General features: G+C 42.4%; 3 protein-coding genes, 1 long non-coding RNA gene and 1 pseudogene across 8 annotated transcripts; 2 read left to right on the forward strand and 3 right to left on the reverse strand.

Annotated features, from left to right (window-relative positions):
- Positions 1-18,211: 18,211 nt before the first annotated feature.
- LOC120964204 (uncharacterized) lies at positions 18,212-19,498 on the reverse strand. The gene is made up of 2 exons (XR_005755844.3): positions 18,878-19,498; positions 18,212-18,797 (listed from the first exon to the last, which is right to left on the reverse strand). It is a non-coding gene; the product is annotated as an uncharacterized lncRNA (long non-coding RNA).
- A 10,265-nt stretch (positions 19,499-29,763) lies between these two features.
- Positions 29,764-38,082, reverse strand: LOC120964205 (uncharacterized; annotated as a pseudogene).
- A 5,234-nt stretch (positions 38,083-43,316) lies between these two features.
- Positions 43,317-47,682, forward strand: LOC109761721 (beta-fructofuranosidase, insoluble isoenzyme 4-like). Of its 4 annotated transcripts, none has more exons than XM_020320551.4 (8): positions 43,317-43,405; positions 43,825-43,948; positions 45,355-45,363; positions 45,445-46,319; positions 46,419-46,577; positions 46,671-46,912; positions 47,010-47,103; positions 47,178-47,682. In XM_020320551.4, the coding sequence occupies exons 1-8, from the start codon at positions 43,373-43,375 to the stop codon at positions 47,364-47,366; spliced, it is 1,725 nt and encodes a 574-aa protein (XP_020176140.1). In that variant the 5' UTR covers positions 43,317-43,372; the 3' UTR covers positions 47,367-47,682. The 4 variants fall into 4 exon arrangements, with proteins under 4 accessions (XP_020176140.1, XP_073354618.1, XP_073354617.1 ...); XM_073498517.1 differs by having other exon boundaries at positions 43,825-43,947; positions 45,333-45,363; XM_073498516.1 differs by having other exon boundaries at positions 45,355-46,319.
- A 3,818-nt stretch (positions 47,683-51,500) lies between these two features.
- Positions 51,501-52,250, forward strand: LOC141023230 (uncharacterized). Its single transcript, XM_073499582.1, has one exon. It carries the CDS (start codon positions 51,501-51,503, stop codon positions 52,248-52,250), a length of 750 nt encoding a protein of 249 aa, XP_073355683.1.
- Positions 52,251-61,906: 9,656 nt separating this feature from the next.
- Positions 61,907-67,170, reverse strand: LOC120965473 (uncharacterized). Of its 2 annotated transcripts, XR_012183509.1 has the most exons (3): positions 66,997-67,153; positions 64,788-66,869; positions 61,907-64,401 (listed from the first exon to the last, which is right to left on the reverse strand). XR_012183509.1 is itself a non-coding variant. In XM_045229406.2 (2 exons), exons 1-2 carry the CDS (start codon positions 64,800-64,802, stop codon positions 63,058-63,060), a joined length of 1,359 nt encoding a protein of 452 aa, XP_045085341.1. In that variant the 5' UTR covers positions 64,803-67,170; the 3' UTR covers positions 61,907-63,057. The 2 variants fall into 2 exon arrangements, 1 of the variants encoding a protein (XP_045085341.1); XM_045229406.2 differs by having other exon boundaries at positions 64,788-67,170.
- Positions 67,171-72,089: the final 4,919 nt, after the last annotated feature.

Genomic DNA, 72,089 nt, shown 5'->3' on the forward strand with positions numbered 1-72,089 from the left:
CTCTGCCACGACATTACCTATTTGGTGCTGCAGGCGCCGGTTATTTCTGTTTCTGCAAACCGGCGCCTGCAGAGATTCGATCCGCCGACCTCACAGAGGTTGGCAAGTTGAGCTAACCAACTCACCATGTAGCGTTAACTACGCAACTACTGCTTCTTCCTCCATTTCTTCTTAAGTGTTTTCCATTTCCTTTTTCTATTTTATTTTATTTTTTCTTCTTTTCTTTTTTTCTTTTTTTCTTTTTTGTATTTCTTTTTTATTCGCAACGGCTTTTGTTCTGCCTTTCCTTTTTCTTCTTTTTAATTCTGAATGCTTTTGTTTTATTCTTTATACTCTTTTTTTTAATCTGAATGAACTTTTTTTTTCCAAAAATTGATGAAATCTTTTTCAAAATCGTTGATTTTTTTAAATTAATGAACTCTTTTTCAAAATTAATGAACTATATTCAAAATCTATGAACTATTAACAAAATCGATGAAATGTTTTTCAAAATTGATGAACTTCTTTTGAAGTCCATGATTTGTTTTTCAAAATTGATGATTTTTAAATCAATGAACTTTTTTGAAAATGGATGAACTTTATAATAAATCAATGAACTCTTTTGAAAATTGATGAACTTTTTTTGAAAATCGATGAAATCTTTTTAAAAAATACAATGAACTTTTTTTCAAGTCTGTGATTTTTTTCAAAATTGATGAACTCTTTTTAAAATCAATGAACACTTTTTCAAATCAAGGAAACTTTTTTTATAATCGATGAAATTTTTTGAAAATGGCTGAAGTGTATAAGAAATAGATGAACTCTTTTCAAAATCGATTAACTTTTTCATAATCGTTGAACATTTTTTGAAAATCGATGAAATCTTTTCAAAATCGATGCACTTTTTTTCAAAATAATGAAGTTTTGAAGATTGTTGAACATTTATTAAAAATAGATGAACTTTTTTAAAAATCAATGATTTTTTCCAAAATTAATGATTTTTTTTAAAACGACGAATTTTCTAAAATCGATGATCTTTTTATCAAAAAAGAATCTTTTCAAAAAGATTTATGTTGGTTATACGTCAACGTTCAACGCTTTACTAAAGGAAACATTAACTAGGACAGGTTTCTATGCGTCAATGTTTGATTGTTGAGGTGTTGTGTTCGAATCCCACTAATCACGTATCAGGATTTATTTTGTTTTTCGCGTTTTCCTTATTGATTTGATTGGTGGGCCGGCCCGCTAGGCGTCGCTAGCGAACGCCCGCAGCGCCAACCGGCGCCTATGAGACCTCCAATTTGCTACTATGTGCGACAAACAGTCGATGGTCAATCGTACAGGGCAATCCCCCGACTGGGCCAGCCAACTGGCGTCGTGAGTGGGAACAGTAGCGAGACGACTACTATAGCGGTTTTGCTACCATACCGCCAATTTTTGTCTACTTTTTCTTCATGCTGTTTTCTAGAAACTAACATGGGAAAAATATATTTTCAAAAGTGTGATTCTTGTTGAAAATAGTAAACTCTTATGAAAACGCAAACATATTTGTAAATTTGCAAACATTTTTCGAAAATTTGAACCTATATTCTTAAAAATAAATTTTCAAAATTTGTGAACGTTTTGTAAAAATTTTAAATATAAGAAAATTTTTTAGAACTTGAATATTTTTTATAAAATTAAAATTTCAAAATTTCAACAATGTTTAAAAACACAACTTATTTTCCCAAATTTTCGAACATATTTTTATATTCAACACATTAATATAAAAATGTGAAAACTTTTGAAAATTTGGCATTTCTTGAAAAATTAAAAATAAATAAAATATTCAATAGGAAAAAAAGAAAAATGAGAAAAAATCAAAAAGAAAAACGAAACACAGAAAAAGAAAATAAAAGAAAGAAGAAAAAACAGATGAGAACCTACTAGAAGGTTCGTAAGTCATGAACATTATTAGGAACATAATGTGTTAATTCTGTTTGAAAAACATGTTGATGCAAGGATATATTTGTTCGCAAATTTTTGGAAAAACAGTCATGGCATTTCAGAAAAATAGTCATAACACTATTAAAATGTTGTACGTTAAGGAGAAATGTTAATGGTACTATTTTCCAAATTAAATCAAGATGTCTTAAAAAATGTGCATATTTAAAATAAATAAATGTGCAGTCGGAAAATGTTAAAAAACCTATTCAAAAAATGTACAACATATATTTTCTAAAATGAAGCCTGTATAAAGTTCAACATGTATTAAAAAAATTCAACATCTATTTTAAAATAGGTAAAATGAAAAATTAAAAAATGAGAAGTAAAAAAATACAGTTAAAACTAGTACAAAAAACATTAAAAAGGTGAACAGAAAAACCCCGTGCCTACAAGCTTCCCAAAACAAATGGTACTGGGCCAGGCCAGCAGAGGCAACAAAGTGGGCGAGTCGCTTCTGACTCACAACTAGCAAGATGCCCATGCGTTGCATTGAACATCAACATGCATTTGTATGAGTAGTTTATCTTGTGGGAGAAAAGGATGAACGAGGGAAGGCCTTATTTACAAATGTGGAGAGGGGTGTGGGTATCTTTTTGCAAAATTGCCATAGTTTTCTTTCTATCCGTCAGATATAAATCGGACGGCCTATATTGCAGGATGGCAGGCACACCATCATCACCAACTCTGTTTTTTATAAGAGTACAGATAAGAAGCAAGACATAGCATTGGCTTTGTATGTAATCTGGTGACCAACCTGGTGCTTGCGTCTACGGACCACCACGGCGGTGCGGTGGTGCCATGCGTTCCAGGACCAACTCCTAAAACGAAGTGGTTGCTCACTTCCCATACAGATCGGGAGCTGCCTCGGGTGGTCGGGCCAGCCCATATAGACGCTAGATCCTACCAATTGGGTTTTCTTCCCTCAGTGTTTTATCCTTCAGTTTTTTCTTAAAAAAAAGTTGATGGGGTTTTCAATTTTGAAAATACGAAAATAAAAAATGTTTGAATTTTTAAAAATTATATAGTTTATTCTTGATTTCTTAAAGAAATTCTAATTAATATTTAAAAGGCCATGAATTAAAAAATATTGAGTCTCAATAAATGCCCTCAAATTTATAAATTTTTGCAAATATAATAAATAATTCCTACTTTAAAATTGGTTCAAGACATTAAAATATGTACCATATTATAAAAATGTTTGTGTATTTTGAAACACGTTTTAAAATTATTCACAACTTTAAAAATGTTTATGAATTTTAAAAATCATCTTTTAAATAAATTTACAGAAATTTTATGAACATTCTAGTATTTTCAAAGAGTTCATATATTTTGAAAACTATCAAATGTTTTCTCAATTTGTAGAAATTCTTCTTTTATTTTGAAACGGTTATCGAGTTAAAAAAGAAGCATAAAAATAAAGAAATTGGAAACAGAAAAATAATGGGAAAACGAAAAATAAGCCGAAAGTCACAGAAAACCAGTGAGAAAGACATACAGAAAATTCCCGGCAGACAGAAATAAAGTGTGAAAAGTAAACAAATAAACCAGCCTAATCACGACAGGAAAAAAACAACCCGAAGAACCCACCATTGTGAGATTCTACGCTAGAAACTAGTGAATGGGCTCGGTTTGTGGCGCATTGGAACGTCGCCCCCCTCTACGAATAGCCGCCAATTTGACGCATTGAGCACTTTGTTCAATTAGTTCATGGATTCAATCTTTTTCAAAGCGGGAATCCAGGCAAGATGATCATTTCCTTAGATATCATTACTAGCTTTGCTTGATAGATGTCTCGATGCTATCGTTTGGTCTCGCTACCTACCACTTGTTTTCAAGCCTCCCAAATGCCATGATAAAGCCTCTAACCTCCACCACCTATGCAAACCTTTGTTTGGCTATGTTATCGCTTTGCTCAGCTCCTCTTATAACGTTGCTAATTGGAGGTGCAGGTTCTTCCATGTTAGGACATGGATATCATGAGATATGACTAGATCATGTTTATTTAATTAATCTGTATATACAATTGACAAAGGGTGGAAGGCTCAGCCTTTTGCCTGGTCCTTGTTCCACTCTTGCCGCCCTAGTTTTTGTAATACCGGTATTATGTTCCTTGATCAGCACTCCAAACATGTGCGAGGTTTATGGGGCCCCCTTGATCACTTCGACTTTGTGTAAAACTTTTCCAGTAAGGTTCAACATTGGTTTTATAATCTGCGAACATAATATTGGATTAATTAAATCATAGGGGATGATAACCTGGGGGATTGTTTTAATACCACATCATCAGGTGGGCCAGTGCTGATGGCGCTGGTAAAAAACAGAGTCGTGTGCGGCTCCCCCCCCCCGGGGGGGGGGGGGCAACTTGGGTTTCAGTTGTTGTACGTTGTGCTCATCCGGTTGTATCCTGACTATGAGATGTGCGCGGCTCCAATCAGTGTGACGACACGTCGGGTGGTCTTGCTGGACTAGTTTTACCTTAAACAGGGACTTGTACATCGGACTCCTACGATGCTTCGTGCTATCACGATGTTGAGGTTTCCAACGTAGGCATGTGGTAATTTTGTAATTGGACGAGTTGGAGCATCCCTGCAAGGTTAAGTCTTTTGGGAAGTCATGCGCGCAGTTATGTGGCGACTTAGAAATTTATAACCTCAGGTTGTAGAGAACTTATAACTAAACTAATTAAAACTTTCCAACCGCGTGCCTAACACTCGTTGTCTCTTCTTGTGGGATTGGGATAAAAAAGAGAACACGGTGGGGTTATGATTGACTCGTAGGTTAGTGTTCAGGATCACTTCTTGATCGTATTATATTGCACCCATCTATGTGTAGGATTTATCTTTTCTTGTTCTAGTAGTCGTAGGACTAGTTGGTTAGAAATGCTTAGTGATTATTACAACCTCACCACTTAACCATTTCACACCCATTAAATCATTGTTAGTTTTGATACCCATGGTAATGAGATTGCTGATTCCCAAAAGGCTCACAGATACTACTACAACAGATGCAGGTACAGGTAAAGTGATGCTTTAATGTGAGCATGATGCATGTTCTATTTTGAGTTTTTATTTCTTTTTCTTCTTCAATGACGATCATAGGATGTGTTCCCGGTTGGCAGCCTAGGACTAGCAGGGTGGACGTTGCTTTCTTTTATTTGGGGCCTCTTTAGGCCAATTTGCTTCTTATCCGTAGTCGGATCCTTGTATGCTTTATGTGCCAATTTATGTCATTTTTGTGGAATAACCTATTAATTTAGTGCCCAGTGTCAGTTCCTGTTTTTTTTGCCTATTTCTTTGTTTCGCAGAAAAACCATACCAAACGAAGTCCAAACACGATGAAACTTTACGGTGATTTTTCCTGAACCAGAAGAAACCCTAGCTAGAATCTTCGGGGGGAGACCAGAAGACACACAAGGACGCCACAAGCTACAGGGGCACACCCCCAGGGGGCGCGCAATCCAGGCTTGTGGGCCCCTGAGCAGTGTCTTGACCTAATTCTTGGCCTATAAATTCCCTAAAATCAATAAACCCCCATAGCGAGACCCGAAATAATTCTTCCGCCGCCGCAAGCCTTTGTTCTTCCATAATCACATCTGGAGGCCCCCTCCAGTACTCTGTCAGAGAGGAAACCATTGGGGAGCAAATCTTCATCAACCTTGCTACCTCCATGATGATGTGTGAGTAGTTCCCACAGGACCTAGGACCTACGGGTCCATAGCAGTAGCTAGATGGCTCACTCTTTTTGTTATATTCAATACAATGATCTCTTTGGAGATCTATTTGATGTAATTTTTGCGGTGTGCTTGTTGGGATCCGACGAATTGTGCAATTATGATGAAATTATTCATTGAAAGTATTTGAGTATTTTTCTGAGGTTTATGTGTGATTTTATAGCCTTGTGTTTTTTTTGACCTACCGTCTTATTTGGCTAAGTAGATTGATTTATCTTGAGTGGGAGAGGTGCTTGGTAGTAGGTTCAATCTTGCGGTGCCCTAACTCTGTGGCCGGAGGAGTAGCAATGCACGTATTTGTATTGTTGCTACTGAGGGTAAAACGATGGGTTTCAAACATATTAATTGATTTTACTTTGTATACATTATGTTATCATGCTTCACGAATTATTCTGTTTGTTATGAACTTAATACTTGAGATTCATGCTGAATAACGGTCTTGGGGCGGAGTAATAGTAGTAGATGCAGATGGATTTCGCTCTATTGTCTTAGACGTAATGCCTATACATTAATCATGCCATGAAGAATCATGATAACTATATGCTATTCTATCAATTGCCTAACAATAATTTGTCTACCCAACGTTGCTATGCTCATGAGAGAGATGCCTCTCGGGAAACTATGGCCTCTAGGTCCATCTTCCATATTTATAAAAACCCTAAAAATTCCTCCCTATTTTTATTTCATTTTTATTTATGTTTTTATTTTATTTTATCTATCTACCACTATCGGATTTAATCCTTGCAATTAACGAGAACAAGCGGATTGACAACCCACTTGCCTTCGTTGGGTACAAGTATTTGCTTTATGTGTGTGCAGGTACCGCTTACCTTGTTTGTGTGGTGTCTCCTACTAATTTGATAAACCTTAGTTCTTAACTGAGAAAATACTATCTGCCACTATACTACATCAATCTTCCTCTTCGGGGAAATCCCAACGCCTATCTCTTCGACATGCGTTTCTATCCTTAGCGAGGCTTGCAAATGGGTTTGTTTGGGATAGGACCGCATGCTGGGCGTTACACAACTACTACTTGGACCAGACCTAGTGACCTTAATAACAAGATTAGTTGGGTCATTAAGGGTGATGTAGGGTCAAATGGCTAGTGTGATGTACGTATACCTTGCGTTGTCGTTACTCGCGTGATTTGTGAAAGATAGTATAACAAGAGGGCGTACACTCGTGGGCTATACATGTATCTGTGACACTACATTATTGATCTCTTTCGGATCAACAACACAACCCCCTAAAAGATACTCGCCAGGATCACATTCAAAACATTACACTTCGTTATTGATCTCTTTAGGATTAACAAAACAAGAACACTATTATCATCAAACATAATGGTTACTGATAGTTACCGCGGACAGGTAGACTAGTCGGCAACACTCACATCAATAGAGGACACACAACATCGGTGTGCCGCGCAGATTGCGACCGCGTCCCTAGATCTTCTGCCTGCTACCTAGACGAGAGGCAAAAAGGCGGTGCGTGCTAAGTCGTGATCCCAGGCTCCATGTTCTTGTTCATGTTTTTTTTAGACAAATGTTCTTGTTCACGTGGATGCGTGGGTTGTTGGGGAACGTAGTATTTCAAAATTTTCCTACGATCACGCAAGATCTATCTAGGAGAAGCATATCAACGAGCGGGAAGAGTGTGTCCACGTATCCTCGTAGACCGAAAGCGGAAGCGTTTAGTAACGCGGTTGATGCAGTCGAACGTCTTCGCGATTCAACCGATCAAGTACCGAATGCACGGCACCTCCACGATCTGCACACGTTCAGCTCGTTGACGTCCCTCGTACTCTTGATCCAGCTGAGGCCGAGGGAGAGTTTCATCAGCACGACAGCGTGGTGACGGTGATGATGAAGTTACCGATGCAGGGCTTCGCTTAAGCACTACGATAATATGACCGAGGTGGAAAACTGTGAAGGGGGGCACCACACACGGCTAAAGATCAACTTGTGTGTCTATGGGGTGCCCCCTCCCCCGTATATAAAGGAGGGGAGGAGGAGGCCGGCCGGCCACAAGGGGTGTGCCAAGGGGGCAGGAATCCTACTCCTAGTAGGAGTAGGTTTCCCCCTTTCCTAGTCCAAGTAGGAGAAGGGGGGAAGGAGGAGGAGGAGAGAAGGAAGGAGGGGGCGCCACCCCCTCCCCTTGTCCAATTCGGATTGGGGCAAGGGGGGGGGGCACGCGCCACCTCCTGGCCAGCCCTCTCTCTTCTCCACTAAGGCCCATGATGCCCACTAGATTCGAGGGGGGGGGGGGTTTCCGGTAACCCCCGGTACTCCGTAACTTATTCGATATGACCCGGACCATTCTGGTGTCCGAATATAACCTTCCAATATATGAATCTTTATGTCTCGACCATTTCGAGACTCCTCGTCATGTCCATGATCTCATCCGGGACTCCAAACAACCTTCAGTACATCAAATCACATAAATTCATAATACCAATCGTCATCGAACGTTAAGCGTGCGGACCCTACGGGTTTGAGAACTATGTAGACATGACCGAGACACATCTCCAGTCAATAACCAATAGCGGAACCTGGATGCTCATATTGGCTCCTACATATTCTACGAAGATCTTTATCAGTCAAACCGCACAAGAACATATGTTGTTCCCTTTGTTATCGATATGTTACTTGCCCGAGATTCGATCGTTGGTATCATCATACCTAGTTCAATCTCATAACCGGCAAGTCTTTTTACTCATTCCGTAATGCATCATCCCGTAACTAACTCATTAGTGACATTGTTTGCAAGGCTTATAGTGATGTGCATTACCGAGAGGGCCCAGAGATACCTCGTTCCGTAATGCATCATCCCGTAACTAACTCCTTCATTCAGACTCCTTCATTTGCTGCTTCCGAAGCAGCTATGTACTCCGCTTCACACGTAGATCCCGCCACGACGCTCTGTTTGGAACTGCACCAACTTACAGCTCCTCCATTTAATATAGATACGTATCCGGTTTGTGACTTAGAGTCATTCGGATCAGTGTCACCTCCATAAACGAGAAACATATCCTTAGTCCTTTTCAGGTATTTCAGGATGTTCTTGATTGATGTCCAGTGATCCACTCCTAGATTACTTTGGTACCTCCCTACTAAACTAATAGCAAGGCACACATCAGGTCTGGTACACAGCATTGCATACATGATAGAACCTATGGCTGAAGCATAGGGAATGACTTTCATTTTCTCTCTATCTTCTACAGTGGTCGGGCATTGAGTCTGACTCAACTTCACACCTTGTAACACAGGCAAGAACCCTTTCTTTGCTTGATCCATTTTGAACTTCTTCAAAACTTTATCAAGGTATGTGCTTTGTGAAAGTCCAATTAAGCGTCTTGATCTATCTCTATAGATCTCGATGCCCAATATATAAGCAGCTTCACCGAGGTCTTTCATTGAAAAATTCTTATTCAAGTATCCTTTTATGCCATTCAGAAATTCAGTATCATTTCCGATCAACAATATGTCATCCACATATAATATCAGAAATGCTATAGAGCTCCCACTCACTTTCTTGTAAATACAGGCTTCTCCAAAGTCTGTATAAAACCATATGCTTTGATCACATTATCAAAGCGTACATTCCAACTCCGAGATGCTTGCACCAGTCCATAAATAGATCGCTGGAGCTTGCACACTTTGTTAGCACCTTTTGGATCGACAAAACCTTCTGGTTGCATCATATACAACTCTTCTTCAAGATATCCATGAAGGAATGCAGTTTTGACATCCATTTGCCAAATTTCATAATCATAAAATGCGGCAATTGCTAACATGATTCGGACGGACTTAAGCATCGCTACGGGTGAGAAAGTCTCATCGTAGTCAAGTCCTTGAACTTGTCGAAAACATTTCGCAACAAGTCGAGCTTTGTAGACAGTAACATTACCGTCAGCATCAGTCTTCTTCTTAAAGATCCATTTATTCTCTATGGCTTGCCGATCATCGGGCAAGTCAACCAAAGTCCACACTTTGTTCTCATATATGGATCCCATCTCAGATTTCATGGCCTCAAGTCATTTCGCGGAATCTTGGGCTCATCATCGCTTCCTCATAGTTCGTAGGTTCATCATGGTCAAGTAACATGACTTCCAGAATAGGATTATCGTACCACTCTAGTGCGGATCTTACTCTAGTTGACCTACGAGGTTCGATAGTAACTTGATCAGAAGTTTCATGATCATCATCATTAGCTTCCTCACTAATTGGTGTAGGAATCACTGGAACTGATTTCTGTGATGAACTACTTTCCAATAAGGAAGCAGGAATAATTACCTCATCAAGTTCTACTTTCCTCCCACTCACTTCTTTCGAGAGAAACTCCTTCTCTAGAAAGGATCCATTCTTAGCAACGAATATTTTGCCTTCGGATCTGTGATAGAAGGTGTACCCAGCAGTCTCCTTTGGGTATCCTATGAAGACACATTTCTTCGATTTGGGTTCGAACTTATCAGGTTGAAGCTTTTTCACATAAGCATCGCAGCCTCAAACTTTAAGAAATGACAACTTGGGTTTCTTGCCAAACCACAGTTCATATGGTGTCATCTCAACGGATTTAGATGGTGCCCTATTTAACGTGAATGCAGCCATCTCTAAAGCATAACCCCAAAATGATAGCGGTAATCAGTAAGACATCATAGATCGCACCATAACTAATAAAGTACAATTACGACGTTTGGACACACCATTACGCTGTGGTGTTCCGGTTGGCGTGAGTTGCGAAACTATTCCGCATTGTTTCAAATGAAGACCAAACTCGTAACTCAAATATTCTCCTCCACGATCAGATCGTAGAAACTTTATTTTCTTGTTACGATGATTTTCCACTTCACTCGGAAATTCTTTAAACTTTTCAAATGTTTCAGACTTATGTTTCATCAAGTAGATATACCCATATCTGCTCAAATCATCTATGAATGTCAGAAAATAACGATACCCGCCGCAAGCATCAACACTCATCGGATCACATACATCAGTATGTATTATTTCCAACAAGTCTGTTGCTCGCTCCATTGTTCCGGAGAACGGAGTCTTAGTCATCTTGCCCATGAGGCATGGTTCGCAAGCATCAAGTGATTCCAAAAGCCCATCGGTATGGAGTTTCTTCAAGCGCTTTACACCAATATGACCTAAACGGCAGTGCCACAAATAAGTTGCACTATCATTATTAAACTTAGATCTTTTGGCTTCAATACTATGAATACTAGATGATACCCCGCGCGTTGCAGCGGAATTTTGTTGTGCTGAACATGTTAATAATTATAATCATTTATATGATAAATTTCATTTACATGCAGTGGGTTTTGTATATGTTTGTATTGTAACACGCGACACCAGCATGATGATTTAGAGAATTAAAAAGAATAAGATATTGCAAAACCCAGGAGCTATGGATTCCTGTAATAGCATGGTCTTCGTGTGAACATAGTCAAACGGCCATATAGAATGAATAATGTCAAGATCTAAATCACTCCTTATAGTAACACTTGGTAACATTCTGAGTAGCGGTGGCCCATTTCATTAGTGCAGTTTATTATTCTGCAAAATTAAAAAAATCTAGAGAATATTTAGGGTCTTAATCATATCATATAGATCATTTTGATTTGTACTAAAAGTCGCCACTCTTTTCTTCACTGGACACCTGTATAACCACATCTTTTGTGAATCCACGTATCCTAGCTTACATATAGTCTGCAACATCGATCATGTTAAATTGTGATCCAAATTATACTGTGTTGGACTAGACGTAGTACAACCGGTGTGGGCCTTTGTGTTGACGTCGACACGTACGAGTACAATTCGTTTACTTGTCCTCCAAGGACTCGCATGTATTGCCCTTATATATACCGCATGTAGTCGCATCTCAGACGGCATGTCGTCTCGTGCTTGTAATACTCCTCCTCATAGTGATTGCGCCTTCGTGCGTCCGTGGTTTTTTTTCCGAAAGGGTTTCCACGTAAAAATTCGTGTCTCTCATGTCTCGTTTTATTTTCGTTATTATCTAACAAGTGGTATACAGAGCCAAGTTTACAGGTACGAGATTTTTAAGACGGGAGCTAGGGTTGCGGTGTGCGGCCGCCGCAAAGTCGCCGAGATCGACAAGATTTTCCACTGCATCCACCGAATCCGACGCGATCTCCACACGCTGAGCCGCCGTCAAATCGGTACACCGGCCGTAAAGACAGCGACGTGTCCGCGTGTACTCGCGCATCAGCTCCAAGGCAGCCGCTGTTCCCCTACTGGTGTTCCATCGCGGCCACGTTTTTTCTGTCCACGTACAGCATCAAGTGCCGAGGCCATCGCTTGCTGGTGTGGAGACCGAAGCCACGTTCATCTACCAAGCCGTGTGGAGTACTAGTTTGAGTACTGTTCACGTGAAGCCACCAGGTCCAGATTCGTTTTCTTTAATCCTCTCTGATCAAGAGCTAGTACTAGATAGCCAGCTACTGGTACTATTTGTCACGTGAAGCTATAGTTGTTTTTCATCTTCAAGTGCTACGTCCACTGCCCAATATCTACCGGTGCTATTTATCCTATTTCGTTTGGTCTGCATATTAATTCTGTCAAGAATTATTTCTTTCGACTTGTATTACTTTGTGCACAGATTTTATCGACTCATGGCATCCATGAAGTACGATCTTCCGCTGCTGGACCGTGACACAAGGTTTTATCCTATGGCAAGTCAAGATGCGGGCGTTGTTGGCACAGTCCGACTATGATGAAGCACTGGATAGTTTTGGAAAACAAAGGATTTAGGACTGGACTGATGAGGAGAAAAGAATTGATTGTAAGGCTTTGTCACAAATTCAACTTCATTTGCATAATAATATTTTGCAAGAAGTTTTGAGCGAGAAAACTGCCGCCGCTCTGTGGTTAAAGCTGGAAGGGATTTGCATGACTAAAGATCTCACCAGCAAGATGCATCTGAAGCAAAAATTATTCCTGCACAGGTTACCCGAGGGAGGTAATGTTTTGAATCATATTTCTGAATTTAAAGAGATCATATCTGATCTAGCTGCAATGGAGGTTAAGTATGAAGAGGAAGATACTGCTTTAATGTTGCTTTGTTCACTGCCAAGTTCTTATACCAATTTTAGAGACACCATATTATACAGTCGTGATACTCTCACACTTAATGAAGTTTATGAAGCTTTGAACTCTAAGGAGAAGATGAAACTAATGGTGCCTCATGATGGTTCAAGTTCATCCCAAGCCGAGGGATTATCTGTTCATGGCAGGACAAAGGAGAAGAACTCCAATAATGGAAACAGAGGCAAAAGTAAGAACGGCCATAGGGGCCGGTCGCAATCCAGAGACAAGAAATATTGCAGATATTACAAGAGAGACGGGCATGACATCTCAGAGTGTTTCAAGTTGCAGAACAAGGAAAAGAGGAAAGGTAACAAACAAGGTGAAAATTCTGCTAACGTTGCTCGTGATGATAGTTCCGATGATGCTCTTGTCGTTATTGCTGGATGTGCTGAGACCAATGATGAGTGGGTATTTGACACCGCATGCACTTTTCATATGTGCCCGCATAGAGATTGGTTTAATACTTTTGATTCCACTACTTCTGCTGGTTCCGTTTTGGGTTTTGATAATTCACCATGCAAGATTGAAGGCATAGGTCCTATTCGAATCAAGATGTTTGATGGCATAATCAGAACTTTGACAGATGTTCGGTATATTCCGAAGATGAAGAGAAATCTTATTTCTATGAGTGCCCTTGATGCAAAGGGGTACAAGTATTTAGGTGGAGATAGTGTTTTGAAGGTCACCAAAGGCTCCCTTGTTGTGATGAAAGGTGACTTAAGTTCGACCAATGGTCTTTATTACCTTCGAGGTTCTACCGTTTCAGGAAACGCTACTCCAGCTATTTCAAAGAATTCTGATTGTGATGCTGCTAACCTTTGGCATATGCGTCTTGGACATATGAGTGAACTTGGTTTGGCAGAGTTAAATAAGAGAGGTCTTCTTGATGGATATGAACCCGGTAAATTGAAATTTTGTGAGCATTGTATTTTCGGCAAGCACAAGAGGGTGAAGTTCAACACTTCCGACTCATACAACTGAAGGTATTCTTAATTATGTGCATTCTGATTTATGGGGACCATCTCGCAAAAAGTCACTAGGTGGTGCTAGTTACATGCTGACAATTATTGATGATTATTCGAGAAAAGTTTGGCCTTATTTCTTGAAGCATAAATATGAAGCATTCTCAGCATTTAAGGAGTGGAAGATTATGGTTGAAAGACAAACTGAAAAGAAGGTAAAGATACTTCACACTGATAATGGTATGGAATTCTGTTCTAAGCAATTTAAGAATTATTGCAAGTCTGAAGGCATTGTCAGACATTACACCGTTCCTTATACTCCTCAACAAAATGGTGTAGCTGAGCGTATGAACAGGACCATTATTTCCAGAGCCCGTTGCATGTTGTCCAATGTAGGTTTGCATAGGCGTTTTGGGCTGAGGCCGCTTCCACTGCTTGTTATCTCATTAATCGGTCACCATCTATTGCTCTTAATATAAAACTCCAATTGAGGTATGGTCTGGTTCACCTGCTGATTATTCACAGTTGAGAGTTTTTGGTTGCACTGCTTATGCTCATGTTGATAATGGAAAATTGGAGCCTAGGGTTGTTAAGTGCATCTTTCTTGGTTATAAGTCTGGTGTTAAGGTTTTAAATTGTGGAATCCTGAAACCCAGAAGGTTGTTATTAGCAGAAATGTTATCTTCAATGAATCTGCTATGTTACATGATGTTTCATCTACTAATGTTCCCGTTGAGAGTGAACAGCAGCCTATTGTTCAGGAGCCTACTGTTCAGGTGGAGCATGTTATTGATTCAGGTGATACATCTAGTAATGAAATTGTTGATGCACATGATGAACCCGTCGTTAATGATGATAATGTCACTCCCACTCCAAATCAGCCTATTGTTCCGCCCAGTTGGAATCTCGCACGTGACAGAGTTAGACGGGGTCACTAGTAGAAAACAGGGCTTTGGTCACAGGGCAGTATTCACATTAGTCCCGGTTCAGTCACGAACCGGGACTAAAGTGAGCATTCGTCCCGGTTCGTGCGGCTAAGGCATTAGTCCCGGTTCACCTGGGCCCTTTAGTCCCGGTTGGTGCCACGAACCGGGACTAAAGGGTGCGATGCCCATTAGTCCCGGTTGGTGGCACCAACCGGTACTAATGGGCTTTGAGGCATTAGTACCGGTTCATGGCACGAACCGGTACTAAAGGTCCCATTTTCAAACTCTACCCCCCCCCCCGGACCGCCTTTTCAGTTTTAGAAAAAACAAAAGAAAATGATGGAAATGTCAAAAAAAAATAAAAAAAATAAGTTTCCCATGTGATATGTGGTCTAGTTGTTGGGAAAATTAACAAATATGAATTTCGACTTTATTTGCAAAATCTCTCTGGAATTTGTAAAATGGGCATAACTTTTGCATACGAACTCGGATGAAAAAGTTTTTTATATGAAAAATCATCTACTCGAAAAGTTACATCCGAATTTAATCGGGGAAACCCCGTTAAACATTTTCAAAATCCTCAAAAACCTAACAGAAAAAAGTTACGGGGCTTTTAAGATCTAGAGTGGAAAAAATCGAAAAAATTTCAAACTGTGGTCAAACAATGGTCAAACTAATTATTCTAGAATATTAGTCTTACTAAATAAATATTTCAGTTATTTTGAATTTTGGTCAAATCTGATCAAACTGTGGTCAAACAATGGTCAAACAATGGTCAAACTAATTATTCTAGAATATTAGTGTTACTAAATAATTATTTCAGTTATTTTGAATTTTGGTCAAATCTGGTCAAACTGTGGTCAAACTGTGGTCAAACAATGGTCAAACTAATTATTCAAGAAATATTAGTGTTACTAAATAATTATTGTTTTTTAAAACAATAGTTTCAAACTCAAACAGTGAAATGTGTCACTTCATGCTCAAGCAAAATTCCTGATGGTTAATAGGATTGACATCTTACTATTGTCAGGAAAACAACAAGTGCAGACTTGGAAACGAGGGAGAATAGAACCCGGAAGTTAAGCGTGCTCAGGCCGGGGGAGTGGGAGGATGGGTGACCGTTCGGGAAGTTAGATGAATTGAGCAGTGATGAGGGGTGATTAGAGATTAGAGGATAAATTGAGCAGTGATGAGGGGTGATGAGTAGAGATTAGAGGTTAAAAAAATTCAGAAATTTGAAAATCAAAAAAAAATTCAAAAAAAAATTCAAAAAAAATTCAAAAAAAAATCATAAAATTTCCTTTAGTGAGCTCCATGTGGCCGCGGCCTTTAGTCCCGGTTCGTGTAAGAACCGGGACTAAAGGGGAGAGGCATTAGTAACGACCCTTTAGTCCCGGTTCAAAAACCGGGACTAAAGGGCCTTACCAACCGGGACAAAAGCCCCTTTTTCTACTAGTGGGTATTAATAAACCTGACAGGTTAATTGAAGAGTGCAATATTGTTTCTTTTGCTTTATCTGTTGCAGAAGAAATTGAAGGTAATGCTGAACCTTCTTCATATTCCGAGGCTATTATTTCTGGTGATAGTAATAAGTGGATGACCGCTATGCATGATGAGATGGAAACACTTGAAAAGAATGGCACTTGGGATTTAGTAAAATTACCTAGAGAGAAGAAACCTATTCGTTGCAAGTGGGTTTTGAAGAGGAAAGAAGGTATTTCTCCTAATGATGAGACAAGATATAAAGCAAGGTTTGTTGCTAAAGGTTACAGTCAGATTCCAGGTATTGACTATAATGAAGTCTTTTCTCCTGTTGTGAAGCATAGCTCTATTCGCACTTTACTCAGTATTGTTGCCATGCATGATTTTGAGCTTGAACAATTGGATGTTAAAACTGCATTCTTACATGGAGAATTAGAAGAGGATATTTATATGGAACAACCTGAAGGTTTTGTTATTCCTGGAAAAGAAAAGCTTGTCTACAAGTTAAAGAAATCTCTTTATGGATTGAAGCATCCCCGAGACAGTGGTACAAGAGATTTGACACCTTTATGCTCTCTCAAGGTTTCAAAAGGTCTAATTATGATAGTTGTGTCTATTTGAAAACTGTCAATGGTTCAACTATTTATTTGCTCCTTTATGTTGATGATATGCTAATTGCTGCAAAGAGTATGTCAGAGATTAATGAACTAAAGAAGCAATTGAGTAATGAATTTGAGATGAAGGATTTGGGTGCAGCAAAGAAAATTCTTGGCATGGAAATATCTAGAGATAGACCATCTGGAAAAGTATATCTAAGTCAGAAGGGATATATTGATAAAGTTCTTCGTCCTTTTAATATGCATAATGCCAAGCCAGTAAGTACTCCGTTAGCTGCACACTTCAAATTATCATTAGCTTTATGTCCTAAGTCAGATGCAGATATTGAGTACATGTCTAGAGTTCCCTATTCGAGTGCAGTTGGTTCACTTATGTATGCCATGGTTTGTTGTTGTCCGGATTTATCATATGCATTGAGTGTTGTCAGTAGATACATGGCTAATCCTGGAAAAGAGCATTGGAAAGAAGTTCAGTGGATTTTCATATACCTACGAGGTACTTCTAATGCTTATTTACAGTTTGGGAAAACTGGAGATGGACTTGTTGGTTTTGTCGATTCTGATTTTGCTGGTGATTTGGATAAGAGAAGATCACTCACAGGTTATGTTTTCACCATTGGTGGTTGTGCTGTGAGTTGGAGAGCAACTTTGCAGTCTATTGTGGCTTGTTCCACTACTGATGCCGAGATATGGCTATTTCTGAGGCATGCAAAGAAGCTATTTGGTTGAGAGGTTTGTATGCTGAGCTTTGTGGAGATTCATCTTGCCCTACCATATTTTCTGACAGTCAAAGTGCCATATATCTTACAAAGAATTCAATGTATCATGAGAGGACAAAGCACATTGATGTCAGATTTCATTATATTCGAGATGTTGTTGCTGAAGGCCATTTGAAGGTATGCAAGATAAGTACTCATGATAATCCTGCTGATATGATGACAAAGCCAGTTCCGACCAATAAGTTTGAGCTTTGCTCAGGCTTAGTTGGTATTTCTCACTAGTCCTATGGACTTTGACGCACAAGGTGTTTATGCTGATTTGGATGGAGTTATTTACTTTCTTCGACTACTAGAGGGAATTTGGATCAAGGTGGAGATTGTTAAATTGTGATCCAAATTGTACTGTGTTGGACTAGACGTAGTACAACCGGTGTGGGCCTTTGTGTTGACGTCGACGCGTACGAGTACAACTCGATTACTTGTCCTCCAAGGACTCTCATGTATTGCCCTCATATATACCCCATGTAGTCGCACCTCAGACGGCCCGTCGTCTCGTGCTTGTAATACTCCTCTCTATAGTGATTGCGCCTTCGTGCGTCCGTGGTTTTTCTTCTGAAAGGGTTTTCACGTAAAAATCCGTGTCTCTCGTGTCTCGTTTTATTTTCGTTATTATCTAACAGACCAAAGAACCAAAAATATCATCCTGGATTCCAAATGATCTACCTTTTTAAGGGAAAATGTCCGGCTCTTGTATATAGCAATAACCCTAAGGTACAATCATAGAATCATTAGACTCTAGCAGCCAAATATGCCTACCATTATATAATAAATAAACAAAGGATCTAGCTGATGAGTTTCGTTGTTTGACGTACGACCTTCTGCACACAAATATACGTCGTCTCCAGAAACTGCTCTTTCCTCAGTGAGATTTCATATAGAAACGAGTTGTACTGGCATAACTCCCAAAGTTGATATCCCTCACCACATTCACTGCATCAGAGGCCATTCTAATCAACGTTGAGCAAGCACCCAAACCTCACAGCAGGCTATGCCTTCCACTATATCAGGATCCATCACACCACACCTCCCAACTTCCCGAGATATTGCCGGTACCGCTCCTTGGCCGAGGTTCTTCACCACGGCCCCGTCCAGATTGATTTAATCATTCCCTCGGGTGATGGTAACCACTTCGCCATTTTATTATTGTGTGATCTTGCCACTTTTTCAGCCTTGGTTAAAGCAGAAGAATAGCATCAATGTAGCTCTGAACGAAGGTGATCGGCTCTGATAAATATTCTCGTCAACACAATGGAATCAAGAGTACCTAGAACCCAGCGGAAGTAATATCGAATCGAGGGGCTCACCAGTGTAACCTCTTGGTGGCGACGGGAAGCAGCACGGGTCGAGGCGACAGTGGTGGGTGGTGAGCAGGAGAAAAGTCTGACGACCGGCAGCGGATTTTGTTTGATTCCTTAGCGAAAGACATGGTCCTGTCACGCATCAGCGGATGGGTAGGCGTCGGGCTGCATGGAAAGGAACATATCTTCTCATGCCATACTAAATCCATGGCCGGATCCATCAGCCGCATGTGTCCTCTACAAAGAAAAAGTGATTCAAAATAGTGGGGAAAACAATACACAATAGGGTAAGAACAACTCATCAGCGATTCATGTAGGTAGGTAGCGGGAGAACCATTGAAAGTTAGCAATCGGAGAAATCTGGCGCGCTGTCTAGCCCACGGCCAAGACCTATCCATTAGCGAGCCGGCGAGCGAGCAACTGCCCTGTGGCAGTTGTCCACCGCTGCTGGTCCTGATTGGTGCGGGTGGTCATGCCTCGAGACAGCCGGCGGCGAGTGTAGATCAGGAGGCAGAGAGATGAAGCTGGAGGGATCGGGACAGGAGAGATGCAGGCATGCAGCTGGTGGATTTTTATGGTTTAGGAATCGTGTGTAACAGTAGCGCATGGAAAAGGAAAAGACGCTAGTCAGTTATGGAAGGCTAAGAGCAAGTATAATAATGCCTAGTCAGCTGGCTACAAGCCGTTCCACCTCAGACAAAGTCCAGCTGGAGGAAGAGAAGATAGGAGAGAGAAGGGAGCGGGCGCTCCGTGAGTCGCCGGCTGTAGCACAAGGCTCCAGACAAAGAAACTGCATGCAAGGGCTTAAAGCTAGCGCAGCTTCCTCCTGTCCAATCAATTCATTTTTCTCTTTGCCATGCATGTAGACATTAATTACTATAGCTAATGCCTACAGCCAGCTTTGTTATACGAGAGTTCTTTCTTGGTGGCTACAAGTGACCTGGCATTCATATAGAGCCCGTTGCCGGCTCTTCTATTAACCATGCTCTAAAGAGCGGTCGCTTCGGCCACCAGGATGCACGATAGAAAGAAATATTACACCACTTGTTTAATTGATTTCTGGGTAAAAAATTGCTGATGTGACATATAGTAGATTAAGGGAGGAATAGGTGGGAAGATATAATATGCATCGTCAGGTTCAGGTCTCTTCGGTGTCGCATGAAATGTATTTGGATCACGTGGCAGATTTGTTAATTAAAAATGTCACTTTCTTTGCTGAGGGGGCACATGCATGACTGTTATGGTTGGAAAAGTGCAACGGGATCGCTGAAGTGGCATGTGTGATGATGTGGATGGCTTGCATGTTGAGATAACTCAAGTAGTGGGGAGCAACTTCTTAAGAATGGTCGATGTGTATCACTACTATCGAGATTCAATAAAAATAGACCACTCATCAAGGGTGCATGACCATAAAAAATATTACTCATATAAATAGAACAACCATTATTCTCTGATTTAAATGAATAACCGTCTCGCATCAAACAAGATCCAGATATAATGTTCATGCTCAACGCTGGCACCAAATAACAATTATTTAGGTCTAAAACTAATCCCGAAGGTAGATGTAGAGGTAGCGTGCCGACCGCGATCACATCGACTTTGGAACCATTTCCCACGCGCATCGTCACCTCGTCCTTAGCCAATCTTCGCTTAATCCGTAGTCCCTGTTTCGAGTTGCAAATATTAGCAACAGAACCAGTATCAAATACCCAGGTGCTACTGCGAGCATTAGTAAGGTACACATCAATAACATGTATATCACATATACCTTTGTTCACCTTGCCATCCTTCTTATCCGCCAAATACTTGGGGCAGTTCCGCTTCCAGTGACCAGTCTGTTTGCAGTAGAAGCACTCAGTCTCAGGCTTAGGTCCAGACTTGGGTTTCTTCTCCTGAGCAGCAACTTGTTTGTTGTTCTTCTTGAAGTTTCCCTTATTCTCTTTGCCCTTCTTCTTGAAACTAATGGTCTTGTTGACCATCAACACTTGATGCTCCTTCTTCATTTATAATATGCAAACAGACTATAATATGCAAGGGATGGATAAGACAATTCCCGAGCTCTTCGCAATGCTAAAGGCTGCGGTGGTATAAATGAAGAAGGAGCATCAAGTGTTGATGGTCAACAAGACCATTAGTTTCAAGAAGAAGGGCAAAGAGAATAAGGGAAACTTCAAGAATAACAACAAACAAGTTGCTGCTCAGGAGAAGAAACCCAAGTCTGGACCTAAGCCTGAGACTGAGTGCTTCTACTGCAAACAGACTGGTCACTGGAAGCGGAACTGCCCCAAGTATTTGGCGGATAAGAAGGATGGCAAGGTGAACAAAGGTATATGTGATATACATGTTATTGATGTGTACCTTACTAATGCTCGCAGTAGCACCTGGGTATTTGATACTGGTTCTGTTGCTAATATTTGCAACTCGAAACAGGGACTACGGATTAAGCGAAGATTGGCTAAGGACGAGGTGACGATGCGCGTGGGAAATGGTTCCAAAGTCGATGTGATCGCGGTCGGCACGCTACCTCTACATCTACCTTCGGGATTAGTTTTAGACCTAAATAATTGTTATTTGGTGCCAGCGTTGAGCATGAACATTATATCTGGATCTTGTTTGATGCGAGACGGTTATTCATTTAAATCAGAGAATAATGGTTGTTCTATTTATATGAGTAATATCTTTTATGGTCATGCACCCTTAAGAGTGGTCTATTTTTATTGAATCTCGATAGTAGTGATACACATATTCATAATATTGAAGCCAAAAGATGCAGAGTTGATAATGATAGTGCAACTTATTTGTGGCACTGCCGTTTAGGTCATAATGGTGTAAAGCGCATGAAGAAACTCCATACTGATGGACTTTTGAAACCACTTGATTATGAATCACTTGGTACTTGCGAACCATGCCTCATGGGCAAGATGACTAAAGCGCCGTTCTCCGGAACTATGGAACGAGCAACAGATTTGTTGGAAATCATACATACAGATGTATGTGGTCCGATGAATGTTGAGGCTCGCGGCGGGTATCGTTATTTTCTCACCTTCACAGATGATTTAAGCAGATATGGGTATATCTACTTAATGAAACATAAGTCTGAAACATTTGAAAAGTTCAAAGAATTTCAGAGTGAAGTAGAAAATCATCGTAACAAGAAAATAAAGTTTCTATGATTTGATCGTTGAGGAGAATATTTGAGTTATGAGTTTGGTCTTTATTTGAAACAATGCGGAATAGTTTCGCAACTCACGCCACCCGGAACACCACAGCGTAATGTGTGTCCGAATGTCGTAATCGTACTTTACTAGATATGGTGCGATCTATGATGTCTCTTACTGATTTACCGCTATCGTTTTGGGGTTATGCTTTAGAGACGGCTGCATTCTCGTTAAATAGGGCACCATCGAAATCCGTTGAGATGACGCCTTATGAACTGTGGTTTGGCAAGAAACCAAAGTTGTCGTTTCTTAAAGTTTGGGGCTGCGATGCTTATGTGAAAAAGCTTCAACCTGATAAGCTCGAACCCAAATCGGAGAAATGTGTCTTCATAGGATACCCAAAGGAAACTTTTGGGTACACCTTCTATAACAGATCTAAAGGCAAGACTTTTGTTGCTAAATTTGGATCCTTTCTAGAGAAGGAGTTTCTCTCGAAAGAAGTGAGTGGGAGGAAAGTAGAACTTGATGAGGTAACTGTACCTGCTCCCTTATCGGAAAGTAGTTCATCACAGAAACCGGTTCCTGTGACACCTACATCAATTAGTGAGGAAGTTAATGATGATGATCATGAAACTTTAGATCAAGTTGTTACTGAACCTCGTAGGTCAACCAGAGTAAGATCCGCACTAGAGTGGTATGGTAATCCTGTTCTGGAGGTTATGTTACTAGACCGTGACGAACCTACGAACTATGAAGAAGCGATGGTGAGCCCAGATTCCGCAAAATGGCTTGAAGCTATGAAATCTGAGATGGGATCCATGTATGAGAACAAAGTGTGGACTTTGGTTGACTTGCCCGATGATCGGCAAGCCATTGAGAATAAATGGATCTTCAAGAAGAAGACTGACACTGACGGTAATGTTACTGTCTATAAAGCTCGACTTATTGCAAAAGGTTTTCGACAAGTTCAAGGGATTGACTACGATGAGACTTTCTCACCCGTAGCGATGCTTAAGTCTGTCCGAATCATGTTAGCAATTGCTGCATTTTATGATTATGAAATTTGGCAAATGGATGTAAAAACTGCATTCCTGAATGGATTTCTGGAAGAAGAGTTGTATATGATGCAGCCAGAAGGTTTTGTCGATCCAAAGGGAGCTAACAAAGTGTGCAAGCTCCAGCGATCCATTTATGGACTGGTGCAAGCCTCTCGGAGTTGGAATAAACGCTTTGATAGTGTGATCAAAGCATATGGTTTTATACAGACTTTTGGAGAAGCCTGTATTTACAAGAAAGTGAGTGGGAGCTCTGTAGCATTTCTGATATTATATGTGGATGACATATTGCTGATTGGAAATGATATAGAATTTCTGGATAGCATAAAGGGATACTTGAATAAGAGTTTTTCAATGAAGGACCTCGGTGAAGCTGCTTATATATTGGGCATTAAGATCTATAGAGATAGATCAAGACGCTTAATTGGACTTTCACAAAGCACATATCTTGACAAAGTTTTGAAGAAGTTCAAAATGGATCAAGCAAAGAAAGGTTTTTTGCCTATGTTACAAGGTGTGAAGTTGAGTAAGACTCAATGCCCGACCACTGCAGAAGATAGAGAGAAAATGAAAGATGTTCCCTATGCTTCAGCCATAGGCTCTATCATGTATGCAATGCTGTGTACCAGACCTGATGTGTGCCTTGCTATAAGTTTAGCAGGGAGGTACCAAAGTAATCCAGGAGTGGATCACTGGATAGCGGTCAAGAACATCCTGAAATACCTAAAAAGGACTAAGGATATGTTTCTCGTTTATGGAGGTGACAAAGAGCTAATCGTAAATGGTTACGTCGATGCAAGCTTTGACACTGATCCGGACGATTCGAAATCGCAAACCGGATACGTATTTACATTGAACGGTGGAGCTGCAAGTTGGTGCAGTTCTAAACAAAGCGTTGTGGAGGGATCTACGTGTGAAGCGGAGTACATAGCTGCTTCGGAAGCAACAAATGAACGAGTCTGGATGAAGGAGTTCATATCCGATCTAGGTGTCATACCTAGTGCATCGGGTCCAATGAAAATCTTTTGTGACAATACTGGTGCAATTGCCTTGGCAAAGGAATCCAGATTTCACAAGAGAACCAAGCACATCAAGAGACGCTTCAACTCCATCCGGGATCAAGTCCAGGTGGGAGACATAGAAATTTGCAAGATTCATACGGATCTGAATGTTGCAGACCCGATGACTAAGCCTCTTCCACGAGCAAAACATGATCAGCACCAAGGCTCCATGGGTGTTAGAATCATTACTGTGTAATCTAGATTATTGACTCCAGTGCAAGTGGGAGACTGAAGGAAATATGCCCTAGAGGCAATAATAAAGTTATTATTCATTTCCTTATATCATGATAAATGTTTATTATTCATGCTAGAATTGTATTAACCGGAAACATAATACTTATGTGAATACATAGACAAACAGAGTGTCACTAGTATGCCTCTACTTGACTAGCTCGTTGATCAAAGATGGTTATGTTTCCTAGCCATTGATATGAGTTTTCATTTGATTAACGAGATCACATCATTAGGAGAATGATGTGATTGACTTGACCCATTCCGTTAGCTTAGCACACAATCGTTTAGTATTCTGCTATTGCTTTCTTCATGACTTATACATGTTCCTATGACTATGAGATTATGCAACTCCCGTTTACCGGAGGAACACTTTGTGTGCTACCAAACGTCACAACGTAACTGGGTGATTATAAAGGTGCTCTACAGGTGTCTCCGAAGGTACTTGTTGGGTTGGCGTATTTCGAGATTAGGATTTGTCACTTCGATTGTCGGAGAGGTATCTCTAGGCCCACTCAGTAATGCACATCACTATAGGCCTTGCAAACATTGCAACTAATGAGTTAGTTGCGGGATGATGTATTACGGGACGAGTAAAGAGACTTGCCGGTAACGAGATTGAACTAGGTATTAAGATACCGACGATCGAATCTCGGGCAAGTAACATACCGATGACAAAGGGAACAACGTATGTTGTTATGCGGTTTGACCGATAAAGATCTTCGTAGAATATGTAGGAGCCAATATGAGCATCCAGGTTCCGCTATTGGTTATTGACCGGAGACGTGTCTCGGTCATGTCTACATAGTTCTCGAACCCGTAGGGTCCGCACGCTTAAAGTTCGATGACGGTTATGAGTTTATGTGTTTTGATGTACCGAATATAGTTCGGAGTCCCGTATGTGATCACGGACATGACGAGGAGTCTCGAAATGGTCGAGACATAAAGATTGATATATTGGAAGCCTATATTTGGATATCGGAAGTGTTCCGGGTGAAATCGGGATTTTACCGGAGTACCGGGGGTTACCGGAACCCCCCGGGGGGGTTTAATGGGCCAAGATGGGCCTTAGTGGAGAAGAGGAGGGGTGGCCAGGGCAGGCAGCGCGCCCCCTCCCCCTCTAGTCCGAATTGGACAAGGAGGGGGCGGCGCCCCCCCCTTTCCTTCTCTCTCTCTCTCCTCCTTCCCCCTTCTCCTACTCCAACTAGGAAAGGAGGGAGTCCTACTCCCGGTGGGAGTAGGACTCCTCCCTGGCGCGCCTCCTCCTGGCCGGCCGCCTCTCCCCCTTGCTCCTTTATATACGGGGGCACCTCTAGACACAACAATTGATCTCTTGATCTCTTAGCCATGTGCGGTGCCCCCCTCCACCATAATCCACCTCGATAATATCGTAGCGGTGCTTAGGCGAAGCCCTGCATCGGTAGAACATCATCATCGTCACCACGCCATCGTGCTGACGGAACTCTCCCTCAAAGCTCGGCTGGATCGGAGTTCGAGGGACGTCATCGAGCTGAACGTGTGCTGAACTCGGAGGTGCCGTGCGTTCGGTACTTGATCGGTCGGATCGTGAAGACGTACGACTACATCAACCGCATTGTGCTAACGCTTCCGCTTTCGGTCTACGAGGGTACGTGGACAACACTCTCCCCTCTCGTTGCTATGCATCACCATGATCCTGTGTGTGCATAGGAATTTTTTTGAAATTACTACGTTCCCCAACACTAAGCCGTAAAGCATGGCACACTGAACTATTGAGTAGTCATCAGTTTGCTCTGCCAGGCGTTCATAACGTCCGGCGTTGCTCCTGCAGCGGGTTTGGCACTCAGCGGTGTTTCCAGGACATAATTATTCTGTGCAGCAATGAGGATAATCCTCAAGTTACGGACCCGGTCCGTGTAGTTGCTACCATCATCTTTCAACTTAGCTTTCTCTAGGAACACATTAAAATTCAACGGAACAGTAGCACGAGCCATTTATCTACAACAACATAGACATGCAAAATACTATCAGGTACTAAGTTCATGATAAATTAAAGTTCAATTAATCATATTACTTTAAGAACTCCCACTTAGATAGACATCCCTCTAATCATCTAAGTGATCACATGATCCATATCAACTAAACCATGTCCAATCATCACGTGAGATGGAGTAGTTTTCAATGGTGAACATCACTATGTTAATCATATCTACTATATGATTCACGCTCGACCTTTCGGTCTCATTGTTCCGAGGCCATATCTACATATGCTAGGCTCGTCAAGTTTAACCTGAGTATTCTGCGTGTGCAAAACTGGCTTGCACCCGTTGTATGTGAACGTAGAGCTTATCACACCCGATCATCATGTGGTGTCTCGGCATGATTAACTGTAGCAACGGTGCATACTCACGGAGAACACTTATACCTTGAAATTTAGTGAGAGATCATCTTATAATGCTACCGCCGTACTAAGCAAAATAAGATGCATAAAGGATAAACATCACATGCAATCAATATAAGTGATATGATATGGCCATCATCATCTTGTGCCTTTGATCTCCATCTCCAAAGCACCGCCATGATCACCATCGTCACCGGCTTGACACCTTGATCTCCATCGAAGCATCGTTGTCGTCTCGCCAACTATTGCTTCTACGACTATCGCTACCGCTTAGTGATAAAGTAAAGCAGTTACATGGCGATTGCATTTCATACAATAAAGCGACAACCATATGGCTCCTACCAGTTGCCGATAACTATTACAAAACATGATCATCTCATACAACAATTTATATATCATCACGTCTTGACCATATCACATCACAGCAAGCCCTGCAAAAACAAGTTAGACGTCCTCTGCTTTGTTGTTGCAAGTTTTACGCGGCTGCTACGGGCTTAGCAAGAACCGTTCTTACCTACGCATCAAAACCACAACGATTTTTCGTCAAGTGTGCTGTTTTAACCTTCAACAAGGACCGGGCGTAGTCACACTCGATTCAACTAAAGTTGGAGAAACGGACACCCACTAGCCACCTATGTGCAAAGCACGGTGGTAGAACCAGTCTCATGAACGCGGTCATGTAATGTCGGCCTGGGCCGCTTCATCCAACAATACCGCCGAATCAAAGTATGACATGCTGGTAAGCAGTATGACTATTATCGCCCACAACTCTTTGTGTTCTACTCGTGCAAATAACATCTACGCATAGACCTGACTCGGATGCCACTGTTGGGGAACGTAGTATTTCAAAATTTTCCTACGATCACGCAAGATCTATCTAGGAGAAGCATAACAACGAGCGGGGAGAGTGTGTCCACGTACCCTCGTAGACTGAAAGCGGAAGCATTTAGTAACGCGGTTGATGTAGTCGAACGTCTTCGCGATTCAACCGATCAAGTACCAAACGCACGGCACCTCCGCGATCTGCACACGTTCAGCTCGGTGACGTCCCTCGTACTCTTGATCCAGCTGAGGCCGAGGAAGAGTTTCTTCAGCACGACGGCGTGGTGACGATGATGATGAAGTTACCGACACAGGGCACAGGGCTTCGCCTAAGCACTACGGCAGTATGACCGAGGTGGAAAACTGTGGAGGGGGGCACCGCACACGGCTAAAGATCAACTTGTGTGTCTATGGGGTGCCCCCTCCCCCGTATATAAAGGAGGGGAGGAGGAGGCCGGCCGGCCACAAGGGGCGCGCCAAGGGGGGGGGGGGAATCCTACTCCTAGTAGGAGTAGGTTTCCTCCTTTCATCCTAGTCCAAGTAGGAGAAGGGGGAAGGAGGAGGAGGAGAGAAGGAAGGAGGGGGCGCCACCCCCTCCCCTTGTCCAATTCGGATTGGGGCAAGGGGGGGGCACGCGCCACCTCCTGGCCAGCCCTCTCTCTTCTCCACTAAGGCCCATGAGGCCCACTAGCTTCCCGGGGGGGGAGGGGTCCGGTAACCCCCGGTACTCCGTAACTTATCCATTACGACCTGAACCATTCCGGTGTCCGAATATAACCTTCCAATATATGAATCTTTATGTCTCGACCATTTCGAGACTCCTCGTCATGTCCGTGATCTCATCCGGGACTCCAAAAAACCTTCAGTACATCAAATCACATAAACTCATAATATCAATCGTCATCGAACGTTAAGCGTGCGGACCCTACGGGTTCGAGAACTATGTAGACATGACCGAGACACATCTCCCGTCAATAACCAATAGCAGCACCTGGCTGCTCATATTGGCTCCTACATATTCTACGAAGATCTTTATCGGTCAAACCGCACAACAACATACGTTGTTCCCTTTGTCATCGGTATGTTACTTCCCCGAGATTTGATCGTCGGTATCATCATACCTAGTTCAATCTCGTTACCGGCAAGACTCTTTACTCGTTCTGTAATGCATCATCCTGTAACTAACTCATTAGTCACATTGCTTGCAAGGCTTATAGTGATGTGCATTACCGAGAGGGCCTAGAGATACCTCTTCGACAATCGGAGTGACAAATCCTAATCTCGATCTATGCCAACTCAACAAACACCATCGGAGACACATGTAGAGCATCTTTACAATCACCCAGTTACGTTGTGACGTTTGATAGCACACTAAGTGTTCCTCCGGTATTCGGGAGTTGCATAATCTCATAGTCATAGGAACATCTATGAATCATGAAGAAAGCAATAGTAAACTAAAGGATCATAGTGCTAAGCTAACGGATGGGTCTTGTCCATCACATCATTCTCTAATGATGTGATCCCGTTCATCAAATGACAACACATGTCTATGGCTAGGAAACTTAACCATCTTTGATTAACGAGCTAGTCTAGTAGAGGCATACTAGGGATACTATGTTTGTCTATGTATTCACACATGTACTAAGTTTCAGGTTAATACAATTCTAGCATGAATAATAAACATTTATCATGATATAAGGAAATATAAATAACAACTTTATTATTGCCTCTAGGGCATATTTCCTTCATGGGTTATGCTGATCGGTCAGCCGCCACTGCAGCTAGGTAGGTGCTACTACTTGGGACCAGGCCCAATGACCTTAATAACATGATTAGTTGGGTCATTACGAGTACGATGTAGGGCCTAATGGTTGTTGTAGAAGTATGTAAACATTGCATCATCGTTACTCACGCGATCGGTGGAAGATAGTAAAACAGGACGACGTACACTCATGCGCTATACATGTGTCTGCGACATTGCGTTATTGATCTCTTTAGGATCAACAACACAAAAACACTATTATCATAAAACATAATTGTTAATGATACATACAACGAACGGGTTTGACAAGTCGGCAACACTTACATCAATAGACGACACACAACACTGGTGTGCCGCCAGTGGCGGAGCCAGGAATTTGCTGCTGGGTATTCTTTTAATTTTTTTTATGCCAAAGCAATATAATAGAACAATAAATGTACACCAAGATGATAACATTAATGACTCAATGACCATACATCGATAATAGTAGCAAAATATCATTGTGGCAATATCTCTAATAATTAAGAAAAAATACAAATAGCAAAGGAAATTACAATATAACTTTACAATCCCCTTTCTGGAAGAGATTGATGACATCCTCATCTTTCACTTGCGTGAAGAATTCTCTCTCAACGAATGTAACCAAGCAATTGTTCAAATATTCATCACCCATTTTGTTTCTTAGTGAATTCTTCACGCATTTCATCGAGGAAAATACCCTCTCAACACTAGCAGTGGCTACCGGAAGAATGAGAACCAGCTTAAGAAGTTTGTAAACAATATAATATTGTTCATTCTTTCTTGTCTCAACCATCAAAACTGAAAGCTCACATAGATTCTTCAACTTGCTAAACCTTTTATCCTTACGCACATGAGAAATGAACATGCTTAATTGCCATGGAAGTCTTGACAATTCATCATTTGTGAAATCCTTAGCATAAAACTTTCTAGCAAGCCTAACCAACTTCTCTTTATCACAAGCAGCAAATGAATCACGTGGACTGAATGCTCTTGAAGAATCTTGCATTCAGCTCTTGAAGTTGCCTATCAATGACACCCACAAACATTTCAACCTTGAAGAGTTGGTAATTCTTTGCGCCATTGAAGAACCCTCTTCTTGGTCTCCTAGCAGGATAGTAAGGAGCCTCCGTGTCAACAACTTTGATCTTGTGCTTTACACAAAAAGAAGTGACATTCTGAAGAAAATCATTCCACCCTTCATCTTCTCGCAAGCATTGCAAGTGCAGCTTTGTGAGATCAACAATCTCCATAGCATTAACAATATCTTGATCTTTCTTTTGCAAAGCTCTACTCAAGTCATCGGTGTATTCAAATATTTCTTGCATCAAGTGTGCCATGAAAACAAATTCAAATGTCCAAAATGATGTCAACATAGTCATGGCTGCTACTACCTCTGTGCCATTATACTCTTTTGCAACCCTTATGAGAACACGCCTTATTGCCGGATACATAGAGATAACATGGTTGACAGTCTTGTAGTGAGAGACCCAACGAGTATCACATGGCCTTCCAATACCCATTTCTTGATTCAAATCCGTCCCTGTTTCTACTTCTTCCAACTCTAATGCAGCAATAAGTTCCTCAGCTTGAGCTATTCGAAGCATTCTCATCTTTTTACAAGAATAGCGTAGAACATTTAGCAAACATGCCAGATGTTGAAATAACCAATTACAATCACCACTCTCCTTTGCAACAGCAACAAGAGTTAATTGTAGTTGATGGGCAAAGCAATGGACATAATAGGCATAAGGAGACTCATCCATAATTAGTTTCTTCAGGCCATTAGCATTACCTTTCATATTACTAGCCCCATCATATCCTTGCCCACGGACCATTGCAAAGCTCAAATTGTATGTCATAAGCATGTCCTCAATTGCAGCTTTAAGTGTCAAAGAGGAAGTGTCTTCAACATGGGCAAGACCAAGAAATCTCACAACTGTCCTTCCTTTCTTATCCACATAACGCAAGAAAACAGCTAGTTGTTCATTCTGGTACATATCACTAGACTCATCTGCAAGTACTGCAAAATGTCCACCATCAAGATCTTCAATGACTAGTTTAGTAGTCAGCTGGGCACAACATTTGATCAACTCTTGTTGTATATCATGGGGATTTTTACATCTGTGCCCCTGGTTCCTTAGCTCTACTCATTCATCCCCGCGCTCTTAACTTTTGCTCAATTTTCCCCACTCCCTTGCCAGAAACCCTCATAACTGGGCACAACGGACGTTACCGTCGGGTCAAAGGCTTGACCGTTAACTCTGACTAGTGGGGCCATGCTGGACTGTGTCGTCCGTTCGACCTGACAAGTGGGGCCGCGTTGGGTGGTGTTGCTGTTCGACCATTGGGCCGTGGTTTCGTTGGGCCATCCCTTGCATTAAACGTCTGCGCGCGCCACCAGGACAGAAGCCTGCTATGCATGCACCCAGCAAACCCTGTCTGCGTGCGTCGATCGAGCCTGCATGCGCCGATGCCACGATCCCATGATGCGCCGACCGAGCCTGCATGCGCCGATGCATCCGCCACGATGCACTGACGGAGCGGCTTTCTTGCACGCCAGCCGCCACGGATGCAGCGACGGTCACTGCCGCCGGTTTCTCTCTTCTAGCTAGGTGGCTACATATTTGTGGCTTGTGTAAAAAAAGAGCCACTCCCTTGCTTAGTTGTACTCATTCATCCCTACTAACAAAGCTTCCTTGCATGCACTAGGTGGTTACTAACAAGGGAACCCTACTAACAAGCCGAGCTCTCTAAGAAAATAATCAACAAATATGTAGTCCCAATATGTAGATAGGGCCAACAAGCCCATAGCATGATCACATAGCTCAAACTAGGAAGAACTTAATAATAGAATAGATAGAAAACTTAATAATAGAATTTAAGAAAAGGGCCAACATGCCCATAGCAACTCCAACATAGTTCAATTACAACTTAACATAACATAGACTAAAAAAAGATAGAGGGTTTAGAACCCTAGCCGCCGCCTTCTCCACCTCGCTCCTCCTCCGGGCGCTCTTTTCACTGCTCCTCCGGGGCGTTGTCGATGGGGTACGGAAGAGTGTGCATGCGCGTCGCGGTGGGGAAGATGTTGTTGTACTCCGTGAACCTGTTGTGGGTGGTGAAAGCGATGAACTCGGAGCCACACCAAAACACCCGCCCGAGGAGGTAGAAGGCGTCGAATGTGTTGGTGAAGTGGGCAAGGAGAGCAACCACCACCCAGTTTTGGATGACCTCCTCGACGCGGAACATCGTTGGAGATCCCCTCGAGAGGTGGTGGTAGCCGGACGCGAGGAAGAACTCGGTGAAGTTCCTTGTGGTCCTCAGCCTTGATATCGCCCACACATGTAGTGTGCGATCAACGTACACGCCGGTAGGGTAGAGCCTCTCCGGCACGGTGGGTGGGAAGCGGTAGGTTGGTCCGGTGTACTGCATGGCTGAGGGATGTGCAGAAGACGGAGATGGGGTCGAAGAGCAAGAAGGGCAGATGGATGAGGGATGGCAGAGGCAGAGGGTGGCTTAAATAGCCGTAGTGCTACGTGTTATTTGGCCGTGGCAATAACGGGGTCAAATGTGAAGTTAGTAGCCCGTTTTCAAACCCACCGCAGCATCGGGAGTGTACACGCGTGGGAAACGGTGGTTTGAAAAGAAGAAGAAAAAGAAGCTAATTGCACGCGTGGGAATCCGTGGTCAAACCCTATATTATATGAACAAAAAGAGACAATTTTTGAAGAGCTTGTGGCCATTTTGAATGATAAAACTAAATTTGGCCCTTAAAAATTTGGTCATTTTGCATGATAAAAAGAGATAGAGGGCTTGTGGCCATTATACAAACGCAAAATGACCCATTTTTTGATAGTTTGTGGCCATTTTGCATGATAAAAATAAATTTAGCCCTTATAAATTTGGTCATTTTACATTTGCATAGAAAAAAAGAACGATGCAAAAAACAGAGCAAACGATGCAAAAAACGATGTGAAAATACAGAGCCAGCACGTTCACAAAAAACAGAGCAAACGATGCAAAATAAATGACGCAATTCGACGGCCCAACCAGAGCTTGGTTTCCTTTTGGGCCCAATAACAACATTTTTTTCACGGAGTCAGTGGTGGGCGAGCAGCCGAGCACAACCAATAGGATCGCCTCTCGCGGATCGCCCCACGATCCAACGATGCGGAGCCGTCCTTGTGATCCAACGGCGCGGAGCCTGCACACAGCCAGCCCACCTAGTTCCTTCTAGAAGGCCAGATCTAAGGGCTATCGCTTGGCGCGAGGGTATGATCGGACGGCTGGCGTTGGGAGCTAGGGTTAAGCGAAACCCCGCAGGGTTTAGAGGGGTTTTGAGCTGGTCAACGGGGTTTCGAAGGCTTTGACTGAGCATAACTAATTTAAAAAAAATTGAAAAATATGAAACCTTCGCCGTTCGTCGTTTTATAAGACAACCTAACGAGGAAAAATACTAAACTTGGTCTATGGTAATTTTCATGAAAAAACCCTAGCTGGCACGATCGAGGTCAAATGAGCACCATTAGTTTTAAAAAAATCAAAAAAATATTAAACCTGCTCACAATGTTGTCTTATGTGACATGTTACCAACCAAAAATCATAAACTTGCTCTATGGTCATTTTCATGAGAAAACCTTCACACATATGAGCTATCATGTACATGATTTCATAGAGTTCAAGGAGAGGAGGTGGTGTTACCTTCTGTTTTTGAAAAATTTAAAAAAATCAAAAAATCACTAAAGCTTTATTTTAAAGTGAATAAGAAGGATCTGAAGTTAGCTTTCCATTTTCATATTTCAAAACGTGTTTTTAATAGTTTTTATATTAAAGCATATGTTTTCAAAAGAAAATGTAAAAATATGAAGATTAATTCAAAAATAATAAACTTGGCCTATAGTTTTATATTAATGTTGTCTTATGTGATTACAAATGGGCTGTTTACCCTAGCCTGGGAGCTTATTTGGAGCACATTTCTCAAATTCAAATTTCTTTGACCTCCTCTAAATCACCTCAAATTTTGCACACATGATCTTCTACACAAACATAGATAGTTGATAATACATCTTCATTAAAATGTTGTTTTTTGCTCTGTTATTGGAATATTTGATAAAAGGGAACCCTTGATAAAATGATGGATTGCAGCATATTTGCAGCATATGTGTGATCATTGCAGTACCTGAACTTTCAAAACAATGAAACAAATCATAGCAGATAAATTTAAAAACACAAAAATACCCAACATAGATAGCCACATGCATATAAAATTCATCCAACCACCAAAAGGTAACCCACATCCTATTCACAAACATAGTTCACCCACATAGTTCAGCAAACAACCTAAAGTACTTAAAACACATCATAACATCATGACATCAGGGAAGGGGAGACAGGACTTTGGCTAGGGCAGCATGCTGCCCCATGATCTTGTAGTCCTCGCCGTGGATGGCCACATCTTCTGCATGAGCTAGAAGGTGAACGAAGCGGCCGGATTTTGGCTTTGGCTTGGTGGTGCAGTAGGGGCAGCGCCAAGTTTTGGTCCTGCTCTTGTAGTAGTAATCCACGCCCTTGACCCTGATCTTCTCCTCTTCCTTCTCTTTGAAGGAGGCGAAGTTGCCGCGGTCCACATCCACATCTTCCCCAGAGACATACTGCACACACGAATGAATTACATTAGTACATTATAGATTCATGGGAATACACCATGTCAAACGAACTAAATGAACAATCTAAATTTCATTATACGGGTCGTCGAAAGTATAGTCTATCTTCCTCCTCTTCCCCCAACCATCATCCTCCTGAATATACAATTACATCCATCACTAGTAAATACATAAGCCAATTGAAAATTTAGATATGCACAGATGACACATTGATCATAGGGCTAATATACTATGATCCTATTTGCATTTTCCATTGTCATGCACACACATTGAACAACAGAGCTAATATAACTACATATTGAAATTTAGATATGCACACTTGATCATAGGGCTAATATACTATGATCCTATTTGCATTTTCCATTGTCATGCACACACATTGAACAACAGAGCTAATATAACTACATATTGTGAACAACAGAGCTAATATAACTTGAATCAAATAACTTGAGTAGCATTAAAAACCCCAATCTGTGAGCACTAAAAACAAATCTAATAAGCATCATAGCATTAAAAACCCCAATCTGTTCACAACATCTAGCATTTTTGCAACGAATTTATCCAAATCTAAAAACAAATCTAAAAACCCCAATCATTGCAGCACCTAAAATCATAGTTCACAACATCTAGCTAGCATTTTTGCAACCAATTTATCCAACAAACCCTAGTCCAAAAACCCCCATCCCCCCAACCCATACAAAAAAACCCCGGCCCATCCGTCAAACCAACTACTCTAACCATCTGAACTACTATATAAATCACAATCGAACTAACTCTACAAGCTAAGCAAGTGCAAATACCTGCTCCTCCACGGCAGGCGGCGCAACGGGGGCATCGGGATGGACTGCGCCGCTCGACGCCATCACCTTCTGCAGCGATGAGGCAGAGCCCGCCACATCCGCAGCGGTTGCGAGTTTCCCCGCACCGCCATGGACGCTGCGGACATCCGCGGTCACCGCGCCCTGACCCTACAGCTCCACCACATCTCCGGCCGCTGCGCCGGCGTCGCCACGAGCGTCGGCCATCTGACAGATGGAGGCGATGAAGGTGAGGAAGAGGATGTGGTGCGGGAGAGCGAGACGGTGTGGTGGAGGCAGTGGAGGAGAGCGAGATGACGACGGCGTGCAGAGGAAGACGATGCGGCAGCGAGGGGATTTGGGGGAAAATGGTAGGGGCGATGGAGGTGGTTGCCCTCTTTATATGATGGGACGTTTCGGGCATGTCCATGGACACGTGCTACCCCACGACCGCGGTCTTGCATGCGCCCACGTATACGCGGCCCCACTCGTCAGCTAACTGTCAAAGGCATTGACCCGACGGCAACGTCCGTTATAACCAGTTATGAGGGTTTCGGGCAAGGGAGTGGGGAAAAGTGAGAAAAAGTTAACAGAGTTGGGATGAATGAGTAGAGCTAAGGAACCAGGGGCATAGAAATAAAAATCCCTATATCATGGCAAGTCATCTTACAATTTTGTGGAGCATTCTTTAGAACCACCCTATCAACCTCTTCAAAGTTTCCTGCTAGCCAATTTAAAAGCTCAAGGAAATTTTCCTTTATTTAGTGAGTCATAACTTTCATCATGTCCTCTAAATGCCAAACCTTGGTGCAATAGGAATCTTAAACACTTGAGTGTCCATGTCACACGGAGCTTATATAGAACCTTGTACTGTGTGGTGTTTGAAGCAATGGACTCCCTAATTGATGTTGTAGGTGTAGTGAACATATTATACTTTTCTTGAGCTTCAGCGTGAGCACTACTAACAGCACGAATATGCCTCTTCAATCTAGCTTTCAAGTTCCAATTATTAAACCCACCGTTCACAAATGCATCTCCTCCGGAACTTTTTGTTTTATCCTTGAACAAGTAGCAAACAAAGCAGAAAGCAGCCTCTTCTTGCACACTATACTCAAGCCACTTATGATCCTTAAACCAAGTAAGGCAAAAGCGACGGGGATGTCCACTAAAATCTCTGATCTCAAACTTATGATCCTTTGGTTGACAAGCACCCAAGTCAATGTATCTCCTTCTAACTCTATCTTGGTCATTGGCATGATACGAAGATATGGGAAGTCGCTTGTCGGGATCACGTTCCAGAGCTGCCAAATCTGCTTCAAATTGGGGCATTGATTCATCTTCTTCATCGACCGCTTCATCATCTTCTACAATTGGGGTTGTCTCCCTCTCCGGTTGCGGAGCTTCGTCATGTCTTTGCACTAGTGCTAGCTGCAGATTTCTCTCAACCTCAACGGAAAGAGAAGTTGGTGTGGATGTAGAAGTTATTTTCCTTGTCTTTGAAGATTTGTCCCATATTTCGAATATGCTAACATCCTTCTTCTTCATCTGCATGACAATCACATAAACAAAATAGAAATCAGTGGCAGTGACAATGTGGCATGGCCTAATGTACATGGGACAAACACTTCAATTTTCATAGTAAGCAAGAAATGAATCACATAGTAAAGGAAGTTATTGCAATTTCAGCTTACTGCATTTTTTGGCTTCAAGTTTACATTATGATCATATGTAGCAAATGAATCAAGTAGCAATCATGTATGATCATATGCAGCAAATGAATCGAGTTCAATTTAAATTTACAAGCACTCACTGAATAATCTACAGATTTGTTAGAAACAGAGGGAAAGAAACAGAGGAAGTGTGGAACCGAGGCCGGACCTGCTACCTGCTGCTGCTGGACGGCGCTGATCCGAGGCCAGACTATCGATGGAGGGCGTTGGCGGTAGCTGCCGCGCTGGGGAAGCCGGAGGCGAACTGGCGGCCTGGCGCCTGGCGGAGCTGCGGAGGAGAGGGCCGGACGGAGGGGAGGGGAGCTGGCCGGAGTGGAGGGGAGGAACTGAGGGAGAGGCGAGAGGAGAAGGCCGGCCGCCGGACCAGAAACGCTCGCCGCCGCCGGAGCCTCAGCTAGCGCTAGGTTAGGGAAAGGGGATTTGATCTGGAGACTGGAATCGAGAGAGAACGTCCTCGCTGCTCGGTCGGTCTGCTACTCGCGCGCGAGACCAGACGCCCGGTCTGGCACCCCGCGTCGTTACATACACTTTCTAATAGATACTCACCAGGATAACCTTCAAAACATTACACCTCGTAATCGATCTTTCGTGGAAGAGTTGACAAGTCGGCAAAACTCAAATTGAAAGTTGACACAGAGCACCGACGTGCCGCGCGGATTGCGACTGCATCCCTAGATCTTTCGTGGGCGAGAGGCAAAAATGCAGCGCGTGCTAGGTCGTGATCCCTTGCTCCAAGTTCCTTTTCATGTGGATGCGTGGGTTATGCTGACCGATCCGCCGCCAGCTAGGTAGCTGCTACTACTTGTGCCAAGCCCATTGACCTTAATAACAAGATCACTTGGGTCGATTTAGGGCCTAAAGGCTATTGTAGAAGTACGTAAACCTTGTGCGTCGTTGCTCACGCGATCGGTGGAAGATAGTAAAACAGGACGACGTACACTCATGGGCTATACATGTGTGTGCGAGACTGCGTTATTGCTATTTCTCGTTTTTCATCTGGCTTTCTTTCATTTTCTCTCCGATTTTCACTGTTTTCCAATACACATTTTTGGTATATATCTAATACCCTTTTTAATGCACGTTTATCATTTGTTAGATACAAGTTTAACATTTTTAATACATGGTCAACATTTTTTCTATAATTTTTTTAAGATTTTTGAAATGCTTGATTAACGTTTTCCAAATATAAGATTAACATTTTCACAAGATTAAAATAATGAATACAGGTCACCATTTTTATACAGATTTTTAACATATTTTTTTCAAATTCTTGATTAACATTTTTTCCAAATACAAGATTAACAATTTTTTGTATAGGGTCAACATTTTTCCTATGTACATTTAACATTTCTGAAATGCTTCATCAACAATGTTCACATACTTTCTCAATATTAATTCAAATGCTTGATGAACATTTTTTCCAATTGATTAACATTTTGTAGTACATGGTGATCATTTTTCTATACACATTTAACAATTTCCAAATGCTTGATTAACATTTTTCACAATTTGTTCAACATTTTTTCAAATGCTTGATTAACATTTTTCGTATACCACTTCTGTATACGTGATAAATATACTTTCTAATGTTTTAATTAATATATAGATTTAGAATATTTTTAAGTAAAAAAGTAAAAACATAAAGGAAAAATCAGAAAACGTGAAAAAAGCAAAAAAAAACGTGGTTGTGGCCCGTGTATACCTGGGCAAGCCCTCCCCTTGATTTCGCTGTAACCAATAAATAGACGTGCCCCGCTTATTCCGAGACCGAAGAAAATCCGAAATCACTAATTGAGGAGCACTCATTCCAAAGATTACTTTCCCCCACCACAGGTTGTCACAAGTGGCATGCTGCATGTGCGCCCCTTGTCGCAACCTTGTAGTTTTCCCTTTTTTCGTAGATACATTTATTCAATATATTTGATCTCTTGACTCGTGTGGCCAAATCTCAAACCATTTTCAACATAGATTTCTTGCGTCGAGATCTTCCAAACTATATACAATTTTGATAGATTTTGACAAACTTTTTTCGCAAAGAGAACCAGACGACAAAATCAGGCCAGGAGCACTTTGTTTTCCTTTTCGAAAGCCGTTTACGGCCGTGCCTCTCGCAGAAGCAAAACTGTGCCTCTCACGGAAGAAAAAAACACATTTTTTTGTTTCCGAGAGGCACGATCGTCTCTCCCGCGGAAGCAAAACCGTGCCTCTCGCGAAAGGAAAAAAATAAAAACGCGTTCTTTTTTCCGTTTCCGAGAGGCACGGCCGTGCCTCTCATGGAAGAAAAAAACATATTTTTTTGCGCATTTTTTTGTAACTTTTGTTGTCCAAGAGCTAAGAAAGACCGGTAGAAAACTGAAATGCCAAAAAAACAAGGAAAAAACCATCTAAAAATCCGAAAACATGTGCAAATAAATAAATAAAATAAAATCCAAAGGGTGCGTCAAGAGACACGTGGTGGCGGCTAAGAGCACGCCAAGTGGCACACTCTCAGCCGACCCCAAGTGACCCTTGGGGAGGCTCCGAAGGAGTGCTCCTCAATTAGTCGCTCTCAAGAAAGCCTCACCTAGAGTGTTTTTCTTAGTGGGCTGGCCAAATAGTGCCTCTTTCCTTGAACGCTCCTACGGACCGGTTATAGAAACATTCTGTTCGGTATTGAAAGGTTCTTCACTTTTTTTCTTTTTGGGGGTTTTTATTATTTATGCCATTAGTTGTGTCTCACTATTCAGTTTTGTCATTAGAAATTGCTAGTACTCAAAAATGCCATCGTTTCATGAGATGCTTGCTAAAAAATGCCATTAGATATCTCAAAAATACCATCGTTCCATTAGATGTTTGCTCGGAAATGCCATTAGACATCGTTATTTTCAGGTCAAACTCGTTGACCATGTTATATGATGAAAATACCCTTATACCCACATGTCAGCTCTCTCTATCTCACAATGATAAGTTTGGACCCCACTTGTAAGAATGCTATTCGGATCAAGTGGGACCCACACTTTATTGTAGTGAGATAGAGGAAGAGCTGACATGTTGTTATATAGGTATTTTGGTCATTATGACATGGCAAACGGGATTTGAGCAGACAATAATGGTGCCCAGTGGCATTTTTGAGCATGTGCCTAACGAAGCGATGGCTTTTCTGAGCAGTTGAAATTCCTAGTGGCAAAACCGAGTAATGGAACACAACCAATGGCATAAATGATAAACCCATCTTTTTTTTATCAGCATTCATTTTCTTCTTTATTTTTAGTTCTTCGCACAGTCTTTTTAAAAAATACTATCATTTTTAATTTACCTTTTTCTTAAATACATGTTGTAATTATTGAAAATGTACATAAGCATTTTAATACATGTGAATCACTTATCAGAGACATGTCGAGCATTTAAAATTCAGGTTGAATAGATTTATGAACATAGGTTTAACATTTTTATAATGGACATTGAACATTTTTTATATACTGGTTGGTCATTTTTCAACACGCATGGAACATTTTAGAAAATGTCATGAACATATATTTAAATGTGAAAACCTTATTGTCATGAATATTTACTTGAATGGTACAAAACATTTTTTTTAAATTACATGTACTATATTTTACAACTCATAATTTTCCTTGCAAAAATGTCATGAACCTATATTTTTTAAACATGTGAATACTTTTAAAATGTGACAACTATTTTTTTAAAATTTCGACAGCATATTTCTAAACGTATGAACAATTTAAAATGTCAAAAATAGTTTCTGAATGATAGCGAATTTTTTAAACCGCGTGAACAAACTGTTACATTGCCGGAATATTTTTAAAGTGAACATTTTGAAAACCCAATTAAATTAATTTGGGAAACCTATAAAAATATTTGATTACATTTTTGAAATAAAAAGGAATTAGAAAAATAAAAATAAATGAGCCGAGTGCAGAACAGGAAGAACGGATACGCAACTAGGGCAGAATAGTACAACATTCCTTTATGCGACGTCATTCTGTCTCGCTATAAGCAAGACGTCAACGTGTTTTCACCCATTTTTCTGTCTGTTTTATGTTTTCCGTTGTATGTTTTAAGTTTTTTTTCCTTTTCTAGTTCATAGACTTTTTCAAACTTGTTAACATTATTTTAAACATATATTTCTTTTAAAATTCATATTTTTTTCAAAAAGCGTAAATGTTTTTAAAATTCGTTAATAATTTTAAAATTTGAAAAAAAACAAAGTCAGGGATATCCTTTTCAATTTCATGAACATCTGTATGATTTCACGAACATTTTTTTTGATTTTATAAACATTTTTTAATTTTTAATACTTATTCATATTCGTTAACATTATTTTAATTTCACAAACATTTTTCAAATTTCACAAGCTTTCTCAATTTTTTGAATATGTAAATATTTTTCGAAGTCATAGACAACTTTGAATTCATGGATACAATTTAGAGTTCATCATCATTTTTAAAATTAAATGAAACCTCTCAAAATTGAAGGTCAAATGAAACATCAGTTGAAAAAAGGAACTAAACACGGCCGTTAGTTAAAAAAACAGAAGAAAAAAGATCTTTTTTCTCCATGGTAATAAAAAAAAAGGAACTAAAATGAAGAGGAAATGTGCGTTGGGCCAGGCCCATGTAGCAAGCAAATGAGGAGGACAAATGTTAGCTCGCCGGACAAATGCCACGAGACAAGTGCCTCAACTGTAAATCTTGACAAAAACAACTCAACAACTCTGGACAAATGCCACAAGACAAGTGCATCAACTGTAAATCTTGACAAAAACAACTCAACAACTCTGGACAAATGCCACAAGACAACTGCATCAACTATAAATCTTGACAAAAACAACTCAACAACTCTGTCTCCAATGGATCATGCTAGTCACTCACTAGGAGACAAATGGAGAAGCATAAAGAAGGATGTGGACAAGAGGAGGAGAAGACATATCCGGCATAACCATGGATGTACTTAGGTACATGGACAAGTGAAAAAGACATGTCCACCAACAGAAAACAGTAGGAACCAACCAATGCCAGCCAATGGCCACACAAACTGACAAGGAACATGCATTCCAACTCACGGAAGCCTACCTAACTACCTACCTTGTTAATAGTATAATATATCTCATCTTCGTTCAAGTTGCTCGCTGGGAAACATTTGCATTCTTTGCCGCCCGTCGATGCTGATGACCGTGCATTTGCAAGGTGAGGGATTCTTTCTTACTTGTCCCCTCCCGAATCAAGCACAATCGAGAGATTCTCAGTTCAGCTGGATGTTTGAGTTAATTATAGTTGTTGCATTCCAATCCCAACCGCATTTGGTGCATTACTAATTGGTTTGATCTTAATATTTTCTTTGTTGATTTTTGGTTTTGAGATAGCTAACCGGAATTGCTTCCTCGTGTTTGATGTCAATATTTCACATGCTAATTATTAGCAAATCTAAAAAGTTTCTACCAATTGGTTGTCTATCAAGTGGTTCTTGATAATTTCTAGAAAGATTGTCAATTGTTGGCAAATTTTTATTTTTGCCAAATATCGCATCAAACCAATTAGTACGTCCATCGATTGAGTAGTTCATTCGTATTAATATCCATATGTCCATCTTTCTTTTCCTGCGAATGCCCAAGTGTTAATTTGACTAACTTTGCATTACAAATGTTCCTTATTTGTCTGCTGCTTGGCTGGATGCTGCTGCTGTCAACTTACTCTTGATGCCTGTCTTGACAGTGTAAGTCCATGAATCATTCCATTGTTTGTTAACTTCATTAATTATTCAATTTGTTTCTTACGATTAATTAGTGTTATGCTATTACAGCTGGCTTGCTGGCCTTGCGTGTATGTTCTCCACCAGCATTGTTTTCCAAATCCTGGTAAGCCATGTCCACTCAATTGCCTCTAAATCTCCTTTTTCCTTCTACAAATTGAATCAAGTCTCTGATATAATCTTAGAGAAAGCAATGTAAGTCTACTAACTAGTTTCTACAAAGGAGCTCCCCTAAAACATCTCCTCTATATTCCACTCAACTGAGTATATTTCAACGATATCCTATAACTATGTTCGCTTTGAAACCGTTATAATTTAAACAACTTGTTTTCAGACTGCTAGTTTTAATGTATTTGAAATAGCAAAACAAATTGTCGTCATAGCGGATATTCTCATAAAACTTTGTGAATATGACACGATAAGACTGGTATGAGTTTCGAAATATTTGGTCGTCTTAGAATGGTTTTCCTTCTTTCTATAAGTAGGACCTCACTTCACCTTTCATGCTGGCACCGAATGTCTTAGGTACGACCTTGTAGCAATGGAGAGGGAGTCTTCTTCTACCCACAATCTCCAAAGGCCCGCTCCATCGTCGGCAAGAGGTACAGGACTGACTACCACTTCCAACCCCCAAAGAATTGGATCAATGGTACGTTTACCTCCGATTCCTTTTTAAGTTTCCTCTATACTTTCTGTTGAATTTTTTTGTGACCTGTCAGATATATTTGGTGTGCTTTTCTTGTCCTGTTGGTCCAAGACAAATTGGTCAGCATTTCGCCTAACTGGAATATTCAATAATATACTTGTTAAACCTAGTAGCCGATCTTAATTTGGTGTGCCAATATTCGATAATATACTTGTTAAAATATACTCCCTTCGTTTCACAATTTAGTGCATATTACATTTCTAAATGCAAACATATCCATGTTTAACCAAGTTTATGGAATAAGCCATTGATATTTTAAATACTAAATAAATAAAATATAAATACACTTCATGATGAATCTAATTATACTAATTTTGTATTGTGGATGTTGATTTTTTTTTGTATGAGCTTGGTCAAACATAGACATGTTTTACTTTAAAGAAAACTAGTAAGCACTAGTTTTTGAAACGGAGGGAATATATACTATTACAGTAGTATCACTTTCGAATATATAATACTATTACAGTAGTATCATTTTTAAATGTCTGTGTCAAAAATAATTATAGGCGATAGAAAAGTATGTAGCCAAATCCTTACTTGTGCAAGTCTATATGTTGAATTTTGCACAAAATAGGTGCTCGGTGAAAGGCGCTGTAGTTAGATTTTTGATAATATACCATATATGATGGTAGCCATATTCCGAAGATACCTCCGCAAAATCGCACTAGTAAAATTTGACTACGTTAGCAAAAAAAACAATTGGAGCTTATGCGGAATTTCTGAACTATTGGATGGAGGGAGTTTTTTGTAGATTTGGATTTCATACAAGCTTTAAAGAAAGCTTAGAGGCAAAAAACAAAGAAAAACGATTTACATCTCACTGCGGAGAACTCTTTGTATCTTTCTAGGGAGCTTAGTATCTTTAGAGATATAACTGAAGAAGTCTTAAAGAATTTTCCTGAATTTTCAAAATTATCTGGATACTGTTTGCTTTTTGAGTGGCGGCACTGGAGCAATATAAACATTTAAACAGGGGTAAATGGAAGGACAAATATTGGGACATACTGTCTAGGGAATGGGTGCATGTCAATGGGTAAATAATATGGATTTGGTCCAAACGTAGGCGGTAAAAAACAAAGACCCACAAGAGAAAACAAAACCACTGAGAAAATCCACATCAAATCGGGTGTTACATCATGTGTCTCATTATATTAGACATATCTGTTATACCCATACCGTAGACCGTAGTAATGGAGTACTGACATGCTTTATAATCTAGAATATCTTTTGCACCATTTTACCAATAACCAAATCATATTAATTGTACATTTGTTGCACATTGACATTCTCTCACTTTTTCATATATTTGATGTATTGGCAATGCGCGGAAATCTACGACAACAAAAAAGATCCATGTGGTATGAAAATCTCCGGCATACATAAAAAGGAAGAAGAATCGCAACATTGTATATCTCATATTGTCTTTATAAAAATTTCAGGATCAATGTACTACAATGGAGTTTACCATGAATTCTACCAGTATAACCCCAATGGCTCTTATAATCCCAATATCTCCTATAACATTGTTTGGGGCCATTCGGTTTCAATGGACCTCATCAACTGGATCAATCTTGAACCCGCAATAGAACCGGATACCCCAAGTGACATAAGTGGTTGCTGGACTGGCTCAGCCACAATTCTATCTGGTGATCAACCGATCATCATATACACTGGTCTCCTCGACATACAGAAGCATCAGGTCCAAAACATTGCGCTTCCAAAAAACCGGTCTGATCCATACCTGAGGGAATGGACCAAAGCACACAATAACCCAGTTATCCAACCGGTCGTACCAGGCTTGAACTCGAGCCAGTTCAGGGATCCGACAACCGGTTGGATCGGACCGGATGGACTATGGAGAATAGCAGTTGGTGCTGAGTTGAACGGCTATAGTGCTGCACTTTTGTACAAGAGTGAAGACTTCTTGAATTGGACTAGAGTTGAACACCCACTATATTCATCCAATTCCTCCAATATGTGGGAGTGTCTAGATTTTTTTGCAGTATTGCCTGGAAGTGGGGGTGGACTGGACTTGTCTTCAGCAATCCCAAATGGCGCCAAGCATGTCCTCAAAGTTAGCATGAATTGCACTGATGACATGTACATGATTGGGGTTTATGATCTCAAACGTGATGCCTTTGTGCCCGATACTGTCCTAGATGACAGTCGGCTATGGCCGAGGATTGATTATGGGAATTTCTATGCTTCAAAATCCTTCTTTGACTCAAAACATGGCCGAAGGATCATATGGGCTTGGAGTAGCGAGACAGATAGTTCTTCAGATGATGTTGCAAAAGGCTGGGCAGGAATCCATGTAAGAAAATTTACCCTTAATTGGCTGTAATTGCATCAAACCGAAAAAATGATTTAACTGATGTAACAAATCAGTGTAACATATTTAATCTCATTTTAGTCAATCCCAAGGACAATTTGGTTAGACAGCCATGGCAAGCAGTTGCTGCAGTGGCCAGTTGAAGAGATTGAGTCCCTTCGAACAAATGAAATCAACCATCAAGCATTAGAGCTGAAGAAGGGAGATCTATTTGAGATCAAGGGAATTGAGACTTTGCAGGTAATTTCCTTTTCACAAACGTGCTTACCTGGTCTTCCAAAGAATTTTTCTTACATCAAAAAGCTAACCAGGCACATCATTTTCTTGAAACAGGCTGATGTCGAGATAGATTTTGAGCTGACGTCCATCAATGATGCCGACCCTTTTGATCCTTCCTGGCTTTTTGACACCGAGAAGCACTGCCGGGAAGCGGGTGCATCAGTTCATGGTGGCATAGGGCCATTCGGATTTGTTATTCTGGCCTCCGACAACATGGAGGAGCACACTGATGTGCACTTCCGAGTTTACAAATCACAACAAAATTACATGGTCCTCATGTGCTCTGATCTAAGAAGGTTAGTGCTTATATTTTTTACCCTAGTCTTTTCCATAAATGTCCATATCTATTGATGTCTGGCAACTAAAAGGAAATATTTTCATTTCTTTTTGTAGGTCTTCCCTGAGACCAGGACTGTACACACCAGCCTATGGGGGCTTCTTTGAATTTGACTTTGAAAAGGAAAGAAAGATATCTCTCAGAACTCTGGTGAGTTGGGAGGCTTTGTCATTTATCCTATTATTCACTGCATGACCGAACTGAAAATCAACAATGCCATGCAGATTGATCGGTCTGCGGTGGAGAGCTTTGGCGGCGGTGGCAGGGTCTGCATCATGGCTAGAGTTTATCCAGTGGCGCTTGTCGATGACATCGGCTGTGCCCACATGTATGCCTTCAACAATGGAAGTGCCACGGTCATAGTGCCGCAGCTTAGGGCATGGAGCATGAGAAGAGCACAAGCGAGTGTTTAATTGAGAAGAGCAATTCTAATTGACATGTGATTGGAGGACCATCTTAATCTAATCACTTGTTGATTTCAGTATTTAGCATGGGTAGTTGAAGTAGAGGCAATTGGTAAATAAGCATAGTATGTGCTTATTGTCAGCATTGGCATCAACGCCCATGAGCTATGATTTAAATTTGCAGAGGTTTGGAGTGAATAATATGAGCTTGTGCATGCCAGAATTCCTGATGAAAATGTGTTTGTGCTTGCGAGATTGTAAGATACAGTACTGCTCTTCACTGTGGTCCCTGAATGATATGGTTTAAGGACATTTGTTGCTTCAATTTTGTAGCAGTTCAGCTACCACCAGAATGTTCAAAAACACAGAATGAAGATGTCAAGGTTAGAACCCCGTCAAACAAAAAAGTGAAAAGTGAAAACACAGAAATGGGTTTCCATGAAGTCGACAAAATAGCAGCCGATACAATCAGAATAGGTCCACTTACCAACGATTGGCATGCTTCTCTGATAGAAGCCATTCAAAGAAAAAGAAAATGGTGCCCTGTCTTTCGATTTCATCACAGGCAAATCCAAAGAAGCATCTAAGCAGCCTACTGACTTGTCCTTGAACCACCATATTTTATTTTATTTTGAGAGAGAGAGAGAGGGATTTTGCATTGTTAAAGTGTTTATAATTGTGTTGCATTTGATGTCGAAGCATCGTCAAACTTGGATTTACCTGAGTGATTCCGACCTGGCGGAGACAGGCCTGGGGCAGCTATGGCTATAGCCCCAGGCCTAGCAACAACTTGCCTTATAATCCCTTCATATAATGTACAGAAACAGGAAATCACAGAAGTTTATCACTCAATATAGCAGAGCACCAGTCGTAACCTGCTGCTAGCTCCGCCACCTGAATAAAATGCTGCACTCCTATTATCTTTGTCATTTTCACGCATGTAATCATTCCTCGTGTCTTGGACAGGCCCTCGTCCCCCTCGTCCCCTCGCGTCGCCCCCACGGGCGACCCGGGGGGAACCCTAGCCGCCGTCCTCTCGGCCCTCCTCCGCCTCCCCCTCTCCTCGCCGCCGGGCAAAGCTTGGCTGGCTGGGCGGCGGCGGTGCGTCTCTACCTCTTGTCCGTCGCTGCTGACGCGGGGCAGCCAGATCAGGCGGGGCGCCGGGCTAGCGTGGGGTCGGGCGGCGCAGCGGGCGGGTTTCTTGGCGACGTCGTGCGCGGCGCAACAGCGGCGGCGGCCTGCTCGCGGCGTGGTGACGGCTGCGTGGTGGGCGAGATCGGTGGTCGCGGGCGCTGCCGGGTTCAGATCGGATCCAATTCTGGGTCTTCGGCTTGAACGCCGTCGGCCGCCGCGGGGTGGTGGTAGTCGTTGCTGACCACGCCGGATCGCTGGATTCGGTGCATGGAGATCTACGATGGATTCTTCTCGATCCTCCTTCATGGTGGGTTGAGCCGCATGGCTCTCTCATCTCTGCAGGTTTCGGTTCGTGGTTTGTTGCCGGATCCGAAGCCGACGGAGGTATGGTGGTATAGGATGGGGACCGGAGGAAACTTTGATCGGCTTGTTCGGTCCGGCATCGGCGACGTCTCTCAACGCCGTTACCCTCCGTGGAGGCGATGTCGAGGTCTCTCCTATCCACCTCCGAACCCCTCCCGGACGAAAGTCCAAAATTCAGTTTGGATTGGGCGGCGGCGGCGTCCTTCGCGTCGTACCCCCCATGGAGGCGCCGTCTTGGGTGGTTCTGCTGTTCGGCGGAGAGATGCTGTGGGTGATGGACTCCATGTAGCTCCAGCAGCGGCGACGGTGTGGAGGCTGCCAGGAGGTGCGGCGTTGTTTCTACCGCGTCGATGACAACGAGTATTGGCGGCATGGTGTAGCTGGATATCGATGACAGATGCGGCTGGATGGACGAGCGCAGGGCGGTGGCGCCTGTCTGGCGCCATGGTGGCGTCGCCAGCTGACCTGGCAAGGTCTTTGCGTCAGTACCTGCTCTGAAGATGGTTAGGTGGATGACGACGGCGGTAGCCTCGGTGAGTGCGCCTGACCGGTGTGTGACCCATTCCCGGTATGTGGCTCGGATGGGGCATCCGACATTAGATGTTAGGTTTTGATGCGGTGTCTGTTTGGTATTAGGCTCGGACATTCGGCACCCCTGCATCAAGGGGATAGGAGTAGTGACAGGTGTCGCCAAGATGGTGGCTTCAGGCTTACTGATGTAATGCTTTGTAAGGTCTCTGAGAATAATTAATATAATGGCTACATGCATCGTCCAGATGCAGAGGCCGGGGCAATGCTCCTTTTCCAAAAAAAAAACGCATGTAGTCATTAGTCATTTTTGTTCAAGTTCCATGTAATGGCTACATGTAATCATTAGTCATTTTTGTTCAAGTTCCATGTAGTGCTTTGCAAGGTCTGTGAGAATAATTAATATAATGGCTACATGCATCGTCCAGATGCAGAGGCAGGGGCAATGCTCCTTTTCCAAAAAAAAACCCGCATGTAATCATTAGTCATTTTTGTTCAAGTTCCATGAAATGCTTGTTGTTCCTGTAATCCATTAAAAATGCTTGCTTTTCCATGAAGTTTATGTCATAATAGGGTTTAGAGTTTATAATATTTATGTGTTTTCTGAAAAATATTTATACAATATATAAAAGGTTTGCGTCATTGAAAAATCTTTTTTACCATGCAAAAAACGTAGCTGACATTTAAAAAAATATTCACGTGTCTCCAAAATATGCTCAAGAATTTCAAAAAATATGTTGGTCACATTTAAAAAATGTTTATACAATATAAAAAATGGTTTGCATAATTTTGAAAATATGCTTCATGCCATTAAAAAACTAATATGTATTTTAAATCCATTTAACATGTATTCAAAAAATAATCAAAACATGTATTTCAAAAGAAATTGTAGATCATGTATTTGAAAAATATTCAGTATGTATGAAAAACGTTCCACATGTATACAAAAAATGTATAACATGTATTAAAAAGTAAACATTTGTTGAAAAAATAAAAATAAAGCACTGGAAACTGGAAAATTAAAAGAATGCGTGGAAACTTCTAAAACCGGGGTAGAAGATTTCCAAAACCGGCCATATTGGGCCAGCCCATTTAGCGATCGCCAACCGTCTTGTAGTAATAGAGATATAGCTGCGCTGGAAAATCCTCCTGTATGTCACAACCAATGGTAGAAAACAGAGTGAGCTAGAAAGCTAAATGGGCCCACCTATGGACTTCAACTTATACAAGAAACCAGTTTGGGAATCAGGCTTTTTCTATTGATTTTACCAGCTTTTTGCCTTCTTATTTTCTGTCATATTTCCTATTTATTTTAGTTTAGAAATAACAATTTTGTAAAATGAGCTTATTTGTTTTGAAAAGCATTATCACAATTCTTTATAAAATGTTCATCATTTTAAAATACAAATTTCAAGTATTAGAAATTTCCACTTTTGAGAAAATTCATGGTTTTTGGAAAATTGAATGAAAAGACGACTGAAAAAAAACAAAGCCACTAGAAAGTTGTACAGGTAAAAAATACCCGGGCCACTTGTTAAGCTAGACCGAGTCGCTACATTGCGAGCACTAAATGGGCCGGCCCACTCTTGCTGCATTTGTGAAAGATCGACTAGTGTCAAATAGGAGCCTCTCCCCATCATCAAAAAGAAAAGTCAAATAAGAGCTCTCCTTGGCGCACTGCCTTGTGCCCAAGACTTTTTTTTGTATGTGTGAATGCAGCAGGCATCAAAACATAATTTGTATGTTTAGCGTTTTTTCCTGTTACATGCGGTTAAACATATGGTTTTATGCATGTATATTGCATACCTTGACCCATCTCTTAGTCATTGTATAGTTGAGGTTGTGGCCCACTTTGTACTCCATGTATACGCGATCAATACATCGTGTAGCATTGTCAAACTCTCGTTTCCAACATGATATCATACCTACGATCCTAAACCCTAAACCGTAGCCGCCGCCGCCGCGATCTCATCGCCGCCGCCGCCACCCCCCACCGCCGCGCCGCCGCCTGGGTGTCCAGCCGCCGCCTTTTCTCCAGGCTTCCGCCCTCCTACCCTAACCCTAACCCGCGCCGCCGCCTTACACCGCACCGCCCCCACTCGCAACGCCGCAGCCCTCATGGCCTCCCCCGGTTCCTCCGGCACCACCCGCAGCCGCCGCACCAACCCGTTCGACGGTCCCAACCCCGTCGTCATCCGCGATCTCAACATCCTCGCTCGGGTCCCCGTCGTCCTCGATCATCTCACCTCCACCTACTATGCCTGGAAGACGTACTTCTCCCTTGTGTTCCATGAGTACAACCTTCGGGGTCACATTGATGGCTCCGTGGATTCCCGCTTCATGGAGGACGATGAGGAGTGGATGTCCATCGACGCCACCCTCATCCCTTGGTTCTACACCACAATCTCGAAGGACCTCTTCCACACGGTGGTCTCCGCCGACGATGAGGCTCACACCGTTTGGACCAAGCTCAACGACCTCTTCACCGACAACGCGCTCCAGCGCAAAGTTTTCTTGCACGGCGAGTTCTTTGGGTGCCAGCAGCTCGACTCGTCTGTTGACGATTACTGCATGCGCCTCAAGAAGCTCGTTGACGAGCTCCGTGACCTTGGCGAGAAGGTCTCCAACGAGCTTCTTCTCAGCACGCTCATCGTCGGCCTGAACAACGACTTCGGGAACGCCGCCTCTAACATCCCCCTCATCACCAACCCGACTTTCCCCAAGATTGTCGCGTACCTGAAGCTGGAGGAGAGGAGGATGCGGATATCGCGTACACGGGCTACCCACACGGCCCTCACCGCCGGTACACGCGGCGGCGCGCCACCCACCGCCCCGGTCCCCCCGCCGAGTGAAGGAAATATGCCCTAGAGGCAATAATAAAGTATTATTTATTTCCTTGTATCATGATAAATGTTTATTATTCATGCTAGAATTGTATTAACCGGAAACATAATACATGTGTAAATATATAGACAAACAGAGTGTCACTAGTATGCCTCTACTTGACTAGCTCGTTAATCAAAGATGGTTATGTTTCCTAGCCATAGACATAAGTTGTCATTTGATTAACGAGATCACCTCATTAGGAGAATGACGTGATTGACTTGACCCATTCCGTTAGCTTAGCACTCGATCGTTTAGTATGTTGCTATTGCTTTCTTCATGACTTATACATGTTCCTATGACTATGAGATTATGCAACTCCCGTTTACCGGAGGAACACTTTGTGTGCTACCAAACGTCACAACGTAAATGGGTGATTATAAAGATGCTCTACAGGTGTCTCCAAAGGTACTTGTTGGGTTGGCGTATTTCGAGATTAGGATTTGTCACTCCGATTATCGGAGAGGTATCTCTGGGCCCACTCGGTAATGCACATCACTATAAGCCTTGCAAGCATTGTGACTAATGAGTTGGTTGCGGGATGATGTGTTACGAAACGAGTAAAGAGACTTGACGGTAACGAGATTGAACTAGGTATCGAGATACCGACGATCAAATCCCGGGCAAGTAACATACCGGTGACAAAGGGAACAACGTATGTTGTTATGCGGTCTGACCGATAAAGATCTTCGTAGAATATGTGGGAGCAAATATGGGCATCCAGGTCCCGCTGTTGGTTATTGACCGGAGACGTGTCTCGGTCATGTCTACATAGTTCTCGAACCCGTAGGGTCCGCACGCTTAACATTACGATGACAGTTTTATTGAGTTTTGATGTACCGAAGGAGTTCGGAGTCCCGGATGAGATCGGGGATATGACGAGGAGTCTCGAAATGGTCGAGACGTAAAAATCAATATATTGGACGACTATATTCGGACTTCAGAAAGGTTCCGAGTGATTCGGGTATTTTTCGGAGTACCGGAGAGTTACGGGAATTCGTATTGGGCCTTAATGGGCCATACGGGAAAGGAGAGAAAGGCCTCAAAAGGTGGCCGCACCCCTCCCCATGGTCTGATCCGAATTGGACTAGGGAGGGGGGCACACCCTTCCTTCTTTCTCCTTCCCCCTTCCCTTCTCCTACTCCCACAAGGAAAGGAGGAGTCCTACTCCCGGTGGGAGTAGGACTCCCCCCCTATGGCGCGCCTCTCCCCTTGGCTGGCTGCCTCCCCCTTGCTCCTTTATATACGGGGGCAGGGGGCACCCCAGACACACAACAATTGATCCTTGAGATCTTTTAGCCGTGTGCGGTGCCCCCCTCCACCATATTACACCTCGATAATACCGTTGCGGAGCTTAGGCGAAGCCCTGCGTCGGTGGAACATCATCATCGTCACCACGCCGTCGTGCTGACGAAACTCTCCCTCAACACTCGGCTGGATCGGAGTTCGAGGGACGTCATCGAGCTGAACGTGTGTAGAACTCGGAGGTGCCGTACGTTCGGTACTTGATCGGTCGGATCGTGAAGACGTATGACTACATCAACCGCGTTGTGATAACGCTTCCGCTGTCGGTCTACGAGGGTACATGGACAACACTCTCCCCTCTCGTTGCTATGCATCACCATGATCTTGTGTGTGCGTAGGAAATTTTTTGAAAGTTCTACGTTCCCCAACACCGAGGCCTACCCCGGGCCCCTTCCAGGCGTCGCCACCGCCAGGGTTCCCTTACCCACAGCAGCCGCCGGCTCCGACGCCGCCCCCCGCCCCCCGCCGAGCGCCGCGGTGCTCGTCGTGGCCGCGGCGGGCGCAAGCACCACCAGCAGCCGCCCGCCCAAGGTGGGGCGTCGCGCCACCCACAGCAGTCGCTTCCGCCGGCACCCTGGCAGGCCGGCCAGAACCCTTGGACGGGGGTCGTTCATGCGTACTCCATGCCCGTACCGCGCGCCCCCGTCCTAGGCTTCTTCGGCGCCCGCCCGACCTCTCATCAGGCCCTCTACGCGGCCCCTCCGCCGTACGCGCCTGCGCTGCCGCCGTCGGCCGGTGGGTACCCGCCGCTCCTTGCGGCACCGCCTCCACAGCCACTGCCGTCGGCCCCGGCCCTCCCGCCGGCGCCTTGGGGCCCCGCGCTTCAAGCGGCTCTCCACACCGCCCCCATGCCGCAGCAGTACACTGGCGGTGGCGACTGGTACATGGACACCGGAGCCACGGCTCACATGGCCGCCAACCTCGGTAACCTTCTTACCGCCCACCCCGTTCACACCGCTGCTCGCATTACCGTGGGCGACGGTTCTTCCATGCCCATTACTCATGTCGGTCATGCTGCTTTTCCATCTAACTCCATGCCATTATATCTTTCTAACGTACTTGTCTCTCCTGACATCATTAAAAATCTTTTTTCCGTTCGTTCTCTTACATGTGAAAATCCTGTCACCGTAGAATTTGACATGTTTGGCTTTTCTGTTAAGGATGCCTGTACCCGGATGGTGCTCCACCGATGTGACAGCCCCGACAAGCTCTACCTGGTCCACTCATCCACCTCCTCCGTCGCTGCACCCATGGCGCTTTCCGCCAGAGTGGACCTTTGGCATGCTCGTCTCGGTCATCGCAACACCGCCACCCTTCGTCATATTCTTCGGAGTTTTTCATTCACGTGTAATAAGATCGACGATCACACTTGTCATGCTTGTCGTCTAGGCAAACATGTTCGTCTTCCTTTTAGGACTTCCTCGCATGTTGCATCATACCCGTTTGAGTTAATTCATAGTGATGTTTGGACCTCTCCTGTTGCAAGTAATACGGGCTACCTTTATTATCTTGTCATACTTGATGATTTTTCGCACTATGCGTGGACCTTCCCGTTGCGGTGAAAGTCGGATGCTATTGGCACTCTCACCGCTTTCTACTCTTATGTCTCCATGCAGTTTGGGCATCCCATCCATGCGTTGCAAACAGACAACGGGAAGGATTTTGATAATCTTGCGATCCGCAACCTTCTCGCCACACACTGCACGATTTTTTGTCTCACTTGCCCGTACACTTCGCAACAGAATGGTCGCGCTAAGCGTGTGCTTCGCACTCTTAATGACTGCGTCCGCACCCTCCTCTTTCACGCCAACGTGTCACCACGTTTTTGGCCCGACGCGCTTGCCACTGCATCACTGCTCATCAACATTCGTCCCTGTCGCACTCGCGGGAATTTTGCACCTCGTCACCTCTTGTTGGGCACGCCACCCTCCTATGCTGAGCTCCGCCTCTTCGGTTGCCTGTGCTACCCTAGCATCGCTTCCACTACTCCGCATAAGCTCGCACATCGGTCTGTGGCCTGCATCTTTCTCGGCTATCCCCCAACACCAAAGGCTACCGCTGCTATGATCCTATCTCACATTGGGTGATCACTTCTCGACACGTTTACTTTGATGAGATGGTTTTTCCGTTTTAGCAGGTACCTTCGGATGTTGCGGCGTTGCCCGCTCCCGGTGACGGCCGCCCACGTGCTCCTCTTGGGCCGCCTCCCGGTTTTGAGGGTGCCCCCCGCGCCATGGGTCGAGTTTCTCTCCGTTTGGCAGCCTCAGGGATCGCAACCCCCCCCCCCCCCCCCCCCCCCGCGCTCGCGACGCCCTTGGCGTCCCCGACGCCTCTCTCGCTCCATTGTGGGCGCTCTGCAGTACCTGACTCTGACGCGCCCTGACTTGCAGTATGCTGTTCAACAGGTCTGTCTTCACATGCATGCTCCGCGCGACTCCCACTGGACCCTGGTGAAGTGTATCCTCCATTACATACGCGGCACCCGGTCCATGGGACTTACGCTGACGGCCTCCGCCTCCACCGACCTCGTCGCCTACTCTGATGCGGACTGGGTTGGCTGCCCGGACACACGGCGCTCCACCTCGGGGTACTGTGTCTACCTTGGGCCGTCTCTAATTTCTTGGTCATCCAAGCGACAGCCCACCGTCTCCCGCTCGAGTGCCGAGGCAGAGTATGGAGCAGTGGCTAACGCCGTTGCTGAATGCTCTTGGCTTCATTAGCTGCTCCAGGAGTTGCTTTGTGACGTTCACAAGGCCACGCTCGTCTACTGCGACAACGTCTCCGCCGTGTACCTCTCCGCCAACTCGGTCCACCATCGTCGAACGAAGCACATTGAGCTCGACATACACTTTGTTCGCGAGCAGGTGGCTCTTGGGCGCATCCGGGTCCTCCACGTCCCGACGGCGCAATAGTTTGCCAATGTCATGACGAAAGGGCTGCCTACTTCCGTTTTCGAGGAGTTCAGGTCCAGTCTTTGCGTCTCCGGCGACGCTTCAACTGCGGAGGGTGTTGAACATATGGTTTTGTGCATGTATATTGTATACCTCGGTCCACCTCCATATATACGTGCGCTATGCACCAATCAATACATCGTGTAGCATTGCCCAAACTCTGGTTTCCAACAACATGTACAAAGAGATCCTTAAGTACCTTGCCCTTTCGTGGATCTTTGGCTGAAGGCGCATTTTCCCACGCCATCCATCAGTCACGGTCTGAACGGTATTACTCACTCAGAACGAGCCTCTCAAGAAGCGGCCAGCTGAAACTCTGATTTTATCTCCAGAAAAAGCGGCGAACGTACGCGTCGCCATATTCTGTCGAACGAGAAGAGCTGTAATCCTATAGAAACCGAAGGAAACCAGAGAAGAAACAAGGACCCCAAAAATGAAATGCCAACTGAAACTCATTAGCAAGTCTAAGAATTATATGCCATGATCAGCTCAAGGAGAACAAATGTATCAAGTACACAGTACAACACAGGCAGCAAGAAAGATTTGCACACAAAAGTTCCCGACTAACGCCCAGAAATCAGATGAACGAAACCAAGCCACACCAAATTAATAAGTTAGTTACACAAGGATCCCTACTATGAAGATAGCTTCCCTTCGAATCAGCAGGGCACGGATCAAGTTTTCAAACAGGTATATAGCTAGATTTCCTACAACAACAGAAGGATTAAAAATCTTTCTGTGTGGAAAGGCCTGATTCATCGAGACCACGACTCACCCAGACATCCAGTCCTTTGCTCCATCTGCACTTTATCTACATGCCCACAGCCAACACAAGTTCAGAGGCTCCACTAGGAATGAAGTTACACAAATTGAAGATGAATAGATTGAAAGTTTTTTCGCAAAAAAGAAAAAAACAATATATCCTTGGCGCTGAGGTGAGCTTTCTCCTTCCTTTCCTTTCAGCCAGGGAGGTGCTTCAAACCAATGGAAGGAATGGCGCTTAGACAGAGCTCCAGACGCTAGGTGGTCACCTCTCTTTCCTGTATCTTGTAGTACCATTCAGCAACTCAATGCGTACATAAATCTTATTTATTTATACGACTCGTCCAGCCAAGACTGGAACAACAAGCAGTCTCGTCCTTTATTCATGCAGAACATGGCCTACTAGCAATTTGTTATTGTTAAGATTCATTAACCAATATTATCATTTGGTAGATGACTGGCTCTCTCCTTTTAATATTGACCTTGAGGCCATTCTGTAGTGTGGTCATTTGGATCTGCATGCATTGGATCCACATGGCTAGCTGGCTGTCCGTGAGGCCGACGGGACTCCTCGATTCTTGTTGTAATCTTGCAAACCATAAAAAAGGAGAAATTAAACTTGCTGAAACTGTATAATTGATAGACAAGTTAAACTGCTAGCTCCCACCGAAAGAGAGTAATAAAATCTGCCAGGTTCAGCATGACTACCAGCAGTCCAGCACTGCATAGCCATGTATAGAAAGTTGCAAACTGTAAGAAAATCTGCAGTCACAGAGTTGAACGTTTGATTAGGTCCTTATAACGAGGCAATTTTGTAGACATGGCAGGAAAAAACATTGAGAAGGGCGGGAATCCAATGTGAGTTCTGGAAAGTTCCCAAGAAAATCGTCACATCAATTTTTTTAAGACAGTCGCATCAAAATTAAGGTACTACTAAGGTCGGTCATTAGGTACAAACTGGAGTACTATGCTAAACTGGGTTTCTAGACTATTGTATTGGTTTTCATTCTACAAAGAAAACGTGGAGAAATCAGACTAACACAACATCAGTCAATTTCAACATTTTACATTTTTTTATAACCAAAAAGAAAATGGTTGAAGATAACAAAACAGCACATTTCCGGATTAGATGAGTGACCTCAGTCCGTTCATGAGTCTACAAAAACAACACGAGTCTACAAAAACAGCCCATTTCAGGATTAGATGCGTTGGGTTGGTGATTAGCTGCTTGCCTATTTTAGTATGATGTGGTTAATATTTTAGATCTAGCTATCAGTTGGATCCTCGATCCATGTATTGGATCCCATGGGAGAACATGGGTGTTACAGAGACCGAGGGAGCATGGGATTTCTTGATAGTTGTTTAATCTTGTGATGCTCGGCAAACGACAAAATTCTGACGGCCAGCTTCTGGCGTTTCTGCTGTACAGCAAGTCCGTAGTAGGTTTCAATTCAGAGGGTAAATACATAAACCTGCCATTATATTTATAGTAGGTACAAAAAACCAAAGGCACATTACAGGCAGATCGAAATACCGAGAAAGGTTAACTGATAACAACATGCTACGACACACAGGAACTAACCAAGCCTACCAGTGATACCTCCCGAGCTTCAACTACTTTTGTACACCTAATATGTACAAAATCTTTTGAGTTTGGGTGCTACAACAAGCGATAACGTTTCATCTGGTGGTCTTGCTTGATATTTGTCATTGCAACTCACACTACGACACGCTGCTATGCAGACAAACTGTTACAGCTTCCTGGAGGTGCTTGAGGGTAGTTCCTCTGCTGACATGGGTGATAACTGCAACAGTAATCAATAACACAGGTTAACCAACACTGAGCGCTAGCTGCTGGAATGTTAGTTATATGTGGTCCTTTCGAGAGAAAATACGGCTGATAAAGTAATCCATGGTCCAATTTCATGTATTATGGTTCGTAAACTGCACAACACAGGTTTCACTGCAGATGGAAAAGACTTGGTTTGAAGCACTACCGTGGAATGATATGGGTACCTTTTGGCTTAGCCTCACTACTGTGGAAACAAACAGCTTGTTAGTTGTCACAAACAACCTGTCTCAGCCGTCTCGCTAAGTCAGCCCTTCTTATCATCTCCTCTATTACAGCACTAGCTACTCACACCACAGTTAGCATGTCAATTCAACTAAACTGGCTTTCTGGACTTTCTTTTATTGGTTTCTATAGAGAGAACGCGACGAGATCAGACTAACAGAATTTCAGTCCATTTCCTATTTTACATTTATAACCAAAAAGAAGAGCATGGTTAAAGACAGAACGAAGCAGAGTATACAAAAACAGCACATTTCAGAATTAGATGAGTGACGCCATCAGTTCGTTGCAAGCTTGGAAGAAAATTATGACAATCCTTGGGATCGCAGGACAATATTACCAATAAAGGATTTAACAGGCTGGCACCATTACTACCACTTCTAGATTAAAAAAAAAGATGAGCTAGGAGACTTTCGACTTGGAGCACACCCAAACTCAATTGCTTGTTGCGCTGTCAGCTAAAGATGCTAAGGTTCGGAAACTATCATCCTGTTCACAACAAACGAAAACTAAACTGGCTTTCTGAACTTTCTTTTATTGGTTTTCTACAGAGAGAAAGCGGGGAAATCAAACTAGCAGAACTGTAGTCCATTTCGTATTTTACATCTATAACCAAAAAGAGCAGGGTTCAAGACAGAGTGAAGCAGAGTATATAAGACAACACATTTCAGGATTGGGAAAGTAGTTGCTACCCCCACGAACGCCGCAACCCCGCTACACCCCATTGTCTCTGCCGTTCATTTGCCGTGAGATTATTAGTAGCACAGTCTGTTGCAAGCTTGGAAGCAAATTATGACAATCATTTGCATCACTGGACAGTATTACGAAGAAATAATTTAACAAGGTGGCATCATTACTGCAACTTCAGGAATCTAATAGTGATAATATCTTCTAGATAAACAGAAGGCCGACAGGGACCAGAAGCTAACAAAGGCAATGCATGTGTCAGGTAAGCCAGTTATCATTATACACTGAAATAACCATGTCCTCGGAGCTCTTCCTTCAACTCAAATATAACTTCAGTTATTCATCAGATTGGAACACAGTGAACATTCTATTTTGTCCAACCAGTCAGTGACCAAATGCCTTATTTGAGCTGAGGAGAGATTCAATATGATCACCTTGTCCTTGGTCGAGAACAAAGATCTGGTAAAAGAGCTGGTAAAGAGAAAACAAACTCATTCAATTCTATGGAATTACATGGAAACAAGATAAGCTACTAAGACTCAATGAGATTGGACATGTGCTGCAAAGCTGACAGGGTATAAGATGGATTGGACATGGTTAAGAAAGGAGCAGCAATCTGCCTTTTCATACAGCCTAGATAAGCAGATAATACCAGAATATCATGTCAAAAAATAGTATTATTCCTTGGTCACAAACTTGTGGTAAAAGATTATAATATGGCAACAGATGCTTTCAGCAATCAGAGACTGCTGTCGAATAATAGAAAACAGTCATGCTATTTATTAAGCAGGAAACACTGATGTTTATTTGTGGAAAGTAGCTACCTCATAAGTAGATTCTATAATTACAACCACATGAACTTGTTAGATGACTACAGTAAAACCGTCCACAAAAAAAGACATCTTGAGGTGCAAATAAACAGTAGTGTTTTCAAAATGTCACTTAACTTGTATGAGAACCCAAAGTGTCAGACTTCAGAGATCCCACTGAAAATCCAGTTTCAGTTTTAAACTGCTGCTGTAAGAGATGAGAATAAAATCCTTCAAGATGACCTAGTCTTGAATAACCATGGGATTTCTCTCCATTCCCAGTTCACTGACTTGCCTCTGCGCACGATTTGAACAAGTCAGTGTGGTTCAGTGAATATTACCAAACATATCAGCGCGGTGCGGCAGATCCGGGATGGGGAAGAACAAACAGGCCGATCACTTGGACGAAGGAAGTATTACATAGGGAGTATTACTAACTACACCTTCTGAGTTTGTGGGTTGTGCTACAAGTACAACAAACGGCCCAGGATTTAACGGTTTTCAGTGAGCGGAGCTGTTGTATTGAAGAACTGTTATTTCTGGAGGTGGTCAAGGACTGCCAGGTGCTTTTCTTGGTACAAGTTCAGCTGCTGCCACGGGTGATACCTGCGACAAATTAGCAGTTAGCGAGCATTAGATGATGCTGCCAGACAAATTAGTGATCTTGTTGGTCCCTGCTTACTCAAGCTAGCTTCCCATCGAATCAGGATCGAGCTTTCAAGCACACATATGGCTAGATTTCCTACAAGAAGAGAAGGACTAATGGCACCTACCCGAGAACCAGCTCAACTGTCTTTTGTGGAATGGCCTGATTCATCGACTCACCCGGACATCGAGTCCTTTGCTCCATCTGCACTCCATGTACGTACATGCCTACAGTCAACAAAAGTTCCGAAACTCCTTTAGAAATGAAGTTACACAAAACAACAATATATCTGCAGTGGTAATTGGTTAGGCCTACAAACCGTCATTCAGTGCAACCAGATCATAACAGGTCTCCATTTGAAAAGAAAAAAAAAGGCAGACACTTGGTGTACTTATTTGACAGTCACTAAATCCACAAATAGTCACATTATATTACAGCAGGATCGATCAATGCAATCAATCAGTCACAAAAATTACAGAAATTTTAACTAAATTCAGACTTACAGACATATCGCACGCCACAGACAAACCAATCACAACGTCCATGCATCAAACACAAACAGTGGCACATGCCGCTAATTACGACAAGCAGAAATTAAACACACTCACAGAAAGAGAAATCAGTGATTTTAAACGGAACTATGCACGCGGTTTTGGTTACACGCCCCCAGCTTGATGCTCGGGATCCCTTTCAAGGATGCCTGCATGAGAGAGCAAAGCCCAGAGGTGGGTGATGAACTCCCCGCCCCGCGCCAGCTGCTCAATGTGCTCATTGACATTGTCTGACGGCGCGACGTAGAGAATCATCTCGGCCCAGAAATCAGCCATCACCTTCCAGCGGGCGCCTTCTTCCATTTCCTCTAGTTGCCTCCCAAGTTTGACGCCGCTGTCAAAGATCGTCTTCGTCTCCTGTGGCAGTGTTAAATTCTTCATTTCCTCGTACTTGCTCGTTGACTTCTCCAGGACCGTGACTGCTTCTACTGCAGCTGCATCGAACTTGCTTCTTGTATCGTAGTGGTGCCCAGGAAGAAGCCTTGGCGCAGAGACCACCAAGTATGCACAATATTTCGACAGTTTTGTGGCAACACAAAAGGATACCTTGACTTCTGGTGCCGCAACTGGAGAAAGCGGTACCATCTCACAGTACCATGTTGCAATGTGCCAAGTCAAAATAATGTGTGTCTGATTCTGTATTCTCTGGGACCAGCTTGGATCCAGGTGCATTTCCCACTCACAGGCCCATAAGAGATGCTCTGCTCCATTGAACTGTAAAGAAGATCTCCCATTGCTTAGTGTGCCACTGGTTCGTTTAAGAGACCGGATAACTGCCTCCTTTACTTCATCAGGCAACTCAACAGATTTCGCAGCTTTCTGTCGGACCTGTAATGCCTGAACATTTGTTTGATGGAAGAACCTAACGTCCATAAGGTGAAAGAATTTCACCACTGTCCCCAGCTTTCTGTCGGATCTATGCTTTGACGGGTTAGGATTGTGGCTGACTGAATCAAGTAATGAGTACTGCCCAAGCTTGTGTTGCCAGTAGTGTTGGTATGGTGCAAACTTCACACCAATATTGGCAAGAATTTCCTTAATCCCATGATCCAATATGCAAGGCACACACCAATCTTGACGAAGCAACTTCCCCCTATGCTCGCTTTGTTTCTGTTGATTCTTGCTTGTTCCCTGATAGACTGACAAACAAATGATACTCTGCCCCAAATGCCCATCCAGTAAAACAACATCTGTAGGAATTCAAGTAAAGCAGTGGATACAAGTATCACTAATGTGATAACAACATCATCTCTACCTCTACTTATAATGTGGCTCGTGATAGCAGTAATGAATGCCGTGATAGATAAGCCGATGACAGAAATCAGGGACCAAATTGTTGCAGCCATTGATCCATAATAAATGACAGCATACTTGGTGAAGAAGAAATCATATGTATAGGCTAACTCAACCTCAAGCACCTTGAACACCCTGTTATAGTCCGTGGCATCATCATCATCCGACACCGACAGAAGCCCTTTGAAGACAAAATCGTGTGCCCTGTCTTTGGATTCGTCACAGGCAAACCCAAAGTAGCGCCTTCTCAGCAGATGAAAAAGAGAGAAGGAAAGGCATGCATCCTTTAGCTCTGGGCCTAGTGACTTGTCCTTGCACCGCCAAATCTCCCCAATGTCAATGACTTCATATTTTTCATCAGGATCTTCCGCTGTTAATCGCGTTGCATATGTTGGAGCATCAAACTTGGATTTGCTGACGGGCCACTCAACCAGGTAACGGCAGTTTTCCATGGTGACAGACGCATCCTTATTTTGCTCCTCATACATGTGATCAGCAACTATTTTGTTCCAGTGATATGAGTTACTTGCTAGATGACATACTGCAAATCTTTGTGCATATCTGACAAAAGCAAGTAAAACCATATAAAAAAGTGCCCAGGTGTAGCGCGTCCGCACACTGATCAAAAGGAGAAACGCATATGCACTGTACATAACAGCCTGGTAGAGGGATCTTGTTAGCTGTTTGTTGTCATCTAGATTATAGGCTGTGACAGAGTCGGTGCAACCATGAAGCATGATGAGAGATACGGCCCAGATGGGGTACATGGTGCTCTTCACCGGAGAAGACTGCATAGAACCAAGTATATAAGTTGCTACCGAGAAGGACAATGTAAACGCCCCAAAGACACCTTTCTGGAGCAACCAGTTTCTGCTTCGGCGCCGCTGGGACCCAAAGATGGCGAGGAGGAGTAGGACACCAGCAACCAATGATACAAGTACCTCGATCCTGATCATTGTTATTCTCGGATTCTTCCACAGGTCTCTTGCGCCATATGATAAGGTCGTCATTGTGGAATTCCAGAATTGTTTTTCCCTCCATGGGTCACGGTCACCATTAACCTTCAATGAGTAGAACTGTTGTAAGCTACAAATTAATCATCCTAAGAAGATTCAGATCTAAGAAAACATTCATCTTGATGTTCATCGTATGTTAATTGCAGGTATTGTCTAAGAAGTTGATCTCACATTCTGTTTCACCATATTCTAGTGTTTTGTCAGTTGCAAACAACCCACAAACTAACTCTGACACACAGACTAACTCGACCACCTCCAAAAAAATCTTTAACAAAAATGAAGGATGATGTGGATCCTGAGTCTAGAGAGTTTAGTCAGACTCAGATGAGCTATGGTAGAGAGAGAGAGAGAGAGAGAGAGAGAGAGAGAGAGATGGGCGGGACTCAAATGGACACGAATAAACGTTGTTCCTATATAAAAAAATTGCATACCTCGTCTTGACTCATTTCCGTAGCACCAATTGAGTTAAGATTTCTCCTTCGTTTCCTCCCAGGAGACGAGATAGAGCGCCCAGCCCAGGAGCTAGGTGTTTCAAATCAAAATGGAATGAATTATGCTTAGACAGGCAGAGTTCCAGATCGAAGCTACCTGCATATATCTTGTATACCATTCAGCAAGTCAATGCGTACATATATTTTGTTTTTATACGACTCATCCTGCCAAGACTAGACTAACAAGCAGTCTCATTCTCTACTCATGCAGAACATGGCCTTGTTAAACAGATGGTGTGGCGCATAGTATTGGTTGGGTAGGTTGTTAGAGGTTGTTAGGCTTGTTGTCAAGACAACGTGTGTCCCTCCCTCCCTCCCTTCCTCCCTCCCATCTCCTCCAAATTTCTACGGTCATCATCTTCATGATCATCATGTCGGCCTCCAGCTCCGCCGTTGCCTCCGGCCTAAACAACAATGTCTCCGAACCACTCACCCGAACCAACTATATTCTTTACTCATGCAGAACATGGCCTATTGCAGGTTGTTATTTTCAAGACATTAATCTTCAGTACACACCCCTTTAAAGAATGAATGGTAGAGATTAAAACATACCCCTTCACATAAAAGGGTATGATAGTCTATTTCTAATTTTTGGAATATTCAGCCCTAACCCGTCTGGATAAACTCAGCCCAATTTTACGTATGTTTATACTTCAGATTCTATATCTCATCACTTCTGAAATTCACAGATCCAATTAGGTTCTGTTTGGTTATGAATTTGACATGTTAATGCAATTGAAATCGGGTTATGAAGGATGAGTTTATCCAACCTTCAATTTTTGTCTTCGTTTGTGACGCTAGCAAATCTGATAAAAAAAAGGGGGATTGGGTCAGATCCAAAGCACTCGTTAGTTTCTACTAGGAAGGAGAAGACTACCTTCTAGTTCGCTGCGAAACTGCGAGGAGTCAGCCGCCGCTGCCAAACTGATCCAAAGAGAATGCATAAAAGGAAGGAAATCAACCATTAATTGGCAGGAGGAGAGAGGAGATGAGCAGGGAGATCGATGCACAGATGTCTTCGTTCTACAAGATTTATAGATGGGTTCTGGTTCTTGGAGGGCCTCATGGGGAATTAACTTAACCAAAATCAATTCTAGGTAAAAGAAAACACACAAGTACCTTTTTTAATATTGATGTTCTTGTCATTATGTAGTAAGGTCAATTTGATCTGCATTGGATCCACATGGCTAGCTGGCAGTTACAGAGGCCGAAGGGATTCCTAGATTGTACTAATCTTGCAAACAATGAAAAAAATGACTTTTTCTGCTGAAACTGTATCTTGCATAATACATATAGACAACTTAAACGGCATGCTCCCACCAAAAAAAAATGCTGCTGGCATTTCTTTCTCCGTACAACAAGTCCATACTTGGTTCAGTTCAGTGAGAGTTCAACATTTGACACTTAAGAAACCAGCAGTATATACAGGAAGGTCAAATTATGAGGTAGTAAACAAGCACATTTCAGGATTAGATGGGTGACATCAATCTGTTCTGATGCGTTTAGTAGGGGCTTAGCTGCCTGGCTCTCTTTTGAATATCATGTGATCATTGTGGAGTGGTCAATTGGATAATCTTTTAGTGTCTAGCGGTCAATTGGATAATCTTTTAGTGTCTAGCGGTCAATTGGATGCTCAATCCATGCATTGGGTCCCATGGGAGAACATGTCTGTTCCGGAGACCGAGGGGACATGGGAGTTCTTAAATAATTTTTTAATCTTGCGACGCTCGGAAAACGACAAATTTGGATGGTCAACTGCTGATGTCTGCACAGAAAGTCTGTAGTAGGTTTTGGGAGAAAATACGGCTGATAAAGTAATCCATGGTCCAATTTCATGTATTATGGTTCGTAAACTACACAACACAGGTTTCATTGCAGATGAAAAAGACTTCATATGGTATATTTGTGGTATGCAGCATTAGCATGATATGGGTACCTTGTGGCTTAGCCTCACTACTGTAGAAAACAACAGCTTGTCACTAACAATCTGGTTCAGCAGTCAGGCCTTCTTATCTTCCTCCTCTATTTCAGCATTGGGCACACCACAGTTAGCATGGTATTGACATTATTTATTGCGATTGAATATGTCAAAAGGGAGGGTATATAACAAACTTAAATTTTTCATAATATCCACGGACCAGGTCCATACCAGAACTAGGCACCTTTGTGGAGATGGTGGCAAAAAGGGTTGGGAAGGCATCCAAGGTGAGCTCGGAGACCTTCAACTTGGAGCACGCTCAACCTCGGCATTTTGTTGTCTATCAGCTGATGAAGATGCTAAGGTTGAAAACAATCATTCATCCTGATCACAAAAAAAAAAACTAACATTAGTAGGTTGATTCTTACAGGGAAAGTAAACTGTTTCTGTTTCTTCTGTTTCAATGGAAATCTTAAAGACTTTCTACTGTTCAGTGCAAAGAAACAAATATGAAAAGGTTTCTTTATGACTGAAACTATTCTGTAGTAAATGAAAGTAAGCAGGAAACTATCACTGGAGCACAAAATTTCCATTGGAAAACTCCAGGAAACAACGTAAAAACATATTTCTATTGACATGAATGAAACTGGAAGAAACATCTTTCAACGGAACTATTTCTTCTAGTTGGAAATCTATCTTGGCAGTGGAGTTTTGCTTGCAGTTAAAAAGATAATTAGTGATGTAAACCTGGACTGCAGAATAAAAGAAAAAAGAGGGTAAGTTGGGTACATTCTCATTTCTGGCACAAAAAATGGGTACCTTACAAACTACTAGTTACTTCCTTATAAACTCAAAATATATTTTGTTACAATCATGACGAGTAATTTATTTGTAGAGCAAATCAAGTGCTAACCATGTGGCTGGAATTCATAGCTAGCCGTTGCAAAATCACAGGGTGCAAAAAGCTAGTATGGTTCCTTCAAAGTAAGACCCCTGACCTGACAGACTTTCAGTTTTATGATACCAGCACTACTGGAAATCTGTGTGTCCTGGTAAGACATGATGCATATATAGAACTAGTAGAACTAGAAAGAGGAAGAAGAAACTAACAAACCAACAATCCCTTCCAGGGCACAGTATGCAGACATTTCTGCATTTTCCAACTTTCCAAACATGCTGCAACTTCCTCTATTACAAAGGACATTCTTGCCTTACAGAACGAATTACAAGTTTTGAGTTTGTACATACACAATAATACATCGGGCATACAGACGATAGCTCTCAGTTTCGGCTCACTTGCATACATTTTCTCTCCATTCGAATGAAATAAAGAATTGTTGGCTGGACAATGAAACAACATTGTAACTGACTAACTTGGTTGTATTTTTCTTCGTGGTCGAATTGCATAGAGGTGAAGGGTTGCCGCAGCCTCCCATCTGCCCAAATATTTTACATATATGAGGCCCAGCTACCCACCATGGAACAAAACCAAGAACTTAACACTTGTTGCATGTTTCTTTTCTATCTACAGAGGGGATGAATGGAAGAGGAAAAAATTATGGGCACAAAAACAGCTTCAAAATTACTCCAATGATGATTGATTTACATACAGTAGAAGTCAAAAGCAAATGATTGTAACAAAAAATTTCCTTACAAACCACTGTCCTTATATTCATACAGTTGAAGTCAAAAATTTCTACTGTTCAAATAATGTTTTTCAATTCATACAATAGGAATTTTAAAAAAATCATAAATTCAAAAAATTGTTCTTTGATTTAAATAATGTTTGTGGAATTTTAAAAAATGTTCATCAGTCCATATATTGTTCTTGGAGTTTCTTAATGTTCGTCAATTCAAAGAAAGCTCTTGGAATTACAAGAAGTGTTCCTAAATTAAAAAATATATCCATTCAAATAATGTCTCTTGGAATTTCAAAAAATGTATGTCAATCCAAATAAAGTTCTTAGAAATGCAGAAAATTTTCTTTATCAGTAATGTTCTTGGAAGTCAAAAAATTGTTCCTCAATTCAAATAATGTTCTTGGGATTTCCAAACATGTTTGTCAACTCACAGAAAGTTGTTTAACTCAAAAATTGTTCTTGGAAGTCAAAAAATGTTCCTCAATTCAAATAATGTTCTTTGGATTCCAAAAAATGTTCGTAAACTCAAATAATGTTCTTGGAAATCCAAAATTTGTTCTTTAATTCCAATAATTTTCTTGGATATGAAAAATATGTTCCTCAATTCAAATAATGTTCTTGGGATTTTGAAAATGTTCGCAAACTCAGGTAAAGTCCTTGGAAATCCAAATAATGTTCTTCATTTCAAATAATGTTCTTGGGAGGCAAAAAATGTTCCTAAGTTCTAATAATGTTCTTGGATTTTGTAAAAAGTTATTAACTAAAAAAAGTACTTGGAAATCCAAAAAAACTACTGTAAACAAAAAGTTGCCAATTTAAAAAAAATCACTATTCAAAAACTGTTCACATGTTTAAAGTTTGTTCCAAAATTAAAAAATGTTTGGGAATTTAAAAAAAGTGCTCCGTTTCCAAATTTTGTTCATTAAAAAATGTTTAGGAATTTCAAAATTTCTTCCCATTTCCATATTTGTTCACAAATTAGAAAAAGAAAATGTTTTCTCTTTTGAAATTTGTTCACATATTCCAAAAAAATCATGTTTCAAAATTTGTTCACAAATTCAGAAAATGTGGCATGTTTCATTTTTTTCACAAATTAAAAAATGTTTGGGAATTCCAAAAAATGTTCCTGTATCCAAATTTGTTCACATATTCATAAATGCTACTCAAAAAAAATTCACAAATTCAAAAAATGTTCATATTAGAACAGTAGACTCATATTAGTGTTTTTAATTTTCTGTAAGTGTTTTTTAAATGACATGTTGGAATTTTTGCCGCCCGGAAGACCCAAAAGTTCTGCCAAATGTTGAAAACAGGGGTATTATGGCAAATACCACAGTACACACTGAAATACATGTATTTTTTGAAGGGTTATTCTCTTAATTGTAGAAAATGGCATAAGTACAAGTATGATAAAGTTGGAGTGGCACGTATCTAAGCCATGTTTTTGTAATGGCATTTTCTCGAATCAGTGAAAGTTGCAATGGCATAGATCCAATTAACCCTATTATTTGTTGCATGTGGTTTTTTTGTTATCAAGCACTGCAGAATCTGTGAACTAGGAATTAAAGCATTATAAAAAAGCATTCTGTTGAGAAACAAAAAAGCATATCTACAAAACTAACAAGCACCAGAACATAAAACAGTCGAATTACTTACCTTCACTCTGTGTAGATCACGAACAACCACAAACTGCAAAATCTAACCTAAGCCTGCAGATAGAGACATAAAACACAAAGCCCAACATAATTGAAATACCTAGGGAACTTGAACAAAAAACAAGAAAACCCTAGGGGTGCTGGATCTGACGAACCTGGAGCAAGAACCGCAAAATTGAAGTGCTATTGCTTCACAAATTAGACACGAATCACCATTTGCCAACAAAGAAAAAGATCAGCAAAACCTAGCTACTACCCGAGAGAGATGACGAAGGGGTGAGGAGAAGAAGCAGAGCGAGAGCACCTACCGCCCCGAGAGCCACAAAGGAGCAAGGATTGACGGTGAATCGAGAGGAACAAGCAGTCCAATCTAGAGGAAGAAGCAGCTAGTCGCGCGAGGAAGGAAGGAAAAAGGAGCGGTGGTCGAGGGGATCCTGCGGAGTCGTAGAAACAAAACACCTTATAAGGGCTGGCCCAAATACGAGCGCAGGGTGTGCGGCGCCCCGATAATTTGGTGCAATGTGCGGCAAATAGGAGTTTCCGTAAAGCAACCGGTGTTTCTTTTCGAAATCACTAATTAAGGAGTACTCGTTGCAAAGAACACTCCAACTTCCCAGGTCGCGACAAGTGGCGCACTGTGCGCCACTTGTCGCGACCTGGGAGTTTTCCCTTTTTTCGTAGATCCGTTTATTCAAAATGTTTTATCTCTTAAACCGTGCGTCCAAATCTCGAAACGTTTTCACCATTGGATTCCTCGCGTCGAGATCTTCAAAACTAGATCCCATGTTGATAGGTTTTGACGAACTTTTTTCACGAAAAAAACGGACGTAAAAACCGAACCGGAAGCACGGTTTTTTCCCTTTCCGAAAGAGGCACGCCCGTGCCTCTCGCGAATCACAACCGTGCCTTGTTGGGGAACGTAGCAATAATTCAAAATTTTCTACGCATCACCAAGATCAATCTATGGAGTCATCTAGCAACGAGAGAGAGGAGTGCATCTACATACCCTTGTAGATCGCGAGCGGAAGCGTTCAAGAGAACGGGGTTGATGGAGTCGTACTCGTCGTGATCCAAATCACCGATGATCCTAGCGCCGAACGGACGGCACCTCCGCGTTCAACACACGTACGGAGCAGCGACGTCTCCTCCTTCTTGATCCAGCAAGGGGGGAGGAGATGTTGATGGAGATCCAGCAGCACGACGGCGTGGTGGTGGAAGTAGCGGGATTCCGACAGGGCTTCGCCAAGCGCTGCGGGAGGAGGGAAATGTGTCACGGGAGGGAGAGGGAGGCGCCAGGGCTTGGGTATTGCTGCCCTCCCCCTCCCCACATATATATAGGGGCAAGGGAGAAGGGGGGCGCAGCCTTGGCCCTTCCTCCAAGGAAAGGTGCGGCCAGGGAGGAGTCCATCCTCCCCAAGGCACCTAGGAGGTGCCTTCCCCCTTTAGGACTCTCCCTTTCCCTTATCTCTTGGCGCATAGGCCTCTTGGGGCTGGTGCCCTTGGCCCATATAGGCCAAGGCGCACACCCCTACAGCCCATGTGGCCCCCCGGGGCAGGTGGACCCCCTTGGTGGACCCCCGGACCCCTTTCGGCACTCCCGGTACAATACCGATAATGCGCGAAACTTTTCCGGCGACCAAAACAAGACTTCCCATATATAAATCTTTACCTCCGGACCATTCTGGAACTCCTCGTGACATCCGGGATCTCATCCGGGACTCCGAACAACTTTCGGGTTACCGCATACTAATATCTCTATAACCCTAGTGTCACCGAACCTTAAGTGTGTAGACCCTACGGGTTCGGGAGACACGCAGACATGACCGAGACGACTCTCCGGTCAATAACCAACAGCGGGATCTGGATACCCATGTTGGCTCCCACATGCTCCTTGATGATCTCATCGGATGAACCACGATGTCGAGGATTCAATCAATCCCGTATACAATTCCCTTTGTCTATCGGTATGTTACTTGCCCGAGATTCGATCGTCGGTATCCCAATACCTCGTTCAATCTCGTTACCGACA

The sequence above is a fragment of the Aegilops tauschii genome, chromosome 5, assembly GCF_002575655.3.
Source record: "Aegilops tauschii subsp. strangulata cultivar AL8/78 chromosome 5, Aet v6.0, whole genome shotgun sequence".
NCBI lineage: Eukaryota > Viridiplantae > Streptophyta > Magnoliopsida > Poales > Poaceae > Aegilops > Aegilops tauschii.

Bases quoted from the DNA above. Each gene is read 5' to 3' on its own strand.
- LOC109761721 (XM_073498516.1), top strand. From the start codon at position 43,373: ATGTTCTCCACCAGCATTGTTTTCCAAATCCTG. The intron at 46,320-46,418 runs GTAAGAAAATTT...ATCTCATTTTAG, and splicing joins AAGGCTGGGCAGGAATCCAT to TCAATCCCAAGGACAATTTG. The intron at 46,913-47,009 runs GTTAGTGCTTAT...TTCTTTTTGTAG, and splicing joins ATGTGCTCTGATCTAAGAAG to GTCTTCCCTGAGACCAGGAC.
- LOC141023230 (XM_073499582.1), top strand. From the start codon at position 51,501: ATGGCCTCCCCCGGTTCCTCCGGCACCACCCGCAGCCGCCGCACCAAC.